General features: G+C 34.9%; 2 protein-coding genes across 2 annotated transcripts; both read right to left on the reverse strand.

Annotated features, from left to right (window-relative positions):
* Positions 1-22517: 22517 nt before the first annotated feature.
* Positions 22518-36690, reverse strand: LOC149561001 (putative UPF0481 protein At3g02645). Its single transcript, XM_089827728.1, has 3 exons — positions 36441-36690; positions 36087-36331; positions 22518-23888 (listed from the first exon to the last, which is right to left on the reverse strand). Exons 1-3 carry the CDS (start codon positions 36688-36690, stop codon positions 22518-22520), a joined length of 1866 nt encoding a protein of 621 aa, XP_089683854.1.
* On the reverse strand, positions 35892-37384 carry LOC149561002 (uncharacterized). The gene is made up of 2 exons (XM_089823715.1): positions 36922-37384; positions 35892-36713 (listed from the first exon to the last, which is right to left on the reverse strand). Exons 1-2 carry the CDS (start codon positions 37372-37374, stop codon positions 36696-36698), a joined length of 471 nt encoding a protein of 156 aa, XP_089679841.1. The 5' UTR covers positions 37375-37384; the 3' UTR covers positions 35892-36695.
* Positions 37385-72089: the final 34705 nt, after the last annotated feature.

The following is a 72089-nucleotide window of genomic DNA, read 5'->3' on the forward strand; positions in this document are numbered from 1 at the left end:
ATTTTCATGTAATTGTTGTTTATGTTTGAAGTTAATCCTAACAAGTGGTATCAGAGCAAGGTTTTTCTTTTAGTTATCCTCCATAGGAAAGTATCATAGTTGAGTAGGAGTCTCACGGTTGAGTGGGAGAAATGGAAGATGGGGGTAAGATGGAGGTTGAAAAGTTTAATGGGTAGAACTTTTAGTTATGAAAAATACAAATGGAGGACTATCTTTATCAGAAAGATTTATGGAAGTCGTTGGAAGGAAAAATAAAGAAACAAAGAACTATGATAGATGAGGACTGAGAGATTTTAGGAAAAAAGATAATAGGAAGCATTCACTTATGCCTAGCACCATTAATGACATTTAACATTAAAAAAGTGAAGATAATAGAAGAGTTGATGGAAACCCTAGTGAAATTGTATGAAAAGCCCTCTGCTTCAAATAAGATATTTCTCATAGAGTATTTATTTAATATGAAAATGGTAGAAGGTGGATCTATTGCAGATCACTTAAATGAGTTTAATACTATTACTAGTTAGTTATCTTCTATGAGTATTAATTTTGATGAAGAAATTAGGGCTCTCTTGATTTAGTGTTCTTTGCTTGAAAGCTAGAATGACTTGGTAATGGTTGTGAGTATTTTCATTTCTAGATCTACTAGCCTAATATATGATGATGTGATTAGTGTTACTTTGCGTGAGGAAACTCATAAGAAAACCTCAAGTAGATCTACATCAAGAAGTGCTTTGAATTCACAAAGCAAATATAGAATGACTGAGAGAGGAATAATTTTGGAAACCATGAGAAATCAAGAGGAAAGTCAAAGGGAAAGAGGTCTCAATCCAAAGGACCAAGAGATTGCTAGTATTGTGGGAATCTAGGGAATAAGAAGAAGGATTTTTGGACTCACAAGAACAATGAAGGAAATTAACCAAAGGGGAACAAGGAGGCAAATATGGTAAGTAAAAAGTCTACAGAAGATGTTTTTCTTCCTTCTTTATAAAGTGTTGATGATTCATGGGTTTTAGATTCAGGTGCTTCATTTCATGCTACACCTCAAAGATGTTATTTTATTTATTATGTCCAAGGGGATTTTGAGCTTGTTTATTTGTGGGATAATGAACCCTGTCAAATTGATGGAAAGGGAAAAGTTAAGATTAAGTTGCAGAATGGGAAACATTTGCTATTACTTGAGGTAAGACATGTTCAAAGACTGAGTAGGAATTTAATTTTAGCAGGACAACTTGGTGATGAGGGTTGTGTAGTTACTTTTAATGATAAAAATTAGAAGGTTTCAAAAGATTCCTTCCAAGTAGCAAAAGGTGTGAAAGTAGCCACCTTATATCTTTGTACAGGTCATACTATTCCTTCTACTTTGATTATTTCAAAGAAAAATGAATGTATAGGAATAGTTGTTGCAATTGAGCAGGGAGAACAAATAGTTGTTATAGATTCTAATACAATGCTATGGCACAACACACTTGGGCACATGAGTGAGATAGGTATGTAAGTACTTCATTCAAAGAAAGTTTTACCAAGTTTAAAATGTGTTGATATGGACTTATGTGAAAATTGTGCATATGAAAAACAAAAGAGAGTGAGTTTGTGAAGAGTGGGAAGGAAAAGAAAAGTGAGAGATTAGAGCTTGTGCATATAGATGTATGGAGACTAGCTTAGGTATCTTGTGTTGGTGGATCTCATTATTATGTTATATTTATTGATGATGCAACAAGAAATTTTTCAATTTATTTCCTTAAACATAAATTTGATGTATTTCAAACTTTTAAGAGATGGAAATGCTTGGTTGAAAATGAGATTGTTAAAAAATTAAAATATCTCAAATATAATAATGACGGTGAGTATTACAGTCATGAATTTGAAAATTATTTCTCCACTAATGGTATTCATAGACAAAAAAATGTTCCAAGGATGCACAAGAAAATGAAGTGGTTAAACACATGAACACAACCATAATGGAACATACAAGGAGCATGAGGTTGCATACAAGGTTGCCCTTAAACATGTGGTTGAAGGTTGTCAATATTGTTGTATATTTGATTAATAGAGGTCCCTCTACTCCTTTCATTTTGTGGTACTCTAGAGGAAGCATGGACTGGTAAGAAAGTGAGTTATTTTTTTCTCAAAACCTTCAGTTGTGAAGCATTTGCACATATAGATTTTGAAAATAGAACCAAACTAGAAGCTAAGTCAAAGAAATTTGTATTTTTTAGATATGAAATTGATGAATTTGGTTATAGTCTTTGGGATTTTGAGAATCGTAAAATTATAAGAAGCAGGGATGTCATATTCAATGAGAAAGTGTTGTACAAAGATTTGTTGCAACAACATGAGAAGAAAGAAGATGTTTATGTAGCATTGGATGACACTCCAAAAGATTATGTTTCATCAAGTTCTCATGATTTACAACAACAACAACAACAAATACCACACGCACTAGTGAATGTCAGCTGGTTAACAAGGCTAAGTAGACCTTCAGAAAGATTTTCACTCTCTTTTTACTCTATTTTACTAATATATGGTAGTGAACCTAAATGTAATTATGAAGTTGTATAGGTGGATACTAACATTTAGTGGGAGTTTGCAATGGTAGACAAAATGGACTCCTTGCTGACAAATAAGAGTTGGGATTTATGCAAGTTGTCTGTAGGTAAACGAGCTTTACATAATAAATGGTTGTATAGGTTGAAAGAAGAAGATGGAGTTAAGAAAAGATTTAAAGTTAGGTTAGTTTTAAAAGGATTTGCACATAAAAAGGGCATTAATTTTGATGAGATATTCTCTCTTATTGTCAAAATGACTTCTATTCATATTGTTTTAAGTATTGTGGCTACTGAAGATTTGCATTTGGAGCAACTTGATGTGAAAATACCCTTCCTTCATGATGATTTGGATGAAGAGATATATACGAAACAACCACAGGGATCTGAGATCAAAGGTAAGGAGAACTTAGTGTGCAGATTGAAGAAAAAATTATATGGTTTGAAGTAAGCACTTCGGTAATGGTATCTAAAATTTGATAGTTTTATGCATGACCACGAGTATATTAGGTGTCATTCAGATCAGTGTGTTTATTTTAAGAGGTTGGATGATGACAGTTACATTATTTTATGTTTATATGTTGATGATATGCTTGTATCTAGGTCTAATTCGGATCACATTAAGGGGTTAAAGGAATAGTTAGCATGATCATTTGTTATGAAGAATTTAGGGGTAGCAAAACAAATCCTTAGTATGAAGATTTGTAGAGATAGGAAGAACAAGAAATTGACATTATCTTAGGCTGATTATATTGTGAAGGTGTTGCAATATTTCTCTATGGAGAATGCTAAAGTTGCTAGAACACCTTTACCTAGTCATTTGGAATTGACTAAGGAGATGTGTTGAAAGACATAAGAAGGCGAACACTTTATCCACTACAGAGGTAGAGTATTTTTTTGCTATAGAGGTAGCCAAGGAGATTATATGGCTTTAGTTCTTCTTGGAAGAACTGGGACACCCTTAGAAGGATATTTATTTACAGATAGTCAGAGTATCATTCATCTTGTGAAAAATTATACTCTACATTCAAAGAAAAAACACTTACACTTGTAGTATGATTTCATTTGGTTAGTTTTGGATGATGGATGGTTAAAGCTACACAAGATACATATAGATGAAAATCCAATAGATATGTTTACCAAGGTAGAAGGGAGAAGTTGAATTCCTCTTCATCTTTGGTTGGTCTTCTAGACTGAACAAGAATAAAAGAACAATGAGTCCAGTGTGGTTTGATCAAGTAGGAGCCCCATATTGTAGTGGTATTTCTATAGGATCAGTCTCCAAATGGGAGATTTTTGTTTAGCATGGAGCATGATCAGTCCCCAAGTGGGAGATTGTTAGTTTGTGGTGATTTATTAGGGAAGTACTGTACATACTTCATAAATCTTTGTAGCTCATGTATGGTCAACATATGGCCTACATGTTGTAACCCTAAAGTGGCATAAATACTTGTATAAAATATCTTAGGGTTAGGAATCTTTTATGATGTGTGATGTGAAAATTTCTTATTATGGTGATATTGAGTTGTAAAGGATTACAGATTGCAATCAAGTTGTACTCATTGGATCATAATAAGATTGGACTTGCTATTTGGTGGACGTAGCCTAGAGTTTGGGTGAACCACTTAAAATCTTGGTGTCTTGTGTTATCTTTTGTGTGATCTTTTTTTTTTTTGATATTATTTATATTTGCATGTAATTGTTATTTCTATCTAAGGTTAATCCTAACAAACATTGTTTTTTTCTCAAGGCATTTGGGATCTTATTCAAAAAGGTTTCCTTGACTCACAAGATGAGTCTGGATTATCGTAAGAAGAAAAGGATGAATTGTATGATAATAGGAAAAATGATACTAAATCATGATTTTTTATTGAACAATATGTAGATGAATCTATATTCCTAAAGTGTCAATAGCAAAAAAATCTAAGATATAATGGGATATTTTAGAAATAATATATCAAGGGATACCGAAAGTTAAGGTTGTTGAATTGCAAAATTTAAGGTGTGATTTTGAAAATATTTGTATGAAAGAATAAAATTTGGTTGATTAGTTTCTTAACCAAGCAATGAATATGGTTAATCAAGCTAGACAATAGGGTGAATATATAACTGACCAAGAAGTTGTTGAAAATATACTTCATGGTTTATATAGATAATTTGATGCTACATTGTTGTTGCCATTGAAGAATCTAAGGATTTAACAACACTAACAACTGATGAACTATTGGTGTCTCTTTTATATCATAAATCTATAATAAATATCAATAACAATTCTTGTCTAGAGCATGATTTCAGATCAATGTATCTTTTTTCAAAGGTAGAGGAAGAGGAAGAGGTAGAAGAAAAAATGAATGATGAGTCCAAATCAAGAAGTAGAGAAAAAATGATCCTTTCAAAGTTTCAATAGAGGACATGGGAGAATTCCATTTCATAATTCATCATTAGTGTTTAATAAATCTCGAATTCAATACCATTGTTGTAATAAATTTGATCATTTTGCAAGTGAATGTAGAAAGAAACTTGAAGAATTTTAAAAGAATGGTGCCAATCACTCATATGTATCTGATAATAGTTTGGGAAGTTTATTCTTAATTGGTAATATTTCTCAGGAAAGTTCTAAAGATATATGGTTTCTAAATAGTGGATGATGTAATCATATGACTAAAAATAAGGATTACTTTTCTAGTTTGTATGATTCTATTAAATTTGAAGTAAAACTGGGAAGTGATAGTAAACTATCTGTAATGGGAAAAGGTGTTATAAATGTCTTGACCAAAAATGAAGGAAAAAAATATATTCGTGGTATGTATTTTGTGCCTAAATTGAAGTAAACTCTCAAATTCAATGTCCTTATTGGAAGAATTTTTTTCATTTTGTAAGTGAACGTCGAAAGAAAAATGAAGAGTTTGAAAAGAACGATGCCAATTACTCAAATGTATTTGATAATAATTCAGGAAGTTTATTCTTAACTTGTAATGTTTCTTAAGATATATGGTTTCTAAATAGTAGATGCAGTAATCATATGATTGGAAATAAGGATTTACTTTCTAGTTTAGATGACTTAATGAATTCTAAAGTAAAACTAGAAAATGATAGTAAAGTATTTGTAATAGGAAACAGTCTTATACATACATACATATATATACATACACACACACACACACACACACACACACACACACATATGTATGTATATATATGTATGTATATATATATATATATGTATATATATATACATATGTATATATATATATATGTATATATAAAAATATATACATATATATATATACATACATATATATACACATATATATATACATATATATATATATATACATACATATATATATATACATATATATGTATATATATGTATATATATGTGTATATATATATGTATGTGTATATATATACATATATATACATACATATATATACATACATATGCATATATATATATATATATGTACACACACACACACACATACATATATATAGTGCCTAGATTAAAGCACAATCTTAAATTCAATGTCATTATTGTAATAAACTTGATCATTTTGCAAATGAGTGTAGATAGAAAATATGTTAAGGGAACGAGGTCCTAGGTCAGAGTTGAAGGAATTAGCTCTAAATACCTATAGGAAAATGCCCCATACTAAAGAGAAAATAAAAAAGAAACAAGTATCCCCAATACAAATAAACCCCAAACCTTATACCTTGAGGAATATATATACATTATGTATATTTTGTGCCTAGATTAAAGCACAATCTTAAATTCAATGTCATTATTGTTAGAAACTTGATCATTTTGCAATTGAATGTAGATAGAAAATATGTTAAGTGAATGAGGTCCTGGGTTGGAATAGAAGAAATTAGATCTAGATACCTATGGAAAAACACCATACTAAAGAGAAAATAAAAAAGAAGCAAGTATCCCCAATGCAAATAAATCCCAGGCCTTATACCTTGAAGAATCCCTCCTTGAAGAAACCTCATCCAAAAGAAAGAATTCAACCCTAAAAAAAACCTTTGTTCCACCCCAAAACATAGCAGAATTGCTAGAGAGACTATAGGACAAATAGGGGTCTAAGGAAAAGAATGGTAAGCAGGTAACCTAATGTAACAAGCATAAATTAGGTTTCTAGCTCTACTAAAAGGAGATCAAAGAGATTATGCAAGAAAAATGAGATGAAAATTAAGGAAAAAACCATGAAAGAAAAGGATACTAAAGATGAAGAAATGGTCTATGTAGTTGAATGTGAAGTGTTTGAGAATAGTGGGGATACAAACATGGAGGATGTTGAGAATGAAGAGGAAGAGGAGGATAGCACTAAAGAGAAGGAAAATTCCCGAATTGAAGAGAAAGCAACTAAAATGGAAGTAGACTTGGGTGTGCATAGCCAAAATCAAGGGAATCTAGCCAAAGGTGAGGAACAAAATTAGGGGCAATCTGACCAAAGGTGTGAAGTATACTGACAAGAATTTTTTCATTGATATGAAAAATGATAAGGTTAAAAATATAGATAATGACCTAACCAACTACATTGAAAGTATAAAAAGAAAGGTCATATCCTTGAATAATATGCACTACGAGGCTATCACTAATATTGAGTTTAATGTTATAGTTTCTGCCCTTTACAAGATTCAAAATGAAATATTAGAGAATATTGTTCTTGGAGTCATCATTTGTAGAAGCAATCTGAAAAAATAAGGAGGAAAGAAGAAGGAAAATTAGAAAGATGTCCATAATACTAGTAGTATCACAGATTGAATGGATGATTTCAACTAGCTAGTGATAGATTTGGAGGCCATTAAGAAAGCACAATATGATGGCTGATTCTATTTTATTGTTAGTATTATTTCAATCTTCTCTAGTTTGATGGGTGATTCTTGTTTTATGGTTATTAAGAATTTATGTTTTGAGTTTATGCTTGATTACTATTACAACAACGTACTTTTTTGTTTAAACTTTATATTTATCTTGGACAATTTTTATTCTACTTATACTCTGAAGGTCCATAGTATAGTTAGTTTAATCAAGTACTCTATTTTTTTATATATAAATGTTGGTTGAAGGTTTTGGTTACTCTGTTGGTTTATGATGTTCTAGCCTACTACTTGGGTGTAATGGCCTAGGGTGTTACTACCAATTTATATTTTTTTTTGTTCTTTGAGTTTAAGACCCTTCCCTTTCCTTCTTAATAAAAAACAATATCATTTTTTAGTTTATTCTGAATCTTACAATTCATTTAGGGTTTTGGATTATATTTATTCAAATATTTTTGGTCTAGTTAATGTTCTTTCGATATCCAACTCTATATACTTTGTCTCATTCATAGATGATTATAGTAGAATGGCATGTGTCTGTTTCCTCATATGTAAATCTGAATTGTTTAGTTAACCATATCTTGGACAAGATAAGAAATAACTTCATTCTACTATTTTTTCTTTCTTGCCTTTTTCTTGAGTGTTTTATTGATAAGATAAAAGTATGCACCCTCCTTTTCCAACCCATCGACACTCCCTTTTTGCGCTCTACCATTAGGAGGGAGATGTAGTCCTAAAATTCTATATCATCCCTTCACAAATCTTGGACCAACCAACATTTTTATTTTATAATATTAACTCCTTAACACTAGACCAAATTTCTTGTTAACTATATCCCCCTAAGGCATGTGCATATATGACATGACAAAGTAACCTATGTTAATTTCATATAGCTTATACAATATTTGAGTAGAGTACACCACTCGGTAGGGGCTAGCCCTATTCTATGGTGAACCTACCTTATTTTGAAAACCTACCTCCATGGAATTTCAGGGCTAACCAATTTTCTCTAATAAGCCCTCATGAGAGTTGGATGACACTATAAAATCCTCAAACTAAAATGTTAGGTGTAGACAAAAGTGTTAGGTGTACCACCTGGCAATCTTTCTAAAAGTAATGCAATTATGAGCTGATAGGCTTTACTTGCAAGATTGGTCGTGTACGATCTGCTCAAATGCCCATCTTATGCTAAAAACTGCTATTTCAATGGTTTTGGTTTTTAATTAACCATAGTCTTGTGTGACTCAATTGCCCTCCATTTCTATTCTCTTAATAGTTTCGTAAACTAGTGACCGTAACAGTCATAGTTAACAATTCGATTCCCTCTCATTAACACATTCAAATCATCATTACCACCATGATAGATTTGGAAGTTTGAAAAGCCATAGGAAATGTCACATGGAATGGAGATAAATAGTTTTCTTTTGAAAAAGCTTCATGCATATTCAAGCTGACGTATTGAGCAAGTGTAGATTTGGACTTACACAACTTTGCCAATAGGTTCCGTCCTTGTGCGAAAATGGGAACATCAATGACTTGAGTCTTCACTTGCAATTGCTTTATATCAAATAGCTTATTGTTTCTCCAAATTTTAATATTACTGCAACTATGCTTTTATTATTATTTTTCACTCAGTAACCAATGTTATTTTTTAATTTTATTTTTCAAATATAGATTTTTTCTGAGAAAATATTTTTAAAATTTCTTTCATTTGAAATAAAATAGTATTATTTAGTTGGTAGACTTCAGCATCAAACAAATGTAGTTATTGAAAATTAAAATATACTTAAATATATATTAAAATTTGGAAGGCTTCAACATTTGGAGAATGGAGGTTTATAGAAAAAACCAAATTTTTAGAAAAGCTTTGATAAGCTAATGTTGTTTGTAGAAATATTATTATAAATTATCTATATAGATTCTAAGGATTCTAATGGTAGAAATAATTATATTAAACTAGTTCTTTTGATTACTTTTCTAAATGGTTGAATAAATGTTGAGAAAAAATGAAATGCATCTTAAATCAAATAACAACAAGAAGTTTCCCGCTGTACAAACTTTCATTCCCAGCTTGATTGATATTTTGAATTTGGATGAGTGTGGATGCTCTTGAGGGATCAGACCTAGTCTCAGATCGCTGCCCTGACTTCATCTTGTTCTGACTATGATTGGGGTTACCCAGGGGAATGTTGACATTGTTCATCCTATTGGTGGAGTGCCAGTGGAGTCAATGGCTCTGTTTGTGGGCTAGGACATTTAAACAAGCCATACAAGTGCTCTATTGGTGGGTCAAGAGATTCAAGCGTGTCATACAAGGGCTCTAGGTTGGAAGGAAGTTGTTCTTGGAGAGAGAGTGGCTAAAACCCCATTGGAACCTCCTAGAGTGATCTGTGGTGAGGAGGGGGTGGAAATTGTGGTACCAGATAGCTTGGTTGATAGTGTGTCAACTAATCTAAAGCTCTACCTCATGGGTAGATTTGTTTCCTTCCGCCCATTGATAGAGATGGTCAAGAAGTGAGTTAGCTAGAAATGGAAGTTGAAGGGGAGTGTGATGATTTCGGCCATGTCAAGAGGCCTATTTTGCTTTAAATTTAAAGCAACAGAAGATATGACAATGGTGATGGTTGGTTCTTGGTCATATGGAAAGCATAGCCTAGTGGTGGCAAAGTGGCATCCAACATTAGACCCAACGAAAGAGCTAAACAAGATGGCTCTAGTCTTGATCAGGTTACAGGGCCTTCCACTTGTGTTTTGGGATGAGAGGATCTTGAAATCCATTAGGGATTCCTTTGGGTACTTTTTAGTTGCAGATATGGTAAATTTACAGAGGTCCTAGCTGGTCTTTGCAAGGTTTAATGTAAATGTGCCAGTGGGAACTTCCTCAACTAAATCTATTACACTAAGATTGAAGTGGGGTAAGAAGATTCAACCCATCATTTATGAGAATGTGGGGTTGTTTTGCAAGAAATGCTCATCATTTGGGCATTTGATTGTAGATTGTAAGAAGCCAGATAGGATGGCTGAGGATAATATTGAGGGTGAAATAGAATGGGGGGCTTCTCTTTAGGATTCAAGGGCGGTGGGTGCTGGCTCTCTTGATCGTGATGGCAAGGTGGTGGCTTCCCCTCCTAGGAAGGAGCTAGAAGTGAAGGTCTCTCAAGCAGAAATGGAGAAGGGGTTGACTTCCCTTACTAGGAAGGAGCAAGAAGATAACCCTCAAGCTGTGAGGGGGAGGGTTAGGATGGAAGAGTTGGAGGGGAAGGATGGTTCAGTTCAAGACCCAGAGACACTTTGCACATAAGAAGGAGAGTTGGGAGGTTTGGAGGAAGGGGAAACTTCTTTTCCATTTTTGTAAGGAATTGAGGAGCTCCTTAGTACCCCTTTGAGGAACCTAGTGATTGAGGAGGTTTTTAGAGGAGACATAGATAAGGCCTTGGTGGATAGCAAGGAGAAAAATTCGAAGGAGGGGGAGGTCACTAGTGTCCTTTGCTAGAATCAAGATGAATAGTCAAACAAGATTGTGGATTCTCTAGCCTAGTTGGATGATATGGAAGGGAAGTGCCAAACTCAAAGAAGACAGACAAGGGTTTCAAGGAAACCTAAGATGGTAGTGGAATTGAAGTTGGATGTAGGGAATAGGGTAAACTTTAAGAAAGCCACGTCCAAAAAAAGATATAAAATATTAGTGAATCTTTCATTATTTTGAATAAAAGTATTTATTTCTATTGATGAATCTCTCAGTTTTTTATTCTAAATATGATTAATATTGGCGATTATTTTTGAATCATAGTTTTATTTTATAAAATATTGACAAATCTAAATAATAATAGGAAGTTCATCAATCACCATGGAATATTACAAATCAGAATTGAACAATTTTTTGCCTCATGGAATATTATGAGGATTGTTACATATACTTTAAATCAATAGTAAAGACTAAGTTTTTGTGATATATCCCTAAAGTAACTAATAATTATGATAGTTATTGGTCAGTTCAATTTATTTTCTCCACTAATATATTATATTTAGGTGACTTAAATCTAATCATGCAATGAATATTGTGGTGAATATTTGAGTTAAAATTTTTCAATAAAATAAATTATTGAACCATTTTAAATATTCTAGAGCTAAATTTTATAAAACTATGGTGATTTTGGTTGTATCAAATCTTAAATTATTAGCCAAATTACTAGCTGAAAAATTTTAAAATTAGCCAATTTACAAATATTAGCCACTAAAAAGTACCTTGGTAGGGAAATTAGGAAAACAAAGTAAGAGAGTGAAGAAGATGGCAAGGGAGGTGGCAAGTGATAGGTAGGCCACTTTGGAACCCCTATCCAAAGGTAGAAAATGATTATTCTATCATGGAACATGAGGGGGTTAAACAACTCTCATAAGCAATTTGCTCTCAAATAGCAGCTAGAAAACCAGAAAATAGATATCCTGTACATTTAGGAGGTTAAAATGACTATGATTAATTTAAAGGATATTGCAATTATGTTTGGCCAAGAGCAAATTTTTTCTATAATAAAGTGGAAAGTGTGTCAGGAGGAGTGGCTACCTTTTGGAACCTAGATGTTGGTAATGGGAGTTTAATTTATAGTTCTAAATTCTATCTTATAACTGAAAATAAGATTTGGAATATTGTTAATGTGTATGCTCCTAATACCAGAAATGGAAGGCATAGCTTATGGGAGGAGCTATCTATTTTTCTCTCTCAAAATAAGAACACCCATTGCATGAGAGATTTTAACTCCCCTCTATACCCTTAAGAGAAAATAGGAGGTATGATAGCTTTTAATGATAGTATGAAATAACTGGCTAATTTTATAAATAGTAATGATTTAATGGATATGGAGATGTGAGGATTCAAGTTCACATGATCAAATAATAGGAAGGGTTTTGACCTTATTCAATCAAAATAGATAGACTTTTGGTCCTTACTGGATGGGAAGGGTCAACTTCGTCCTCTCTTACGAGACTACCTAGGACAGTCTTGAACCATGCCCCTATCCTTTTTAACTAGAAGGAAGATTCCTTGGGGGGCCTAAGACCTTTTAAATATGAAATAATGTGGTAATCTCATCCTAACTTTAGCACTAGGGTGGTTGAGTGGGGATTAGAATTGAAGGAACAACAATGTTAGACTTTCTGTTAATCTGGAGAATGTGAGATGAAATGTGTAGCCCTGGAAGAAAAAATATTTTTTTAATATCTTTAAGACTAAGGTTGAGGTGGAAGGGAAGTTAGTTAAGCTCCAAAAAGCTATGGGGGAGGACATACCCATGGATAACATTATCTAGGAGGAGGATAAATACAAAAAAGTGTGGAAGGAAACGATGATAAGGGAGGAGACTTACTGAAAGTAGAGGTCTAGGGTGTTATGGATCAAAGTGGGTGACAAAAATATTGTGTTTTTTCATAGATCTACCTCAATTCATAAATGGAGAAGCACAATTGATAACATCAAAGATGACAATAATGTGAAGTTAGTTAAGCCTAAGGAAATAGGGAGTTGGGCGATGGCTTACTTCATAAACTCTTACTTGGAAGAGCAAAGAGACTTTAGAGAGGAGGATAGGAAATGGCTGATTGATTCAATGCCCATGGTGATATCAACTAAAGAGAATGAGGAATTAGTAAAAATGGTCACTAAGGAGGAAGTCCATAGAGTAGTGTTCTCTATGAAAGTTTATAAATCCCTAGGACTAGATGGTTTCCTATCAGTGTTCCTTTAGCACTTCTGGGAGGTTATCAAGTTGGACCTCCTTCAAGTAGCTTGTGATTTTTTCAAAACTCAGAAGCTTCTTAAATAGCTCAATTAAAATTTCATTATACTAATTCCCAAGGTGACGGACCTAGAGGTCCTTTCTAACTTTAGGCCGATCAGTCTATGTAACACTACTTACAATATCTTCTCTAAAATTCTAGTGAATAAGTTGAAGCCACTACTACATAAGTTCATTGGGAAAACCTAGAGTGGGTTTGTCCCAGGGTGACAAATCCTAGATGCTGCTATAAAAATGCATGAAGTCTTACACGCTATGGAGAAAAGTGGTAATCTTGGTATGGCCTTGAAACTTGACATCTCTAAAGCTTATGATAGGATTAATTAGACCTTCTTGTATAAATTTATCGAAATGATAGGTCTTAGTCATAATGTTATTAGATTGGTGAAGTCGATGGTGGAAACTGTCAGCTATTTTTTGATGGTTAATGGGTCATCTTAGGGAAATTTTGGAGGGGAGAGAGGACTTAGGCAAGGTGACCCTATCTCTCCCTACCTATTTATTATGGTTGCTGAAGTCCTAGGAAGAGTGTTCATGAGAAAGTTGGAGGGAGAGAATAATCAAAGGCATTATACCTACTTCCACTCTACCTCCTAAAGTGATTCAATAGTTTTTGGATGATACCTTTCTTAGTGGGGAGTCCTTGGTGGGTGAAGCTAGAGCTTGGAAGTTAGTGCTAGAAATATATGCAGTGAATGTGGGTCAAAAGATAAATTTTGATAAAAGCCAAGTGTTCTTCTTTAATACTAGCTAACCTTTGTTAGAGTAAATAATTAATTATTAATTATTTATTCTATTTACTTAAGCTTACTTAGGTAAATGCATTTTATTTATTAGTTGTAGTCTAGGAGTTTGTTATAAGTTGTTGACAATATGGGAGTTTGTTCTCTCCTAAGTCATACTTATCCTCTCACATTGTTCGAAGACTTTCCACCTCATGTGGATGTATGCTTAGTCGTCACACTTATCTCCTTGCATCTTCTAGCTTGTTCTAGGAGATTCCATGAGGCCTTTATAAGTGGTCTCTCTCTCATTGTATTTCATAATGCATTTCCATTGTAAATACATATTTTCTTGTGTTTGCATATTTTTTCTCTCATGTCCATTTAGAGTTTTTCCCTTGCTCCATGCTCTTCCTCTCCTTGGTTTCTCTTTGAAAAGTTCTTACATGTAGGTGATCTTGGGCATCTTTTGAGTTGGATTTCATCAACTCCAACATGGTATCAGATCCTTCTTATTGCTGCTTTGTTGAAGCCATGATTTGAAGTCACAAACCCTAGTTTGTTTGTGCATTTTTCTTCAAATCGAGGGAACAACAAATTTTTGGAGCACTTTCAGCCCAAATGAACACTACCATTTGATCTAGAAGACCGTTTGCAGTCAGGATTCATATAAAACTTTTCATTTTTGGAGATAGGGCTCTAGGAGGAAATTTTTTTTTCATTGCAAGCCCCTGTTGTACGGTCATACAGACGATTTCAACGAATTTTTTTTAAAAAAAATAATTTTTGGGTGCTCAGCTAGTGTGCCACTTGGTGGCCACCACCGTGCCATCAGCGCTCAGCCCACGGGCCGCTGCAACCGACTGCGCAGCCGCCGAACCACTGCGGCAGTGTGCCCCTCCCTTAGGCGGCACCTCCTCCTTTGAACCACCCGACACTAGCGGCTCCACCTTGTTTCTCTACTCAGTCATGCTGCTCCACTCTTCCTAGTCTCCTCCAACTATGCCACTTGCTTCGTCAGCTACCACATCGGTGGTGACAGTCAACACCAGTAGCCACACAATGTGCAACACATGGTAAGGCTACCACATGGAATTTTTCCATGTGGCCCCTACCACATCATTTGATTTACCGCGTGGCTACCATGTGGACTACCATTTGGCACCTTTTTCTGCTGCGACAGTCTTCTAGCCATCAAATTTAATGCAGTTGTTTGCTGACGTTAGCATGACATCATCCCTACATCAACCGTTGCACCTCTCTAAGGTCATTTTGGACCTACTTGCAATTTTTTGGCCATAACTTGAGCATATAGAGGTATTTTTCCAATCTGAAAGAAGTGTCAGAAAGTTGATTCCAAGACAGAGACATTGGTATAGGTATTTTTAGGTTTTGATGCAATTTTATTACCCATTTTTAAGTTAAAGTCTAAAATTCTATTTTTAACTCCAGCTTGCATATCTTTTGCATCCCATGTCAATTTTTTGAAAACTTTATATTTTTGGAAAGCTAGTTTTGTCATCTTTTTAGAAATGTAGTCATTTTCCTTAGTTTTTGGTCCATGCTCTTTCTATCATATTTTTGGCATTTTTGCTATATGATGGATATCTTGAGTATTTTAGGCCTGAGGATCATTTTCCTGGCATGGTTTCTTTTTTTTCGACTGTCCTATCTTTCGTGTAGCTTTTTTCCTATTCTAATAATTGTAGCTATCATTTTGAAGCTCTTTTATGTATCACACTAAGATAAAGTGTCACTCTTGCATTTCGAGGGTCATGAACATTATTTTTGAGTTAGTTGTACATGCAATATTTTTATAAAGCACCATTGGGGAATAGTTGTTTTTTGTTTTAGGCATTATTCCTTTGTCAAGTGAGTGTCCCTTCCATGACATTAGCCCCATGCAACGTCAGTGTGATCGTGTCTTTATGGGTGTCTGTACCTCTTCCTCTCTCGTCATTCTTGGTTCGTTTGTAGGAGACTTTGGCCCACCTTCTCAGTTGCTTATCATCTCACCCCATCTACATTAAGGGGGGGTTATGCTATTGTTCTAATGCATTCATGGTTCAATGGTTCAATAGTGTGAACAATGTATTTAGTAGTTGATCCTATATACAAGGCGATTGAAATGGCTGGCTACCTATGCATTTTGGTGAGATGGATCATCTACCATATAGACATGCTTGATTTGTGCCTTCTTCTTCCATTGAGGTTCTTCAGATCAACACTTCTTTTTCTTGATGGCAGAGATTTTGCGGCTTCTTCATGCTTTAGTGATGTTCTTCATGATCACTTCTTGTTCCTGTTTTAGGGAACATTTCCTAGTTGGAGGCTTCGTCTATTCTTCACTAGGTTCTTACCTCTTTTTGGGGGAGGGTTTTTCCCATGTCGTTTTCTCTCTTTCTCCATTTACAGAGGTTGCATCTTTTGCATTATACATGGGTACCTAACATGGCCTCATTGTCGGGACCCATTTTGCATTTATGCATTTCTTAGTTTGTGAGCTTAAGGAATTTCCCTAAGTTGCACTTAAGGGGAGGTGTTAGAGTAAATAATTAATTATTAATTATTTATTCTATTTTCTTAAGCTTTCTTAGGTAAATGCATTTTATTTATTAGTTGTAGTTTAGGAGTTTGTTATAAGCTATTGACAATATAGGAGTTTGTTCTCTCCTAAGTCATACTTATCCTCTCACATTGTTCGAGGACTTTCCACCTCATGTGGATGCATGCTTAGTTGTCACACTTATCTCCTAGCATCTTCTAGCTTGTTCTAGGAGATTCCATGAGGCCTTTATAAGTGGTCTCTCTCTCATTGTATTTCACAACGCATTTCCATTGTAAATACATATTTTCTTGTGTTTGCATATTTTCTCTCTCATGTCCATTTAGGGTTTTTCCCTTGCTCCATGCTCTTCCTCTCCTTGGCTTCTCTTTGACAGGTCCTCACACATGCAGGTGATCTTGGACATCTTCAGAGTTCAATTTCATCAACTCTAACAACCTTTAGCATAGGATTCTTAATATTTTAGACTACAACATTGCTGAGTTACTAGATATTTATCTAGATCTCCCATTAACCATGAAAGACATGAGTAACAATTTTTGGAATGGGATTTTGGAAAGAATGGAGAAAAAACTTATTGATTGGAAAGGTAAGACCCTGAGTAGTGTGGGCTGATTTCCTCCCTCTAAGGATTACCAGTGTACTTCCTATCCTTATTTAAAATTCTCAGTGTATGGCTAATAAATTGGAGAAAATTCAACGTAACTTCCTTTGGTCTAAAGGGAACAAGAAGATTAGAATAAGTTTTGTCAGCTGGGAAATGGTTTGTAAACCAAACTAGAAAGGTGGTTTGGGAGTAAGGAAGATAATTGATCTGAACAATGGGCTTCTCACTAAGATGGGGTGCAACTTGATGAATGGAGAATCTAATTGGTGTAATATTATGAGAGCTAAGTACCTTGGAAATCTATTTTTCTCTCACTGCACCTGGAGAAATGATCTTCCTATGGGCTTTGAAATATGTGGAAATATTGTGAGAAACATAACCCTTTTGAAGGAGGGTGTTAGGTGGCTTTTGGGGAACGGTAACTAGATTAATTATTGGGAGGATCCACGGCTTACAAATAAACCTTTAATAAAATAAAAAGTTTGGGTCTCTCATGTATTACTTGTAGGACCAAGGGGGTGGAATGGTAGCTGATTTTATTTTTTAGGGAAGAATGTGGGAAAAGGTGAAGCTACAACAGAATGTTATAGTTAGAAGGGAGTTGGTTGATAAGCTTAATTCTTTGCTGGAGGAGTACACTAGGAAAGAGACACAATTGATGAGTTCATTTGGAAGGCTACCCCGATGGGGGAGTTCTCAATTAAATCTGCCTACAAATTATTGGTTGACAAAACCCTTGAACCTAATGACTAGGGGAATGTTTGGTTTAATCACTTAATCCTTAAGATCAATATTTTATAGTGGATCACCATTCATGGGAAAATTCTCACTATAGACAACTTGAAGAAGTGGGGGTTTCAATTACCAAATAGATGTCATATGTGTAAGATGGAGTAAGAAAATTTCAACTACTTATTCTTGCATTCCAGGTTTGCTTCAAAGGTGTGGGAGAGAATTCTTTAGATGTTGGAGGTGAATTGGGTGTTTAATGTGGATTTGGGGCAATTGGTAATGAACTAGTGGGGCCCCTTTACCCACCCCCTCTTGAGCTATCTATGGAAGATCATTCCCCCCATGGTTTTTGGGTTATTTGGAAAGAGAAAAATAATAGGGTGTTCAGGAATGAGGAGAGAGAGGAGAGATTCATGGTGGAAAGAGTCTACAAATTGATAGTCAAGAACATTAGTTGTACCAAGTGGAAAAAATTGATGTTCCCCCTTCTACCCTAGAGGTGAGGGTGGCCAAGTGTTGGTCATTGGTAGAAGAGATTATGAAAATTGATAATTCTAATCTTTTGTCTAGAAAAAGAGCCCAGTGGAAACCCCCACCTGCTAATTGGGTCAAACTCAATTTCAATGGTGCTGCTAGAAAGGAGGGTTCAGTGGGGGGAGGGATAGTCAAGGATAGTAAGGGAAGGATGTTGTTGGCATGTACTAGTTAGTTAGGGAATATTTCTAACAACACAACGGAGGTGATTGCCCTATATCGGGGCTTAAAATTGGTCATAAGTATGGGTTGGAGGATGTGAAAATTGAAGGAGATTCTAAAATAATTATTGAGACTATCAAAGGTAATATGAGGGAGGGACAAGCTAGTAAACATGTAACTAATGATATTAAGTTCCTATTAACCATTCTTAATAGGTTTGATTTGAATGACACATTTTGGGAGGGAAATAGTGTGGCTGATGGAATGGTGGCGATCAGATTAAGGATGAAGGGGTTTAGATGTTGGAGAGATTTTAATAGATTGCCAAAGTTGGTAAGGGAGTTAGTAAGCCACAAAGTGAGAAATGATGAGTCCTAGCTAGTTATTTTTTATGCTATTGACTTAGAGGGGTGGACATGTCCTTGAAGTGCAAATGGCAAGGAGTAAAGAATTGAGTATAGGTAATAATAAATATGCATGGCTCAAAAATTGGAAGTTTGAAATGTGGGATTTTTATTTATTTCCCTAAATGTGTCATCATACGTCATGCTAAGAAAGGAATTTTTTTTAAAGGTTTGATGTGCATTGGGAATGATGAAAATGATTAGGGGATAGATCATGGTAGTCGACACGTGATCTTTCTTACCAAGTTGGTTATTTTCATTATTACTATTAATTGCGATTATCATCTCCACTTTTAGGTTTTTCTACCTAAGTGTGAAGTCTTTTTTAGAAACTATGTCTGGGCTCTGAAGAGAAAGAGAGGAGAGTAAAAAATTGCAAAGATGGGTGGCGATTTGATATGCATTGAACCAGTTGTGATTGATGAAAATATAAGGAAGCACCAAGTGTGGTACTTACTAAAGGAGGATGGTTTTATCTCATTTACGGAGGTAATTAATGGGTGGGACAAGAATTGCTCTATGCAATTTGTTAACTCCTAGGAGAACTGTAGAGTTACCATCAATGATATATTGTTCCATATTTTAGAGGAGGCAATTGCTCTGGTGACAAGCTTGACTAGGAAGGGTAGGAAATGGCAAAAGGTGACAAGGGTGACATATGATGCGAGCCTACAACATTTTTTTTGTGGATGGTGAGGAACCAATTTGGAATAGAGGTGGTTTCATGTGAGAGAAGCTTCCTAACCCATGGAATGAGTTTTTTTTTGGTTTTGATGAAATATCTTACCCTAGAAGGAAGGTATGGAGTCTACTAGTACTATCACTTTCCTCTCCTTAATCATTTTTGCCATCGTGACTTGATTTCACTTCCTTTCTTCTTGCTACATGAATTAGAGGATATTGTTGTTGATGTCAAAGAAAAAATAAAAAAAGGGGTTTAATTTTAGAGTTTTACAGAAGTGTTTAATTTTTACACTGTACCAATTCCACCTTGCCCTGGACCCCCATAGGATTATGGAAACTAACATTCCTTCCCATCTGAATCCCTGGCCCCAAATGGTTCCCCTTAGGATTACAGATCGTAGAGCCCCTACCCCATAGTCTTCACCTAGTGGGTCCTTGGTGAATCCCTCCCCCGTGGGGAAAAGAGGGAGGCATGATAAAGGGAAGGAAGATGAGGTGATGGAGTTAGAGGGTGAGGATAGAGGAGGTGGGAGGAGGTTGGGGAGGTTAGAAAAATCTAATGCTAAGAGGAAGTTGAAGGAGCGAGCCTCATAGGAGGGGAATCAAATTCAGAGGATTCGGGCTACCCCAATTGGAGGATGAAAGAAGAAGCAGTTAACTTTGAGGTGGGAGGTATGGAGGAGGTGGAGGAGGAGGCATCAAACTCGTCTAGGTTAGATTCAGGTGATGGAAAGGAGAATAACAATGTGTCACATGTTTTAGTGATAGTTGAGTTGGGGTGTGTGGACCTAACAAAGGATTAGTTCCCTAATATGGTGGACAAGATGCCTTCCCCCATAATGATCTCCTCTCCTATTAAGGTTGTTTCTAAAAATGCTACTAACTCTATGTTTGTGCAAGATACCGCTAAGACTAGTACTAATGGCCATTCAAGTGGTTTTCATAAGGCTAGTAATGAGGAATGGGAGAGAATTCATGTGCTAGAGGAGAGGATGTGCCTACTGACCAAGTTCATGGTAAAAGTGACACATGCGGATGCTACCACTTTGTGCCTGCTCAAGGATGTTGAAGGGGACTTATCTAAGGAGGACTCTAAGATTCTATTTGACTTCTTGGTAGAAGATTGGGTGAACATCCTCCTAGGGAGGAAAGAGGCCAAAAAATCTTAAGGGCTCCCTCCTTTTTCTTTTTATGTTGTTAATCTACTAGTTACTGGACTTATTAGTTTGCAAGGCTATTATGTCTTTGTTAATATTTTTATTTAATCTATTAAGTTTGAAAACAAGCATTTTTTTAAGCCTACTGATACTCTCTTAATTATAGTAGAAAACTTGGTTTTTGTTTCTAGCAACAATAGGGGTTAGTTTAATAGTATTGATGGTATTCCACTGGTAGTTGACCAGTTTTCTGTTATGGGCCAGCCCCCTTGCTTTGGCTACTATTAATTAAAAAACAAGAAAGACATACTTATTCAAAAAAATCCAAACATTTAAATTTCTAAATTTAGTTGTCAATTCAACTCTATCTCTCTATTTCTATGAATGACTAAATCTTACTAGAAGAGAATTTCTATTCTTTTGATTTAAAATAAAATAGTCACAATAATAAGTTAATAAATCTTGATTAAAAATGAGATACACTCTTAAATTTGCAAGAGAGGTTATACAATTATTCAAACATTTGAATTCCTATATTAAATTATCAATTGAACCCCCTCTCTATTGTTCTATCTCATATTACATTAAATAGAATTATAGCAAATGAATGACAAAATCTTGTAAAAGAGAATTTTCTTTTTGGTACTTTTTAAAAATCTATGTCATTTTCATAGTCCATTTGTTTTCTTTATTTACATTTTTCTTCATTCTTTCCCTTTTTTAATAATTTTATTAAGATATGTCAATATCTCATTTTGCAGTTGTTTCTATTATATCACTCTTATTATTTCTTAATATCTATTTATATTGATAGATTGTCAAATAATATCTTAGTTGGTTGGTTTTTACATCTTTTAAGTAGTGTTCTTAAATTTCTCATAATTATTAAAGGAACTACAAAGAAAAACATGTGATGATGGGATTGTAAAATCAAAAAGCATAATGAGAACTACATAATAAATCAAATAAAAATAATATGTTGTAATTACTAATTATAGTATACCTTATAAAAAAATTTACTTTAATTTTATTTTAATTTCTATTGGCTTTACCCTATATATAACTCATATTTTTTGAAATAATAATAACTACATTAATATTTTCACTTATTTTTGTACAACATTCATAGTTTTTGATCTCACATTATATTTTGAGGTAAAATATTTTACCAACCTATGTTTTCTTTTTTCTTTTGGTTTGCACATTATTTTTAAAAAAAATAGTAAAACAATAATAAATGTCTAATATTGGTATTTTGTTGTACATTTTATATTTTAATTTGAATTTATATTGAATAAAGGATTTCAACCAATTTGAAGCTTCATAATATTAACTAGAATTTAAAAAATTATCAAATGATTATTATATTAATATTCATTGTCAAATGGTCTTCAATATTAACAAGCATTTTGTTGTATGCCTTTTTGAATGCAAATAATATTTAATTATTTGAACTCTCATGTCAATTAAAAATATTTTCTAGTAGATTACATGTCTAATTCTCTGAAAGCTCAATGCTAAATTATGTATACTTAAACAAACAAATATATTGTTTAGTTGTAAATTTTTATTATTATTTTTGTTTATTTATATTCAATAAGATCAATACAAATACAATTAACTATAAAGATAAATACCACCTTGTCACACTTGTTATGTAATTACTACAACTCTGGAGACAGTAGCACAACCACTCCAAAACATTGTCAACACTACTTTACAATTACATCACTAAAATCAATTTTAAGCAGCACTTGAGGCCAGAAGGCATCATGAGTTCAACACTAGGATTATTTCTTCTGAAAAGGAGCAAAAGCACAGTATGTCTGTGCTGCGGTGATGCCAATTACAAGAATCGCAGTCAGCAGCGCCACTGCCTTCCACGGTCTGGAAAGATGTTCCCCATGAAACTCAGCCCACATATTTCTGAGCTTACTCTTATAATAATTCTTGATTAGGGTTTCCCTGATTCCAGCTTTCACCTCCTGCCCATGCTCCAGAAACCCTGCGAAAAACATAGGCTTGGCCATGCCGTCCCACATCTTCGCCACGTACTCATCCGTGATCATCATGCTGTGCCTGTCGATGAGATGGCTTTTTCTAAGCAGGGCAACGTCCTCTGGCGTGTCGATCAGGCAGTCCATCAGTTCAACGTACTGTGTCACATGTTTCGCCCGATTGGTGTCGTTGAATTCGAGCGCCAGCAGACTCCTCAGCATTACCTCTGTGTACGTGTGTGACATCACAATCTTGGGAAGAAAAAGAGAGTCTGAATGCTTGTCAAACCTAATTTTTCCAGACCCGGGTTTGAACTTGATTCCGGCCTTGGCGAGCTCTTTTGCATTGTATTTCTCCAGGAAATCTTCGTCGCCTCGTTTTGCTGGGTGACGAATGAAGAGAGCGAATACGAAGGCAAGCATGTCGTTAATGGCTTTCATGAAGCGCTCGTAGAAACTCGGATTCCTATCTTCTGTCTTGTGAATCTGCAAGAACGATAGGTATTTGTGCATGCAACCCAGTAGATGACTGTCTTCTTCGTAAGCACTAATCTCCACATCACGAGAAACTAGAAAGCAAGAGAGATGAGATATTTGAGCCTTGAGAAAATCTTCATCTGTATTGCGCTTTAGATCACAGTCTATTTCTCTGAGGAGAGAGAGAGGGATCTGATTTTCAAGCTTCACAATATCACACCTGATGCTTGTGAGTGTGGGGGTAAGAATTTCACCATACCTGCTGCTGTGTCTTAGAGTCGCCTCCCGCTTAAGAAGGTGCAACCCATTTTTGAAAAACTGGTAGAGGAAAAGAGCGTCCACAGTCATCATCCACCCAAACTTCTCTCTGTCGTTGATCTTCCAGTCGTAGAACTGCTCAAATTGGGATGATTTTTCTTTTATTTTGGCCAAGAATTCCTCCAAGGGCTTGGTTTTTGTTGCGTCTACTGCAGAGTTGAGCTTGTAAATATCCATCTGAGACAGATGGCTGAGGGATGAGTGATACGGCCCCATGGGTTCCTCTTGCAGAGAGCGGTGGTGGTAGGGGCCGAGAGACAACATTTGAGGAATGTATGCCTCTACCTTTGCATTGATCAGAGCTTTGGAGATGTTGGAATATTTAATGTAGTTGTTGTTTCTTCCTGGAGCCAAATGCCCACCTACCTCCTTGACGGCTTGCAAAACGATCAAATGAATTTATTGCATGGTAGGTGAAAATTTTGAAATCTAAAAAGAGGGGGAAAAATAAGACAAAAGGAATGATCTCTTTCATTCAACTAGGAGAGAGAGAAGAAGTTGAAGAGATCAGAAGTTGCAGAGAGTAAAAAAAAAAAAAAAAAAAAAGTAACAGCAGATCCAGTTTGTTGCAGGGACAGAGGAAGTTCATTTCGTGCCTGTAGTTGCATGTGTTTCTTCTTTGATCATTCTGTAAGTTGAATGTTTTATTGTTTCATTCGTCCTATTGAAGCAGTGATTGCTCTAGGTGTTATTGTATGCAGCCATTAGAGCTACAAGTTTGAAGTTTAAAGTTTGAAGTTTTATCATTTTTAGGGTTGTGAGTTTTAAATTTTGTTTTAATATTTCTCACATGGTATCAGAGATTTGAGGCCCTACATCCACAGTGAGTTAGGACATTTGTTTTCTTGGGATATTTGACATGGTAGGAGATGCAGGAAAGATATGGCAGCAGCCACCATCCTTCAATAGACAGAATTATGATACATGGGCAAAGAAAATAAAAACCATTATGGTTGCTAATGATTTGTGGGAGTTTGTAGTTAATGGGTTCAATGATGTGACAGACCCCGCTCAGTATGCTGCTCTCACAAATGCACAAAAGACTCATTTGAAAGAGTCAAGGAGGAAGGATGCTAAGGCATTAAGTTTGATTGAAGTAGCAATGACAGAAACTATTTTTTTCAAGATTGCAGCAGCAAATTATGCAAAGGAAGCATGGGATATCCTTGAGACAAACTTCAAGGGGACTGATAAAGTTTGTACTGTAAAGCTGCAGAATATAAGGAGGGAGTTTGAGAACCTTTAGATGAAAGAAAATGAATCAATTGCAAACTTCAGTTCAATGACCTCCAATGTGATTAATCAATTGAAGTCAAATGGAGAAGACTATCAAGAGCAGAAGATAGTGGAAAAGATATCGAGGAGTTTATCTCATAAATATGATAATTTAGTCATGACCATAGAAGAGGCAAAAGACCTCACTGTTTTGACAATGGATGAGTTGATGGGTACACTTCAAACCCGTGAGCATAAGATCAACAGATCTACTTCTTTATCTTTCCAAGAGCAAGCATTCAAGGCTCAGTCAAATCCAAGAGGAAGGGGGAGAGAAAGAAATGGCTCAAGTAGAAACTCCAGAGGTAGAGGCCGAGGTAATGGAGGACAAAGGAATGCTGTAGCAAAAAGCTTAGGAAGAGTAGATGGAGCAAGTAGCTCACAAAATACTTCAAGAGGAGGTAAGGAAAACTATAACTCAAATAAGAGTAATGTAGAATGCTACTACTATCATAAATATGGGCATTATGCAAATGAATGCTGGAAGAAGTAGAATGATCAGTCAGGACAAGCAAATGTGGCTGATGTGAATATGGGAAGTGGACCCAATGCTGCTGCCTTCATCATGTGTAATGTTGGTGAAGAAGGAAGCCCTAAGGTTTGGTACCTCGACAGTAGATGTAGCAACCACATGAGTGGTAATGAAACCTTTTTTTCATTCATTGACAAGAGTTTCAAATCAGAAATTAAGATGGGTAACAATGGAACCCTACCAGTTGTGAGAAAAGGATCTATTATGGTCTGCACCAAGAAAGGTGAGAAAAGAGAAATACAAAATGTGTATTTTGCCCCTAGTATGAAGCACAATTTGATGAGCATTGGTCAGCTCATTCAAAATGGATACAAAGTGCTAATGGAGAATGACACGTGTGTCATTCATGAAAAGGATGGGAGCAAAAATTTACTTGCAGCAGTTCAAATGACCAAGAATAGAATGTTTCCCTTGAGGATTGAAACATGTTTCTTATCTCAAGTTAGTGTTGCACCTCCCACACAATCAGCTCTAAAGAGTGTGATTGAAGACCCCTCACGGCTATGACACCTCTGGCATGGTCATCTTCGCTATGCCGATTTAAATTTATTGTCAAATACAAGAATGGTAGAAGGTTTTCCATGTATAGGGAATTCATGTGACAAGTGTGAGGCTTGTATTTTGGGTAAGCAACATAGGCTTCCCTTTAATTTTGAAAATTCTAGGAGGGCTAGATATCCATTAGAATTATTGCATACTGATCTAGTCAGTCCTATGCAAGTTACTTCCATTAGGGAGATTACTTATTTCATGAAATTTATTGATGATTTCAGTCATAGGACATGGGTGTATTTCTTAAAGAATAAATCTGAAGCATTTGATAAATTTGTAGAATTTAAAGCCTAGGCTGAAAGAGAATGTGGACACAATATCAAGGTCCTTAGATCAGATAGAGGAGGGGAGTATACCTCCAATTCTTTTGTAAATTTTTGCTGGAAATATGGCATAAAGAAAGAGCTCACAGCCAGCTATACACCACAATAGAATGGAGTGGCTGAAAGAAAGAAGAGGACCATTGTTGAAATGGCAAGGAGCATGATGAAAGAGAAAGGTTTCCCAACTAAATTTTGGGGAGAGGTTGTGGCAACAGTAGTTTACCTAATTAATAGGTGTCCTACAAAGATAGTCCATGATAGAATTCCAATGGAAGCATGGTCACGAAGAAGATGGATAGTTGAACACTTAAGGGTGTTTGGATGTGTAGAATATGCACATGTGCGTAAAGAGCAAAGGAAGAAATTAGATGAAAAAGGTGTGAAATGCATTTTCATAGGGTACAGCCCAGAATCAAAGGCATACAGATTGTATGACCCATTGAACAACAAGATGATGCTTTCAAGAGATGTGGAATTTTTTGAAAATTAGTCTTGGTATGTTTCAATTGATGAGTCACCAAGCACATCAAGTAAAGTGCCAATTATGAATGAAGAGGATGCTGATGAACATCAAGAAGAAGGAGCAGATAGAAGAAAAGGCAAGCAGCCTCAGTCATTACTGAGCTCCTCTAGGAATGATCGAGTGTCAGTGCCAAGCAGCAGCAGCGAAGATTCTGATCCCACAGTCTCCTCCCTATTACCAAAAATGACCAAGAGTCTTAGGGAGATATACCAAGATGAAAGGTATGAAGATTATGATGAGAGTGTTAATTTTGCATTATTTTCTCATAGTGATCCAATATATTTTGAAGAAGCTATTAAGGAGAAGAAATGGTGTAAAGCCATGGATGAGGAGATAGATGCTATAGAAAGGAATGAAACATGGGAGTTAACTGAATTACCTCTCAAGAAGCAAGTGATTGGAGTGAAATGGGTCTACAAGACCAAATGTAATGCTGAAGGCAAGATTGATAGGCATAAGGCAAAGCTGGTAGTCAAGGGCTACAAATAGCAGTATGGAAGAGACTATGATGAGACCTATGCCCCTGTTGCATGAATGGAAACCGTGCGTGCTGTCATAGCAATTGCAGCTCAACACAAGTGGAAGGTATTTCAAATAGATGTGAAGTCTGCCTTCTTAAATGGTGTATTGAAGGAAGAAGTATATGTGGAGCAGCCACCTAGTTATGAAGTTGTAGGTGAAGAACAAAAAATATATAGACTAAAGAGAGCTCTTTATGGGCTCAAGCAAGCTCCATGGGCATGGTATAGCAGGATTGACTCATATTTGATAAGCAATGGATTTAGCAAAAGCAATGGTGAGCCTACTCTCTACATCAAGACAACAAATGGAAATGTTTTGATTGTTGTCTTGTATGTAGATGATTTGATTTTTACTGGAAATGACAAGGCTCTAATAGGTGAACTCAAAGAGGCCATGAAAAATGAATTTGAAATGACAGACCTAGGTCTCTTGAAATACTTTCTAGGCATAGAAGTAAAACAAATGCATGATGACATTTTCATCTCTCAAGAAAAGTATGCAAGACAGATCTTGGAGAGATTCAAAATGCAGAACAGTAAGGCAGCCCCCACACCAACAATAGTAGGTTTGAAGTTGAGCAAGGAAGACTCTAGCAAGAGAGTGGATCCAACATTATACAAGAGTATGGTTGGAAGTTTAATGTATTTGACTGCAACTCAGCCAAACCTAATGCATGTAGTAAGTTTGATTTTTAGATTTATAGAAACACCAAGGGATTCCCATTGGCAAGAAAGAAAGAGGATCCTAAGGTATGTGAAAGGTACCAAGGGATTTAGAATTTTGTATACTACAAATGATGATTTCAAGTTGGTTGGTTATATTGATAGTGATTGGGCTGGAAGTTTAGATGATAGGAAGAACACTTTCGGATATATGTTTCATATGGGGTTCGGGTGCAATTTCATGGGCATCCAAGAAGCAACCTATTGTTGCTCAATCTATAGCAAAGGCTGAATATATAGCAGCAAATGCAGTAGCATGTTAGGCTATTTGGCTAAGGAGGATCTTGACAGATTTGAATGAAAGGCAAGAGGATGAAACCACAATTTATTGTAACAACATCTCTTCAATTGCATTGTCCAAGAATCTAGTCTTCCATGGGAGAAGCAAACACATAAAAATCAGATATCACTTCATCACAGAGTTGGTGGAGAATGGGGATATCAAAATAGAATTTTGTAAGTCTAAGCAGTAGCTAGTAGACATTTTTACCAAGCCATTAAGCATTGGAAGTTTTGTACACTTAAGAGAGAGTCTTGGCGTAGTTGATTTGGATCAGTAGTGATCTTTGTTTGTTTGGCTCGGGACAAAGGGGGAGAGTTGGAATATTTAATACATTTGTTGTTTCTCCCTAGAGCCAAATGCTCACATACCTCCCTGATAGCTTGCAGAACGATCAAATGAATTTATTACATAGCAGGTGAAAATTTTGAAATCTAAAAAGAGGGGGAAAAATAAGACAAAAGGAATGATCTGTTTCATTCGACCAGGAGAGAGAGAGAGAGAGAGAGAGAGAGAGAGAGAGAGAGAGAGAGCAGAAGTTGAAGAGATCAAAAGTTGCAGAGAGCAAAAAAAAAGTGATCAGTAGATCCAGTTTATTGCAGGGACAGAGGAAGTTCATTTCATGTCTGTAGTTGCACGTGTTTCTTCTCTGATCATTCTATAAGTTGAATGTTTTATTGTTTCATTTGTCCTATTGAAGCAGTGATTGCTCTAGGTGTTATTGTATGCAGCCATTAGAGCTACAAGTTTGAAGTTTTATCATTTTTAGAGTTGTGAGTTTTAAATTTTGTTTTAATATTTCTCACAGGACACACGCATACTCGTTCTACCAACTGTACCACCATTCCTACTGTCTTCCAAAAAAAATTGGGCCTCCACTATCCATTCATGAGATATTAGTTGTTTCTCTTCACTTGTACTTGCTCCCATTGAAAACTACCAAACTAGGAGATAGCTCTAGATAACAAAAACACTGGATGAAGTTCAACCATTAATAAAATCGGAATTGGTATACAAGTTTTACCTTGAGGAGGCATATGTTTTTCTTGTGACCCAAGTAAAATGCCATTCTATTAATTTACATTCTTTGGATCAGATTCTGACACCAATGCAATCACATCCTTCACATCAGAGCTGGTCGAGCTTTGGATTTTCTTCCAGTCTGACAAAAATTTAATTGCGAGAGAATAACGCTGTTTTAAAAAGTGTTTCATTCTTCTTCCACAAACATGCGAATAATTTTGTAAGCTAATGAGAAAATTTTTGTAAGCTGATAAAACCAAATATTTGATTTGAGAGGAATGTTTTAAAGTGAGATGATTTCAATTAGATTTATTCAAAAAATGGCAAAGGATGTCGTTCGAAGATTGGGTATCAAGAAAATAACACCATCATATTGTCATGATTAATATTATTCCTTTACTACAAAGCCTTTCACCAACAATAGTTTTAAACTGTTCATATATCTTTCATCTTTCCTCTAATCAAATATTCTAGATAGTTGAAAACAAATGAAAAGTATTTTAATAATATTTTAAAATATAAAGTAATGAATTATAAATAAATGTAATTTTTACAATGATAAAAAGGTTCACAGCTATTTGATTTTTTTGATCATTATTTTGTTTCCATCAAATCATTTTATGATATATATTGGAAAAGAAACTAGAAATAATATTTTTAAATTTGAGAGTAATGAATGACAAATTTGAAATATATAATTATATATTTCAAATTGATATACATTAAAATCTATTCATAATCATAATAGGGCTACCATTATAGTATAAAAAGCTATTTTCAGTCTTAGAACTGATTCAAAAGTTCATTTTTTGACATTAATCTTACATTGCCACCTTCTTTTGGGATGTTGAGAATCCTATCTCTTTGGATAACACTACTATTATCCTTAAGATGCAGTATTCAAGTATCTTTACTATCACTATATAAGGATGCCTGTTCATCACCATTCTTCAAAGCAGATTCTAAAAAGTATTCTTGACTTTCCAAGCAATAAGGAAATTGATGCTTGTGATGATAGGAGGGTACACCATCTTAGACCCAAAAATAATCCTTAGAAGCTTCTTTGGAGGAGAAAAAATATAAGGGAACTTCCATATATTTTTTAGCAATGCTTATGCTAAGGGTTAGTTTGAGAAGTAGAGGCTTGGCAATAACCTCATTGAAATTGAATCATGGTTTTTCATTGCAAGATGTATGGAAACATGTGAACTTATAACATAAAAAACTATAAAATTTTACTATCTTTTATGTATCAAAAATTGCAACCTCTAAAACTATAAAATGTTTCTATTTCACTGATACCAAGAACTACAAGTTGTGAACTAGCATACTCCAAAATGGGAAGATGGTTGGTCAGGAAAATAAAAACACTTTATAACTATCATAAGAAGCTAAAAGGTCTATTAGAGTCCAAGAATATAATAAAACCATTGTTACGATTGAGTGTAAAGAGGGAGGTGGATCAGAGGGTGAAAATGTAAGTATTCACTCTAAATCACTCTAGTTATCCCATTGTAGTAGGGTTGAATTGAGGTAAATTGAGATATAAAGACTCTGTTGAAGTTTTGGTTTAGCAAAGAAGTGATAAGAATTGTCATAATCTATTTATATTATATTTCTATGGAAATGAGAAGTTTCTCTTCCAGTTCATTTTGAAGTGTGTATATGTTTCTATTATGGTTATATTTTTAGACTGATTGTCTTACTTCTGTGTGATGTAAATTGGTTACATGTATTCTCTTAAAGATTTAAATTATGTAATAAATTTCTTAACATTGGCTGACTCCATTTTGGAACTTGGTCGTTCTTGGAAATAGAAGATTGAATTAATTATTTACAATTGATAAATCCTCTAACATATTGATTTCATTATGAAACAAAGATCGGGTCATCAAGATCCTATAAGTTTGTATGGGTTTTCCATTTCCCTTGCATCACATCTACCTATAAAATTTCATCCAAAATGAAAAATTAAGTCAAAATTTATGATTTTCAAAAGTCCATGCATAATTTCTGGTGACAAGTCTATTGTAAATAACTTCTTGAATATATCTTGGACTAGATTTGAGCATTAATTTCAGTGGTATACATAGTTTTCAATAGTATGTTTAAATTTGCTACTACTATTTATGTTATAAAAGTTAATTTTTAAACTATACTTGAGTGCAATACTAGTAAGGAAACAACTCGTCTAAAATAATTTAACTTTTCAAGTTAATTGTGAGATATTCGTAGAGTAGAATATTGCCTGTGGCCATACATGAACAACTAATTTGAGATTTATTAATGTATATACTTTCTATTTCATTATCTTTTCTCACGATCCCTTTTTCAAACAAAGGTATATTTCTTATGACATGTCACAAAGATATTTTGGTTTGTAAGAATCATCTTTGATTATAAACATAACTTTTAGATGTGTTTTGTCACCTATCTTTCAAATAATATTGAAAAATATTTCATTTATTTCTCCTTTCTATTGATGACATAGAAGCGACATCTTAATTGTTGGATATTATGAGATTGGTTTTCTACAAGTTTATCTCTTATGGAAAATGTTCTTTTCAATTAAGGGCTAAAACATATTTTTTATATGGGACCCAAAACCTCAAAAGTTTTACAAGCATATTAAAACATTAAGGTCCCAACAAAGAATAATGCCTCAAAGACCTGCATGCCCATAGACAAAACCAAAAAAAAGAAAAATACAACCAACAACTAGAGCATAAATAAAACAAAGAAAAAAATTAGAGGAATAAGGGAACCAAAACTAGAGCCTAAACTAGAGACATAGCATTCTTCTTCAGCTCTTGTTGAATCTATTTAATTTTATCCGCCACTTCTTTGATCTCATTCTCATGAGTCACAAGGCTTTCCTTTTGCTTCTTGTACATGCTAGTATGCATATATTTTCTAGACCTGGTAGGTTTTCCTATTGAATTTGTATTCTCAAGGTCAAGCATGAGCATAAAACAATCATCCTGATCAATATTTCTATTAGTCTATTTAGGCTTTCTATAGTAGCTTATATTTAGATTTAGAAACTAGTGAGGACACATTTAATAACATCATCCATTCTTTTAATTTTCCCTTATAACTCCTCAATAAGATTGTCATTACTCTTGACTTCATCCTTCTCCTTCAAAAGTCTATTAGCTTCCCTTGTTTATAGCTCTTCAAGTTTATCCTCAAGGGATTTGTATTTCAAATTGGGGATCTTGAAAGAATTGAAGGATCTTTTCTCAAGTCTAAAATTGTACAAGGAGATAACTTTTGTAGTTTGAAGCACCACAAATGATGGATGAACACTAACATCCCGAAGGTCCTCCTCCAAAATTTTGGCATTGACTTCCTCAAGATTAATATCTTAAGCATATAAATGCACATTTTTCTATTCTATTTGTCCTTAACCCCTTTCTCATTATCCTTCTCAAAATGACTAGTACTCTCCATCAATTTTTCAACCAAGGTAGTGGGAGACATCTAGATATCATAGTTAAGTGATTCATCATAATCTACCAATCTAACAACTACCTTCTCCTCTTCTCCAACAATGTCCTCTTGGATACTAGGTTTCTCCAGTTTAGTGCTAACAATAGGCATAGGAACATCCTTCTGTACAAAGCAAGTGGAAGTAGGAGAGGATTGATTTTCCATGGAAAAAGTCTAAAATATTATTTCTTGTTACCTTTAAGATATATCTCTTCTTCTCTAGAGAAATAAATTATACAAAATATAGGGTTTTTATTTCCTAGGAACTACTAGGAACATCAAGGTCTTTCTCTCTATGTATTGAGAAATCGATTAAAATATTTGTTCTCCTTTGTTTGAAAATAGACAATGCAAATATTTTGATACTTGATAAAGTTAACAGGAAACCCAATGGAACTCCCATATGAAATTGTGTCCTAGTTTCTAATAATATGTTTCCATGATATTATGAAGGTGGAAATTTTGATTGTGACATATTTATAAAAATGCACCCTTTTTGTATTTATGAAAAATATGTATCTATCTATATCTATTGTATAAATATATAAAATTCCCCCCTTAGTGGTTATTTATAATTAGGTTAGAAAGGATTTTGGAAGGATCTGAAACCTTGTTATAGTGAAAGACAAACCAAAAACAACACTAGAAAAGACAAGAAGACAAACTCACCAAATCCAAGCACAAATGGTTTTTTAAAGGAACCTAGAAATTTTAAGGGATTTTGAAAGGACCCTAAACCTTTTGCAAATATACCTATACTCATAACTTCTTAAATAATGAACTACAATGAGATGAGAATTTTGAAGGTTTGAAAAATCATCTTAATATGTTTCAAATTAGAATCAATGATCTCTCTTCTACACCTGACATGAACCACCCACTAGCTAGATACTTCTTCACTATCAAGACTCCAGTCCACCTCATAAGGAGGGGAATCCTTCTTGATTAGAGCTATAGAGGAAAAGGAAAAAAGGAGGGGTAAATAAAGAATTCCTCTTGCCATACCCATAGAAACTAAATAAAGTAACACCAAGATTCTAAAAAAGGGCCACAATCTAATCTAAAATAAACTAAAGCAAGATTGGGCCCTTGAAAACTAACAACACTAGCTTTACCAGCAAGGAAAAGAGAACTAAAAACATTAACTTAACATAAAAGAACTCCCAAATTCATAGGATAAACAACCTAGTAAGCTAGAAAGTCTAAATTGGGGACAACAACCTTAAACTAGCCACCATAGAGTAAGTCAACATGAATCTTTCTTAAAAGATCCTAAAAAGTGAGCCATTTTTACCATATAGTCCCATAATTCCTTCAAAAATAAAGGGGGAAGAGAACTCCCTAAATATTCCTTACAACACCAGGAAGAAAAAGGAATCCTTATCACAATAGTACCAACCTTAGCAATAATCATTATCCAAGACAACATCCATAAGACTACTTCATTATCCTCACTTGATAGACTTCCTTAAAGATTTGAATGACTATCATTCATATCTAAAGGCACCAGATCAAGAACAAAAACAAAGATTGAGTTATATCTACCACCATTAACCATAGAAATGAGAATCTCTTGGCCAACAAGGAGATATATTTTCCTATCCTCATAAATAACTATTCTAAGACTAGCATTCCCCCCTTCAACAATAGTCACTAACCAAATATTAAAATTGTAAAGAGCACTCCACAAATTCAACACATTTTTCCAAACTCCACCCTCAAATAAACCCAATAAGACATTGCCCCAAACCTTATAAAGGCCTATAATCACTAGTAATTGACCTCTTCTATATCTAAACACCCCTTTCTCATTATTCCCACCATAAGAAACTTCTCTCACCATATCCTTAAAAAAATAGCCTTAAGGGGATCTTGAAGCCACATTCACAATCCTTAGATATCCCATCCCATACTGTGAGGAGTGTATGGAGTGTGTCTCCCTCCTATATAAAAGATACAAAACAACTAGATGCTTCTGAACCCTTTTCAAGTATAAGAAGAGGAGCCAACCAACTATCATTATTCACTAACAGTGCATAGCCAAACAAAATATAGACTTGAGGAACATGTAGGATGAAAAGGGCCCTAGAATCTCAATCCACACCACACATCTTCTCTATAAATCATATCCAATTCAGCATCCTAAAAATAGTTGTCCTCTTTAAAAGAGCGATAATTATCCTAGAAGAAAATAATGAGGCTATAGAAAAGGACATTTAAAAATCTTTAACAATACTAGAGGAGGAGATGATGCATAACCACCCTCGCCCTAGTCATAGTAGCACCATTGAATAGTAGCCAAAAAACCCAAAGGTTGGGAAGAAGAAAAAATTCATTAAGATCTCTAAGAACAATTTTTTAGATTGAAGCCATAGACAAGAGAAACGACACCAAAGCTATGTAGCAAAAATTGGGGTTGTTATAAATCCACTAATGTTCTTGTTGTTGGGGCCTTGTTTTGAGTTTTTGTGGTCTACCATGTATGGATTGTTATGTGATTACCATAAAATGATAATATCAATAATAGAAGAGACCCTAGAGCATGGGACTATCTTAGTAATATAAACTACAATATGTTGATTCCATTAAATATATAGACTCCACATGCTACAAAAACAAGTACAAGAACCATCAATGTTGGTATCTACATTTCTCCTTCCATCTCTTGATACCAAGACTAGCACACACTAATTAGATAATAATTTTATAACCCTTGTTGATGGTTATCTATATTACTATGTGAGATGAAAAAATAAGTTTAGCTTTTTTCTCCATTTTATCACATTTCTCTTTACTTTTTGTGTTCTAATTCTCTAGCTCTTTCTAAGGGATCTTCAACCTCTTACATTTTTTTGTAGTTGCATAAGCTGAATACTATATAATACTCTATAATTTAAGGATTCGGGCATAGATTTCTGTTATCTTATCCCATGTTTTTCTTTTAGGGTGGTTGGGATGTTCTTTCATATAGCATTTTGAACATTATTTTAATTATGACTAGAATAATTATCGTAGTAACCTTAGTTATATATGAAGAAGATAAGTCTCGGTTCTATTTCAATTATTATAAACAACTTCCTCGCAACAACAACAAATTATACTCAGACATCTATATACTATGTCACCTATTGACTAAAAGAAAAGAAATAAGCATTATAAACTCAATCAAAGTAATGTTCCTTTTCTCTAATACATTGATCATTCATCACTGCATAAAATTAAAAAATTCCGTTTGTCTATACGTGCACTAGTCTAATATAATAATACAACTCCAATCGGCCCCGTTCTTCAATCCTAACTTAAAATCTGAACGGTTTACAGACATGCATGTCCCACCAATATCTGATCTTCCTTTTGTAATAATTCTTGATCAACGTTTCACTGATTGCAGCTTTAACGACATGAGGTTCTTCCAAAAACTCACAAACTAACAGAGTCTTGGCAAGCCCCTCCCACATCTTCAACACATACTCATCCGTTGTGCTCATGCTGTGCCGATCAATGATGTTGCATTTTCGAAGCAGAATAACATCCTCTACTGTGTTAATGAGGCAGCTCATCAATTCCACTGAATTCCAGTGCCAGAAAATTCCTCATCAATACTTCTGTATAGGTTTCTAATATTACAGTCTTGGGAAGGAAAAGAGTATTTGAAAGCTTATGAAATTCTAATTTACAAGACACCTTGGCCAATGATTTGAACTTTTCTCCTACCTTGACGAGCTCTTTTGCATTATATCTATCAACGAAATCTCCACGGCCTTGTTTTGCTGGGTGAGGAAAGATGAAACCAAAGGCGGCTGCAATCCTGTTGCCAAGAGCTGTTCTGAAACGTTCAAATCCAGTACAATCCCTTGGCTTTTCTACTTCCTCTTCTTCTTCTTTTGGGTTATTGGTCTTCAAGAAGGATGAGACATATTTGTGCATGCAAGCTAACAGATGGGGCTCATCTACATAATCAATGTTCAAGTTATTATACAATTGAAAGCATGAGAGATGAGGAATATGAGAGTTGAGACAAAACCCAAGTGTCTTGTTGTGTAGAGTACTATCTATTTCAAAGAGAAGGAAAAGGGGAATTTGATTTTCCAACTTCACAATATCACATGTGATGCTTGTAAGTACCATAGGCTGAGTTTCATTGTTTCTTTGACTTACCTCACTTTGATGAGGATCGTGGTACCCGTTTATGAGAACTTGGTCGAGAAAGAATTCTTCCATCATCATGGTCCTAGCGAATTTTGTTTGGTCATTGATTTCAGTCTTGTAGAACTGCTCAAAATCCAAGGCCATCTCCTTTACATGATCGAGGAAGTAGTCGAAGAGAGTGGGCTTGTCTTTCGTTACTTCTTTTGCAGAGTTGAGCTTGTAAGAATCCATGACATCTTCGTTTAGAGAGTTGTGGTGGTATGGTCGAAGAGAAACCATTTGAGGAACGTATGCCTCTGACTTGGCTTTAAGCAGAGCCTTGTGCACTTTCAGGCTTGTTATAGTTACCGTTTCCTCTCTCTTTTCCACATACTTATCATCTTCCACAGCCAAACGAGCTCCATAATCTGTCTCTTCCTCGTCAGAGTCGGATGAATTTGTTGACGACATCGACAAATGCATACAACAATTCTTAAATTATGGGTTTCGGATAAGATTGGCGTTGGTATAGGGGTTATAATAAGTGGGTGTGTGCTTTTCTTGTGAGCCAAGTAAGTGCCACTTCCTTACTTTACTCGTTTATCCTACTCATGGGTATAACCTCATCTCTACGGCAATTTCTTTTGAAGAAAGTAAATTTGATTTGGAAAGAGTTTATTCCTCTGATGATGAAGAAAGCATTCGACATTGGGACGGGTTAAATATTACACACTGGTTCTATTGGTTAATGGAATAGGAATAGAAAATTAGGAATACATTTTCTATTTAGTTTGATTCTTAGACTAAAAGTGTTAAATAGTCAAAATTAGCTTATTTTTCCAAAGTAAGAATAACATCCAACATCACCATCCACCCATTGTTATTGATCTTCCACTTGTAGACAGATAGTTAATGGATCTGTATCGACACCATTTGAGGAAATTTTTGCCCCTGGCTTCGCATTATTGAGGAACCCACATATAACTTGCTCTACCAATGGTCACGCATTAATTAGAGCGTATAATATTTCTTGCTCTCTTCGACCAATTTATTGTCCTCCATGGTCTATTCTTCAGAAATTAGTTGTTTCTCTTCTTGCAGGTTCTGCCATCAATAACGACGAAATCGGGGAATGCCTGTAAAGAAATAAACCACCTTAAGATTCAAATGGGTGTGTGCTTTCCGTGCCACCCAAGGAAATGCCATTCTTGTGAAATTTCTTGTTATTGGATGAGATCCTACCACCAGAGCAATCACATCTTTCACATATTTGTTAGTTATGCTTTACTGTATCGGCAAGAATTTAACTAGAAGGGAATAAAGCTCACTTCGAAAGTATTTCATTGGTCTAATAGGAAACATTTGATTTGAGAGGATGTTCTGAAGGGCATTGATTTGTAATCGATCGATCTCTTTTATATACGATACATTGATGTTCTAATTAAGTGCCATTCCAAAACTAGATATCAAAAAGAGCACAACCATATCATTGCAAGACTAATGGCCCATTTGACTGCGGGAATATGAAAACGGGAATAGGAATATCTATTCTGGAATACTTATTCTTGAATAGAAAATGAGGTTACTATTCCTGTTCTTGTTTGGTTCACCCAAAATTTAATGTGGAATACATAGACTCAAAAATTTATGTTTTCTAAAATTAAAAAAAATGGAATAGGAATGCGTATTCCCATTCCATCTATTTTGGTGGATTAACAAATCCTCATTTTTGGGTCAAAATTGGAATACGTATTCCAATTTTATTCCTATTCGTATTTCGATTTGGTGCATCCAAATAGAGAATTGAAAATTTTGAAAATATACATATGCCTATTCCACTTGTATTCCCCTTGCCAAACAGAGCCTAAAAGAGTAGGTCATAGCATATGATGATAAGACTTAAAGAGCACAACTATATAATGACAATGACTAGCTGCAAATTTTTCTCTCTCTAATAAAGCCCCTAGACCTAACCAAATTTAAACTTTCACAACTATCATTTTTATCCCTCTTCTTATTAAAGTTTCTTACAGTAAATGAATAAAAGAAAAATAAATTATTTAAGTTTTATTTGATTATTTGATATAAGTAGGTATAGATATTTAAATATAAATTTTAAATTGATAAAATAATATTTCATATTTATCTATATCTTTTCTTACTTTAGTTTTATAAAATATTTTAATATTATATATTTGAAAATAAACTAAAAATAACTAATTTAAAATTTAAAATTTTGTATAATCAATTAGAAATATATAATATTTTTTTTCATTTTATGATACAGATAAATTAGAGCTATTAATGATCGTAAATAAATCATTAAAACATACAAAATCATTTATAGTCATGCATATAATCTTAGAAAAGATTGCCAACTTTAATATAAGCTTGCTAAATAGCCTACATCATATTATATTTTAACTAAACCACTAGTAAAGCTAACCAAATTACTTGTCAATAAATATTGAAAGTAATGAACAATCATGCAATATGCCTTATATTACTACACATGAAGAGGTGTTGAAGATGAGTAAAGTACTTTGAAGAATTTGGGTCTTGAATAAGGTTAAAATTAATGTACAAGTTTTATACAATGAGAGATTGCTTTTCACACAAAGGAAATTAGGTATTTCCCATCATTGCTAGCTGGGCTTTACTAATGTATCTACAAAAATATATCTACTTTTCGTGTGAAGGGAAGGAAAATTTAGTCTAGTATTTTTGCAGTATCATAAAGTTTGACCTCATTAAAAAAATTTAAGAAAATGAAGAATTAATTCATAATTTATTTATTTTTATAATAATTTTTTTTACAATTGTTATTAAATAATATTAATGTATAGAAGACAATTGGCTAAGTACCGTAGAAGATCTTATGAAGCCACAATTAATGATTTGTGTATGGCCTCGAAAGCCCTCGCCATGAATCTATTTGATATAGATCTATAGGTTCGGCTTGTCAATCTTTGGCATCAGAAGCAAGTTACAGATAATTATGCTAAGGTGCATCTCCATTGATTGGAAGTCGGCAATCAGGCTTCTAAAGAATTTTTGAATGTTGTGTGGGCTCATCATTATGCAGTTGGCATCAAAGGCATCTAAGAAGACCAACAGGTTCTTACTAACCTACCACACATTCTCCAAGCTATTGTGTGCCACTATGAGAAGGTTTTCATAGCTCAAGGGCCATTTGCTACACTTCACTAAGCTTTACAAGCTTTCCTTGCTGTCACTCCTAATAGGCTCGCTCCTGAGAAATATGCCTTTTGTGAGAAAAAGTTAAAGCTTGTAGATCTGAAGGAAGCTATCATTTCTATGGATGATGATAAGGCCCCTAGATGTGATGGTTTTCCTTGTGAGTTTTACAAAATCCTATGGGATGATATTGGCCCTGATTTTCTTTAGGTGTATCATGAAGCTTATAATTCTAATTCCCTAGGCATCATTATAAACAAGGGTAATATCAAGTTCATACCTAAAGCTAGTGATCCTGAGGAAATCTACAACTGGAGACCCATCACTTTGTGGAATATCTCCTACAAGATCATTGCCAAAGCCCTCTCTCTTAAAATTTAGTATTTGTTCCATCAAATTGTTCGACCTAAACAAACTAGTTTCATAAAGTCCCGATATATTTTGGATAACATTATTATTGCTTGGGAAGGTATGGACTACGCCCAGAAATCCAAGCAGTGAGCTTTATTTCTTGAGATTGATTTTGCAGCTTATGACCGAATTGAGTGGCCATTCATCTTGGCCATGCTTCAAGCTCCAAAATTTGGTCAAGTCTTTCTTCAATCTATGTAGATGATTTTTGGTGATGCCTCAACTTGCATGACCATTAATGGGAGGCAATCTGAAGCTTTTGGGCTCTTTAGGTCTATTCATCAAGGTTGTGCTCTTGCACATTTGCTCTATGTGCTAGCGGATAAAGGTTTTGGCTATCTTCTTGCCAATGTCATTTCATGGGGTTTGGTGCATGGCATCTCTCTTCTAGAGTCCTCCACATAGCTTGCTAATGGCCATTTTGTAGATGATTCCTTCCTTACTTTGGTGGAAGAGGAAGACAATATTGCCAATGCCTTGCAATGCTTGGATACTTTTTTTCTTGCCCCTGGATATGCCATTCAATGGCATAAAACCCTTTTTTATTGACAATCTTTCTAGTCAGGCCCTTTGTGGTTATAATAGTATGGGTGGAAATAGGTATAGCATGGAGAAATGTTTAAGTTTTTGGGCATTCCCTTTGCTTTCTAAGCCTCCCAAATGGATTTGTGGAATGTTGTTCTCACTTAGATTGAAAAGAAGCTCGAATATTGGATAACAAAGCCACTCTCCCTTGCGGGAAATTTTCAAATCTATTCTAAAGTGCTTGTTGCTACACATGTCTACTACTCTTCCTATTGGGCCCCTTCTATAGCTTCATACCTCAAGCTCAAGTGTCTCCTCCAGGACATTCTTTGGGCCTTTGATGTTGTGCATCACAACTTTCATTGAGTGGCCTAGGATTATTGTTGTTTGCCCAAAGATTCTAGTGGGCTTGGGCTGCTTTCCACTTACATGTAAGGGATTGGACTTTGTACAAAGTGGGTAATGCAGGCCCTCACTAGAGATGAGGCCTAGAAGATTTTATTACAACACTGCATTTCTTCAGGCTTTCTGATTAACCAGCCTACCTTGAAGGGGATTGGCTTTCAGACCCTTCTTGTGACTCTTAAACCTATTCAAATTCAAGGCACTTTTGTTGTTAGGATCATTTGGAAATGTTGGGAAGCCCTCAAACCTTGGCTTCATTGGGTAGGTAATGGGTTTAGATATGGCCTCTCAATGAACCAACAAAATCTTTGGTGGTTGTAATACCCCAAAATTGGCTCATTGCCATCTCAACCAATTCTGGTCTATTTCTTATTAACCCAAAGTCCTATGTCACTAGGCAATTATTATTCTACTACTCGCTACTTGACTTAATTTTCAAATGCAGAAAACCTAAATCTACAGTCATCATACTCTTTATTTAATTCCTAAAGTATTAACTCATATTAGTCACATTAAACCTACTGATTACGATTTAATTTAATTTGAAGTGTTTATACTTTAATTTCATTTAATTATATCCTAAGGCTAGTGTAGTAAGGGATTAAATTTATTTAATTTAATAACTATGCTTATTTTAATTAATTGAATGTGATTGTTCAATTATATAGAAAATGCATTTATGAGGTCATATCTGACTTATTAAATTAAATAATATCTTTAAAATCTTCTCTTCAGTTCGAAAAAGGAAACTCTTTAGTTAACAGAAATTAGAAAAGGAATGAAACCCATTAATTCCTTATTTCATTCATGAGAAACTCAGTTAACTCCCCTTTCTTAAGGAAGTTTCCATTTCAACTGAATCTTCTCTTTGATCTTGACCAGTCATCTTAATTAATCATGATCGTTGATGGATTTTGGGATTTCTATATAAGGGTCTTTCAGTCCCTCATTATAGAGGTTGAATTGAATTACCATCGAAACTCTGTTGAAATGTGCACTCATTTACTCATTATTAGCATACACTCTCATTTCTAAGATTAAGAATCATTTTAGTATAATATGAATATACTCTAATATAGTTTCTTTTATATGTTCTTAGACTAAATTGTATATATCATTCTAGATTACTTTGCATCTCCATATAGATTTAGCTACATTTTTAAGTCCTTCATTCTTAGAGGGTTTGGTTGCCTAAGCCTCACCTTTGAGTATATTAAAGAGACAAAATCCCTTTAGATAGAAGGCAACAGGTTGGCTTGCAGGGCTAATCTTGGGTGAACAATCTCATGTTCATTCTAGGATGAATCCGCATACAAAGACTGTGTTGAAGTGTCTGTGAGGTTCAGAGGCCCACATTTCATAGGTACAGTGGTCTGCCTTGTTTGCTACTCAAGGTTTTCCTTTAGCTAAGATACAAGGAGCTAGTGCTCTATGCTTATTTCAAAGGGGTATCAAAACTTCTAAGGATTTATTTTCCCTAATTACTATGAGCCTTCACTCATGGGAGGACCTATAGGTGCAATTCAAACTTATCCATGTAGATCGATAGATAATTGATCTTCTAGTTGCTAGGTGCCTCCCAATTTATTACACAAGCTTGGTATTTACTCATCTTGCCCATGGTAGAAAGATTGTAAGTGATATCCTGTCACTCCCATGACTAGTTACAAGCCCAAGCTGCAGTATTAGTGGCTAGTGCCTCATCTTTCAATGGTTGATACACTCAATTAGCACTAGCGTTTGCATTCTTCCTATAATACTTGGAGTAATAGATTTACCAATATCTAGCATTCCATTATAGAGCCAAAGATTGCTCACATTTCCTAGTGCCTCTTCCTCTAAGGCTTACCTTTGCACCCTTGCCTTGGGCATCTAGGAGTCTCAGATCCTAGATGCCTTTTTTTGTGGCTAGTCCAAAAGCTTCCTGCACATTTTTTGGTTCTGCAAAAGAGCACATATGTATTTTATCTCAATCCATGATTGTTTCAAGCCTTTTCATCCAGAGGATTTCACTTGGTATATGGTTGTGCTCAAAGGTCTACCCAGGCTTCCTTTTAGATATGTCTAGATTTGGCATGTTTTCAAACTGGCAATTTTGTTTACTATTTGGAATGACCACAATGCCATTTTATTCTCTCACAACTTTCTTGATATTCATGTTACTATGTACTCTAAAGCACATATTTATAATAATGTCATGATGCAGATTCAAGTACAAACTGACAAATTCATGTTGGAGCTAGCTCACTTGTAGGAGTTATTAGCTCATTGGAGGAAATGTGCCCTTTATGGTTGCCTACATGCCTCTAGATTCTTTATCTAGGGATTGCACTCCTCTTCATGGTTTCTGACAAGGCCAAAGAAAATCTACACACCACTCACATACTCCCTGGTCTTAGCCACATCACTGTTGTCCCAGTGATTTCGGTAGCCATCGTTGCTTGACCTTGCCTCCATGGAGATTGGGCTCATGCTGGTCCCTCATGGCTCCTTCTACTTCCCCTAATGTGGGTTGGCCATCTACATAACATGGACCCAAATGGGATTTCCCTTGATTGGACTTAGCCATTTCTTTGCCTAGACAAGAGGGAGATAAAGATGTTGATGTTGTTGCTAATGAAAATTGGGCTCCCCCTAAGCCAACAACAAACCCCAAGGACTTATAGGGTTCTCATGATAAAGATCCACCCTTAGGTGGCACTGCTCTAGCAGCCCGAGGGCTTTCTACTTTTTGCTTTTTATATGTTTTTTCGATGAATAGTTATTAATCTATCTTTGTACCATTTGAACTTGTGGTGTGTTCTTGTATCCCCGGGCCCCTTTTTTGTGAATATGTATCTTTAAATTATAATTAATGGAAAATATTTATTCATAAATTTTTTTAAAAAAGAATCTTAATATGATCCCTAATATGTCTTTATCTTTTTAGTGAGAAAGAATTTCTAAAAAGAAAAGAGAAGATAGAAAAGATGATATGGGCAATAAAAATTTGTGGGGCTAAAATTTTATAGGATGGAATTACAAGATTGTCCTCTCTTCATAGATATGACTCTTGGAATGCTGTGCCATCTGATGCCACATCTAGAACAATTCAAATCAAAAAATAATCATAGATTATTTAGAAGAATAATTGAATAAAATACTTCAAAAATTAACTTTATTCATACATGTAGTGATTAAAGCCCTACTATTAATGATGTGAAGAGTTTGATTACATCAGTGTTAACATTTTACCCAAAAAAAAGTTTATTACTAGCCTAACACTTCCTTAGGTCGCAAGTAATGGATACAACCTCTTATTACATAAGTTGTATTGGAATTTGTACCAAATTTGAGAGTTAAGTTCTTTGATTGCTTTATTAAACTCAAAAATCTTTCCAATTTGATCATTCTTGATCGAAGGAGCTATAAGTGAAGTTCAAGAGCTTATTCCCAATGAATGAACTATAAAATGGACTATGAAGGTTGAAGATTTTCAGGAAGAGATGAACAAAATTTTTAAAATTGACAACAAAAACTTGTTGATGCCTAGGGCCCTTATGAATGTAAGTATTAAGAAACACACATTCCTCAATTTTTTGTCACTTGGAAAGGGCTCAAACATCATGTAGTAATGTTTGATTCTTAAATTAAAAGTGTTAAATTGTCAAAGTTGACTAATCTTTTTCCAAAATTAATATTTTCTTCATGTGTGATTAAAGATTGGCCTCACTTGTGTCATACCACTATAGCACTCTGCATGACCAAGCCATGGTGCTTTATTGCCAATACCTTAACCATATTTTCTAGATGAATGTTTACAATCTAAAATCACACAAGGAAATTTGTAGACCTATGCTCACTGATAGATAGATCTATTGTTCTTTTTTCAAATGTCAAAAGAAATCTTAGGGGAAGATATCTAGTAGTGAAATGAATTGAGTTCTAATAATGGTTCACTTTGTAGTGCTAGATCATTTATAATTTTTTTTTTGAAATTAAGAAGTAGCCAAAATGGGGGCTGACCCATAATAGAAAAGAAGAACTATCCGATGATCAGTTGGTATTTACTACTACAAGATTATCCCACCCCCTCTCAAACTTTAAAAAAACCACTCATAACTATTATAGTGAAGTAAATATTACAATAAGAATCAAGAATCTTAACAATATACAAAAACATGGCTATTAGATAAATATTGGCCCTACTATCAGTCCATAGATAGAAATAAAAAGGTGCCCGAAGGCTCAAAGGATAACTAAGTAGCATAATAAACAAAACAAAACATAACCACACCAATAGGGGAACCATTAGTGGTTCCTCTAAAAGTCAACCAAGAAGCCATACAAGGCACAATTTCTCTCCACCTCCTTATCATCAGTCCTTAGTCTTTGGTTGTTTGCATTAGGTAGAGCATAGTGGCTGCCAAGTGCATGATGTGTACCAAGAAATTAGCAACCCTATTGAACTTGTCCTCCAAGTCCTTGTTCTATTTAACTAATTCCTCTGCAATGGATTTTTCCATTTTTTCATCCACCTTGGTTCCTACTCTTGTTATCATTTTTAGTCATAGTTTCTTTTTGTTGAGTGTGGTCTCCCCCTACACCATGTTATTAATCACCTATTCATCCCTGATGCTATTCACCTAAGCTTGGGTACTTATAGTGCTCATCTTAACCAATGAGGTGACCATGCCATGCTCAACATTCTTAGACTTTTTGGAATCTAGAGTAATTATTTTAAATGTATCTAAAAGGTTAGAGGGAAAAGGGATGTCTTCCTCCATATCTTCACTTTTATCCTCACTTTCTATTTTTTCTTCTTCCTATTCCCTGTAGTCTAGGCCTAAACTTTTTCTCGAGTTGTCTAGTTTAGGTATGGTAGGGTTGGTTGAGGCTATTGTACAACATTACTTGTAATTTATGAAGTACTATTAAAAATTTGTAAACCAATTTATGAAGTACTATTAAAAATTTGTAAACCAATTTATGAAGTACTATTAAAAATTTGTAAACCAATTTATGAAGTACTACTAGATATTGTGTAAGCCACTAATAATAATTGAATTAAGAATTATTAAAATATCTTTATTATAATGTTAAATACTTAACTTAAACAACTAAGTTCCATACAAAACTCTCAAAATTTTAACATCTTTTAATACATTAACTAATGTGCCAAGTTACTATAGCCACTATTGAATATCTTTCATTAACCATACAAAACCCTAAATATGCACACAATTAATTTCTATATATTTGTAGATGTATAGTTTTCATAGTTAACAATAAATTAGTTGTCAAAGAATTTTTGCTCTGCAACTCTTTTGCTAGTTTCCTGCTCTTTTAGTATTTTGAATTCAGGCTAGGTCTCAAAATCCTACTTGGACTTGCAACTTGTTCTAACCTTGTTTGGGGTTTCCTAGGGGAGTATAGATGCTGATCCTCCTACTTGTGGGGTGCCGGTGGAGTCAATGATGGTCTCTGTGGAGTGTTAGGAGGATAAACTAAGTCCTGCAATGGCTAAAGGATAGAAGGACGTGGTCTTTGGAAAGAAGACAACTCATGTCCCACTGGAAGCTCCCAAGGTGATTATTGGAGAGGAGGGAGTGGAAATTTTTATCATGGACAGCTTGGTTGACATTGTGCCTGCCAACCTGAAACTTTGCCTAATTGGAAGGATTGTAGCCTTCTGCCCATCGATTGAGATGGTTAGGAAGTGCATAAGCTAGAGATGGAAGTTAAAGGGGAGTGTGGCTATTTTGGAGATGTCAAGGGGTCCTTTTTTCTTTAAATTCATGTCTACTAAAGACATGAAAATGGCGTTGGTGGGGTCTTGGTCCTATGGGAAGCATAGTTTAATGGTGGCCAAGTGGCACCCTAGGCTAGATCCAATGAAGGAGGTAAAGAAGATGGCTTTGGTTTGGGTTAGGGTCCCGAGACTCTCCATGGAGTTTTGGGATGAGAGGATCTTGAAATCTATTTGTGAACTCCTTCAGACATTTTTTCATGGCAAACATGATTACCCTACAGAAGTCTAGGTTGGTGTTTACAAGATTTAGTGTGAATTTTGCAGTGGGTACTTTTTTACCAGAGTCCATTATTCTAAGCTCAAAGTGGGGTAAGAAAGTGCAACCCATTATTTATGAAAATGGAAGGCTTTTCCTCTAGAAATGGTTGTCATTTGGACACTTGGTTATTGATTGCAATAAGAATAATAAGTCAGGTGAGGAGATGTCGGTAGGGGGGAAGGAAGTTGTGCTTGTTTCTTTTAAAATGGGAGAGGAGGGAGTTGTATCTCTAAATAAAGGTGATAGAGAGTTGGAAGGTATGGTGAAGATAGTTACTTCACCTAGGAAGGGGCTAGGAGAGGGGGAGATTAATATGACAAAGGCTTCTGAGAAGACCTATGAACCAAATGGGCTTCCTAGGGGGTTAGAGGAAGGTGAAATTGAAGATTTCAATGGAGAGGAGACCTTCCCCTTTCTATAAGGTATAGAGGATCTCCTTACCACCTCTTTGAGAAACATGGCGAGTGAGGAAGTATTTGGGGGTAAGGTGGATAAAAGTAAAGTTTCAGAGAGAGGAAAAGGGAAAGACCCAGAAGATGTGGAGGTAGCTAGAGTACTTTTTTGTAGTGAAGATGTTCCCCCAACTAAGAGGGTAGAACCACTAGCCACATTGGAGGATGTGATAGGGAAATGGAAAACCCAAAGAAGGCAGACACGAGTATCAAAGAAATATAAGGTGGAGATAGAGTTCAAGATGGATGTGGAGAAATCTGGGAAGTAGAGTAGAAGAATGAAGTAGGTGGCAAGGGAGGTGGCTAGTGGTAGGCAACCTACCTTGGAGTCCTTGACAAAAGGTAGAAAATGATCATTCTATATTGGAATATGTGGGAGTCGAATAGCCCTCAAAAAAATTTTTCCCTCAAGCAATAGTTGTCTAACCTAAAAATTGATATCCTTCTAATCTAGGAAGTTAAAATGATTGTGTCTAACTTCAAATGTATTGTGGTGATAATTTTTGTTATAGTGAATTGGAGGGACCGTCAAGAGGTGCGGCCAGTTTCTAGAACCCAAGTGCTAGTAAGGGAAGTTTAATACATTGTTCTAGAAATTATCTTATTACTGAACATAGGAAAGATGAGAAGAACTTGAATATTGTTAATGTGTATGCCCCAAACTCAAGACAAGCAAGAAGTTGTCTATGGGAGGAGCTATCAATATTTCTCTCTCATAATAAAAATACTTTATGTATGTGTTAGTTGTCCATGAGTCACCATATTTTAAAACTTTTTCCTTAGATTTTTAAAGTCTTTCCTTCATTGCTCCACATATTTATCATCGTCTAAAGTGTTGTGCAAATCCCAAAATCTTCCTATCATAGTCGCTTCTTTTGAACCACTTTGAACTTTGATTCAAAGTAGTTCAAAGTAGTTCAAAAAAAGGTTTTACACTAATGAGTTTTCTTCCAGGAAGTGTGCACTCATCTGGGAGAGTGTTATTCTAAATCACTTTGAACCACTTTGAACCTCGATTCAAAGTGGTTCAAAGTCATTCAATGGTAGAGGCATCTTGGAGAAATTGGATTATGGTGTATGATGCATTGTCATTTTGTAAGGCATTGATGGTTATGTCAGAGAGTGATGATTTAAAGGACGTTTTCATTCCAAATGCAAATATCTTCATTATGAGAAAAAGTGGAAAATCTTTGGCTGAAAAAGGATTGGATGTTGCAATAAAACTAATCATTATTGATATAGCTAAAAAGGGGAATTATTAAATGAACTGGTTATATCACAAGGCTTTCGAATGTGCAATCTTCAACAAGGATCAATTTGTCATTAATGCCTAATAATGAGCTTGTACTTCTGCACGTAGGTGTTTTTCCTTCTTAAAATGGGCTCAGCTTTCTTTTTCTATTTATCGTGCAAAGAGTTGGAAGTTTGGAGAAGAAACTATTAAGGAAGGGAAAATCATTATTTTTCGGCAAATCATAGGTGAGAAACATAGAATTTCTTATTTTTATTCTGCAATCTCTATGTTTTCCAAGAAAATTAGTTTGACACCTTGCTGTTTTGATTAAGGTTGAAGTCTATTTTACATTTCTTTGGTAATGTTTCAAGCTTGGAATGTAGAAAGCCTGTCATAAGTGATACAAATTTAGAGGGTGTTAAGGTAGAAAATTTGCAAGAAAATTTCCTTGAGTATACTAATAAATTGAAAGGGTGCATGGAGGTTCTAACTAGTGGACTACTTCAAGCTGCAGCTTTTCCCCCATCTCTTTTGAGACTTGAGTTGCTCCAAATGTGTATTGACCACTATGATGTTAGGAGCAAATATATTGTAAGAAAAGATAGTGAAACAATGATCTCAATTTTAAGAGACACTATTGCTTCTGTATTACGTCTACCTAAGGGCACTTTTGCTGCATTCTCCACTATTTAAGCCTAAGCCAAATATCAAGAAACTCCAAACCAATTTCACAACACCCTCACAAGGAAATGGATTGAGACCATGTATGGTGGAGGTTCTAGGCTACCCAAAGTTATCACTAAAGATCAACTTAAACCTCATATTCATGACCTTGTGGTGTTACTGCATAGAGTCAATGGTTCTACTGATGTTCTCCTCTTTTAAGAATGGATGTACATATATATAGAAATTATTTTGAAGGGAGAACAATGGATGGACTGGGCAGAGATTATTGCTAGTTCACTAAGGATATAGCTTAAGCATGCCAAAGAGTCCAAGGAAAATTTCTATATGGCTTGCTACTTGACTTATTGTATTGCTTGTGTTTGTGACCTTACCCCTCTCCCTCATAGAGTTTGGAGTGAAGAAATAATGGTGTACCAATATTGCCCTCTACTGCAAAAACACAAAGCACTAGAGAACTTTAGAAAGGAACTCATGATGTGTTAATTGAAAATGTGCATACAACTTTGAAGAAAACACCAATGCCTAGGTTCTTTTCCAAATCTCAAAGGTTGATTCAACAATACAAAAGTTATTTTATACAGTTTCCCAAGTTCACTTACTTGAGAATAGGAAGATTCAAAGAGGAATCTGTAAAACTTCCACAATATGCTTTGGATTGCTTTATTTTAGCTGAGATTTTAAGGCAACTATTCATTTTTGTTAAGGATAATTTACCACAAGAGGATTGGGAGACAACCTTCTTGATTAAGTTAAGTTATTTGGTCTGTAATAGTATGAATAACACTTCTATTATTGGAAGAAATTTTCTTGGATTCAATTTTGGTTCCTATCATAGTAGAAGAAACTTTGATAGTAAGGGATATGCAGTTTAGATTCATGGGCTTGTAGGCTACTCATCAGAAACTCCATAGTTAGAAGATATATGGCAAGATTGTAAAGATGACGAGGAGGTTTTGAGAAGAGATCATTCAAGGTTAGCATTATAACAAATGGATTCCTTAGGGTTGAAGTTCAAAATAGAGGGGTTGATTGATGATGGCTCAGATATAATTGAACCGAGCTAGGAAGAATCTCATCAATCAAAGTCATTAATAGTAGATTGGAACTAGGATGAGGAAGAGGATATAAATCTAAGAGCTAGATTTATATTTGCTTACACAGACAATTGGCTAAAGAAGAAGAACAAGAAAGTTGTCAATGAACCCTCTTTAGGGGTGGTTTCTTTTTCTAAACCATTATCTTCTGACATCCCACTTTCCTCTCCTATTGTAGGTAGTGAATTAGTTCAAGGTAAAAAGAGGAGGATGCCCATCCATATACAAAACATGGTTCTTATGACTAGGTCTCAAGCTAAATTTGAGGCCCTTAAGTAACACAAGGTTCAAACAGAGAAGATGTCAACTCAAGGGTAGGATTCAATGGATGGTCTCAATTTCTCAGATGGCATTGATGGTGATGTACACTTCATCAAGGCTCCTAAGGTGGATAAACCAAAGTTTATGACTCCCACTAGAGATCCTCAGGAAATTTTTGTAGGTCCTGCCATCCTTGCTTGGTTATCTAACACAATCAACAAGAAAAGAAGCCTGCAACCAATTACATCACCTATGAAGGACATTGTAACTAAATATGTTGCATGGGGTTCAAAGGTTAATAAGTTGAAGATGGATGCCCACCTGACCAAGGACCTAGTGATTGAGAAGATAACTACTAAAATAGCCACATACAAGTAGAAAATAGAGTTTGGAGATATTGATGATGAAGGTTTCAAAGTTACCTTAGTTGAATTAGGGACCATTAATAGAAGCGTTGGCAATCACTTTTTCAAATTCTCTGCTGACCACATGTTAACCCAATCTGAGAAGGATAGCAAAGAGAAAAAGGAACTTAAGGGCATGGTGATGATTATGGCCATGTATATCGATTCCTTGATGAATCTCACTACATTGGCTATTGTTCAAGCCCCCCAAGATTTTGACCCAAATTCTGTAGGAAGTCAACAGTTGGTGAAGAAAATGCAAAGAGGAAAGTTGCTAACAAATGCCATGAAGGATTGGGTGGAAATCATTATTAAAGAAGGTAATAAGTTTATTTTTGAATTCATAAATTTATATGCCAAAGGGGAGTCATTGCTAGGAGAGATTCAAAATTTGATTCTCAAATGGAAAGTAGAGCAAAGCTGGTGTCAGGCAATTATTTTTCAAGTAATTAAAGTTGAGAGATTTGGGGCACTTAAGTTTCTAAATGAGAATCCCATGAGGAATGTAGATCCATCCATGTTGTTTATCGTGAAAAACAACATGAGTTGGAAGGAGTCAGTTTATAAGGAGGCAATTAAGGAAGTGCAAGGCATTGAGAACAAAGTACTGGAATGTACGAAGAACTCCTTAAAGATATGAAAGTAGTAAATCCTACAATAATTTTGCAGTTGGATGATGAGAATATGGATTTTGAGACACTAACTAAGAGCTTCAATGAAGTTGTTGAACAAATTAGGGATAATAAGTGCCGATGACTTCACCTCGTTGGTGAACATTGAGTCAATGCTATGTCTCAACAAGGATCTCATGCCACATTAGAGCTTGAAGATAAAGGAGTTGAAATGGGAAAAGAACTTGTGTAGAGCCAAGTTGCTAAATTTGAGAAGTCAACATTCCCATGCCTTGTAGGAGTTCATGAACACTTTTAGAAGCTCAAAGTTGGTGTGTTAGGCCGTGGGTGAGGAAGAGAAGACTGGCGATGAGGCTTGAATAATATAGTCATTTCAGTTACCTTTTGACATCTATTTTATAACTATTTTCTTGTTCATAACTATTTCTTGTTTTAACTGGAATGACTAGGTTTTGATGGAGGCCTTTTGGATTTTGTAATGGAACTATAAGGGCTAGAGCATTGAACCTATTAGGGGTTAGAAATAGATGGTTAAAAACTTTGATAAGTAGATACTTTTATAAAGTAGTCAAAAGATAGTATATGGATGTTTTACTTTTTGAATGACTGTGTGCATGAAGAAGGTTTAACGATATATATATATATATATATATATATATATATATATATATATATATATATATATATATATATATATATATATATATCATCTTGAATTCAGCTTGGAAACTTGGTGTTCAAAGTGTTAGATCACTGTTACTTTGTGAACTCTAGTTTATTGGTTCGAGATATTTGATTGTTGTTATTACTATAAGTTCTTTTCAATTATGGTGCTTGTATTATTGATATCAGTTTATGGTGTTATTCGTTCCTTTGAAGTAGATATTTTGTGGAAGTATGGTTTGATGAATTTTTTTTTTTTTGTTTAAATTGGTTCTTACCTCACTACCAAGGAGTATGTGAGAGATCCTTATGCACTTTCTAGTAAAAGTGCAAAAATAATTTTGAATTCATTGCAAATTTCATAAGGGAGCTATACCTTTAAAATTCAAAGAGAAAATCAAATAACATGAGATTTTCTCAACCATTGCGAACATTTTGTATTTTCTATACCTTGGGCATAGAGTGAGTTTGTTAAATAGTTGAAAGAACAATCTATTCACTAACAAATTTTTGGTGACTCTATTGGGGAGAGTCCCTTTTGAAGAGAACTTGGTCTTTTAAAACAAAAAATTATGAATAAAAATGGTTCTTCCTCATAATGAGGTTTTCCATATATTACAACCTAATCTCAAATTTGAGGATACCTAGGAAGATATAATCTCAAACTTGAATTCAACCACTTGGGCATTACACTGAAGTGACCAACAATATCAACAAGTATTGATTGTTTTAGAAAGAGAAGAAGAAAGGGCTGAATTGTTAAGAGGGGTACTAGAAGTTGAAGAAGAAGTGGTTGTTAACAAACTTCCTCAGCCACCTACAAGACCTTGAACATAAAACTAAGAAATAGAACTAGCTACTCGTAGATATACAAGGGGGGAAAGAGAAAAGGGGATCCTTGATGAAAACTTTGAGCCACTGAAGAATTCAAAGTTCTTACTAGATTTCAACTACCCTAGAAAGAAGAAGATCAAATCTTGAAGTAGACCTAGTTCACCACCAAAAAGATCTCCTCTTTCACCATTAGTACAATCTTTTCTTCCATTAAATACCCTTGATCTAGCTTATATAAACATCCTACCTTTGTAGGTTGTACTGCCTAACATGGCTACCAATCAACCTTGGGGGAAAAACATAGGGCCATTGAATCTAGGAGTTAACGCTACAGCATTACCCAATGGAGCTACTAAAAAATTTTACCCAAGTTTAGTGGAGATGGTAAGGTTTCAACAGATGATCATTTAAGTGCCTTTCATTTAGCTTGCATCATTATAAGCATTCCTACCCAAGAAGTCGTTGTAAGATTGTTTGTTTGGACATTAACTGATATTGCTATTGATTGGTTCAATCACCTACCTCATCATTCCATCACTAGTTGGAATGATATGAAAAATGATTTCAAAGGTAGGTTCAAGGCTCCTAAAAATGAATGTGCTCTATTTTCTCAACTTAGTCAAATGAAAAATGAGATGCATGAATCTATGAGAGAGTTTGTTGCTAAATTAATAGCTTGATTCAAAGAATTCTTGTAACATCTAAACCTAGTGCAAAAAATCAGAAATCTTTCTTTATTAATGTTGTTCCCCAAGATATAAGTTTTCATCTCGTTGAGATGCCTATGCTGAGTTGGCTGCTACTCAGAGGTTAGTGATTCAATTAGAAGATGCGTTTATCAATGCTAGTAAATGGAAAAGAGAAATACAAACACCTAGAACCACTCCATCTTCTACCCCTACAGACTCTATTTTGCAAAAAATGATGAATGATGTAGCAATGATGAAGAGGTAGCAAAATAAAATACATGGCCCTTATTAGACTCCTTACCAAGACATCCATAGGTGACAACAACCTAAAAATTTGGTAAAGCTCCCCTATTTACTGCTCCTCAAACAAGATTACAAATTGAAGAAGCTCCTAAGGAAGTGATGTGTTCTTTTCATATGACTTCAGACCATGATGAATGAGACTGTCCTAATTGGCTCAATTGTGTTCAATTAGTGAAAAATGCTCTTGTAGCATAATAAATGCTTGAAAATGAGAATGTAGAAGGTGGAGATTTAGGTACTTATTTTTTTGAGTACAAATCTGATTCAAAAAGAGGGGGTAACATTTTTATGACACTCTAAGATCCCGCTTGCATAGTGATGACTAGAGGTCAAAGAAGTCAAAAATCTTATCCAGTAGCTAGCCCAAATATGTCAACTTCTAAAGGAAAGGAACGTATACATGATAATCCAAAAAAAGTTATAGAAGCAAAAATTATGTCCAAAATGGAATTAGTAGCTAGTACATTAGCATTTGATATTGAGGAATTTTTCAAATCCTCTTCTATATCTATTTCTCCAGCTGAGTATCTGAGACTTAATCCTGAGGAGTTAAACAAGTTAGTTCAATATGTAAAGGGAAGTTCTACCACTAATGCACATTTTTTCAATGATGTCTTTGAGAACTCAAAGGCTATAAATGAACCTATTTTTGTGTTTGAAAGGTGCACAAGGGATGCCTCTTACCATGAGATAGTTGCTAACACCATTTAGAAGGAAACAAAAGAGAAAAAGACCAATCTATTTTATATATCATTGCTATTAAATGGCCATAAGCTCAATGATTACATCATTGATTCTAAAGCATCAGATAATATTATGCCCCAGCCTGTCACAAAGGCTCTTGGTCTAAAGCTCACAAAAACCTTCAGATGTTGCTATTCTATGGATAGGAAACAAGTACCCTGGTTGGTCAAGTGAAAGATGTACAATCTGTCCTTTATGCTTGTCTGAAAAAAAGATTGAGGCTTACCATTCTTGTGGCTGATATACCAGCCAACTATGGAATGCTACTCAGTAGGACTTTCTGTAAGGATATGGGTGGGGAAATTAAATTGGATTGGTCAGAAGCCTATATTCTAGTAGGGAATAAAAAAATAAAACTAGAACCTAAACCAAAGAATAAATATATAGTAGTTCCTTTAGACAATCCCAAAGCACAGATATTGTATGAGGAATGTTGGTTTAGAAACTATATTATACTACCTAAAGAACAATAGAAAGAAGAAGAGATAGTAAGTTGCAAAGAAGCCCTGTGGACTCTAAAATTTGATGGAAGTTGTTCAAATTCAAGTTCACACATAGGTGTTGTCCTCATTTCACCTTTAGGGGACATTTTTCCTTTCTCTTTTAAATTAGACTTTCATAATACCAATAACACTGTGAAATATGAAGCATTGCTTCTAGGTCTGCAAGAAGCCAAAGTGAAAGGAATGAAGTAGTTAAAAGTGAAGGGTGATGCTGAACTTATTGTGAAATAGGTAAGAAAGCAATTTTCTATTAAAAATGATAGGATGAAGCATTATAGAAACTTGGTTTGGGATGAAATTGAGTCTTTTAAAGCCTTTTCTATTGAATTTATACCTCACTCCTAAAACACTAAAGTTGATTCTTTAGCTGTTTCAGCATCATTATTGTTACCACATCTAGAATTTAAAAATGATATCTAGAGGATTGGGATGATTTATAGGCCTAGAGTTCCAGAAAATGTTAATCATTGGTAGGTTTTTAATGATGGTATGTGATTGAGAGAATTCATTAAATGTGTTGGTAATTTTTCTAATACTTTCTTTGAAGGATCTGATCATGAGGGTAAATCAATTGGAGAGGAATCAACTGAATTTGGGGAAGTTATTCAACTCAAGGGTAATCGGATTCCCAAGGGATTAATCTCTCTAGAACACCTATTTGGAAAGAAGGATGACAGTTCCCTAAAAAGGAATGTTGATTTTGATAAAAATAAAGAACATAATAAAATTAATATCAGAACTGAGGAAAATCCTAGATGGATTTCTATTGGTAAGACCTGTTCTGAGAGGGAAAAAGATAAGCTAACTAAGCTTCTTACTCAGTATCAGGACTTTTTCTTGGGGGTATGAAGACTTAAAGAACTTCAGAAATAGAGAGTTTGTCCATCATATACCTTTGAAACCATAGGTGACCACTTTCAGGAAAAAGCTTAGAAATTATAATCCTAACGTATCTGAAGCTATTTTTAGAGAGCTTGAGAAAATGTTAAAAGCTTGCATAATATACCCAATTCATCATTCAACATGGGTAACGAACATTGTTCTTGTTAGAAAGAAAAATGGTGAAATAAGGATTTGAGTAGATTTTAGGACTCTAAACCAAGCAAGCCTCAAAAACAACTATGCACTTCCCACTATGGATCATATTTTGCAGATGGTTGTTGGATCCAAGATCATGTCAATGCTTGATGGCTATTTAGGATACAACCAAATCAGCATTGTACCAGAAGATTAGCATAAAATAGCCTTCATTACTCTATGGGGTACCTTTGCTTATAGTTGGATGGCATTCAGTTTGATTAATGTGGGAGTGACCTTTCAAAGAGAAATGAATTCATCCTTTAAGGATTTGAGGGATAGGATAATCATGATATATCTTGATGATTTGACCGTTTACTCCAAGAGAAGAAAGCATTGTTTAAGGGACCTAGAATAGGTGCTTGATAGATGCAGACAACATTGTACATCTTTAAATCCTAAAAATTTATGTTGTTTGTGGAGGAAAGAAAACTACTCAAACATATTGCCTCAAGGGATGGCATAAAGATTGTTCCAGAAAGAGTGAAGGCAATTCAAAAATTGGCTTTTGCCACCAACAAGAGTGATTTGAAGTCTTTCTTTGGTCAAATCAACTTTTTAATAAGTTTTGTTCTTGAATTCTCCAAAAAGGTGAGACATATGTTGGAAATGATGAGTGAAAAACATGCCTTTAAATGGAAAGAAGAAGGCAAGAAGGCTTCTAAAGACATTAAAATAGCTATTTCAAATGCCCCTATGCTAGTGAGCCCAAATTTTTGAAAAGATTTCATCATTTACTACTATGCTTTGGAGCACTCCTTATCTGGCATTTTGACTCAGAAGGATGATCAGGATAATGAAGCCCCAATTGCCTTCATGAGTGTCCCATTAAAGAAGCATGAGTTAAACTATACTCAAATGGAGAAACATGCATTTGTTGTGATAAAAGCATTAAAGCAATTCAGGTATTATATTCTGCACTCTCATTTAGTTGTATATGTGCTAGAGATAATAGTTAAAAGTATATTAACTCAACAAGAAGTTGGAATGAATAAAAGAGTTGTATGGGTAACTAAAGTTTAGGAATATGACTTAACCATTAAGCCTACTTCCTTGGTGAGAGTGCATGGTTTATGAAAACTGATAGCTAAGAGTAAAGATCCATCTTTCAATGATGCTAGAACAACACCTACTCTTTTATTAGTCTGCCTTATAGACCCTAGGTTCTCCAATATTGCATATCTTCTAATGTATGGTGAATGTCCCCTGAATATCAGTTACAAATAAAGGTGAAATCTTAGATTGAAGGCTACTAAATATGTGATTTCAAATGGTATCCTTTATAGAAGGGGGATTGATGGAACCTTTTTAAGGTGTCTAGATGTAGAACAACAAGAGAAGTTGTTAAAGGCATATCATTTAGATGTTTGTGGGGGGAACTTCTCATCTAGAGTAACTACTTTCAAAATTATCAAGAACTACTTCTACTAGCTTGGTATGTTTAAAGATGCTTACAAATTTGTTAAGAATTGTGAGAAATGTCAACTTTTCACTAGTCATCCTCAGTTAGCAACTTTGCCTCTTAGGCTAGTAGTCATTAGTGAACCTTTTCACCAATAGGGAATTGATTTTATTGGACCCTTAAATCCTCCATCAAGTGATAGACATACATATATATTAATGGCTACTGATTACTTCACCAAACTGGTAGAAGCTATCCCAACCAAAAAGGCCAATTCTTAGGTGGTGTAGGATTTCTTAATGGAACATATATTTGCCAGGTTTGGAATTCCCCAAAAGATAGTCTTAGAAAATGAAACCTGCTTTTCATCGAAGGAAGTCTCCCTTTTTTGCTATGAACATGATGTATCACTAGCCCACTCCTTAGATTATTTTCCACAAGGGAACAGGTAGGCAGAATCTAGTAACAAGAACTTGATTGCCATAACCAAAAAATTATTGTCTGACAATTCTTGGAATCGGCACAAGAAACTGTATGAAGCATTATGGGTTGACCGGATTACTCGTAAGAAAGCTATAGGCATGGCCCCATTTTAATTGGTGTATGGAATTGGTACTCAAGTGTCCTTGCCTCTAGAGTTGTCTGCATCCAAATTATAATATGTAATTGAAGATCAATTCTTTAAAGATTCTCTGGAAAAGAGGGTAATGTATTTGAACAAGCTGGAAGAGGAAAGGGATAAACTAATTGATCACATTACCAAACACCAAATGAAAGTGAAATTTTTTTTTATAGAGGAGCCAGACCACATGAGTTCTTTAAGAATGATGAAGTGCTTCTCTAGGACAAAAGGAGAGAACCAAATGGCACACACGGAAAATTTGAATCTCTTTGGAAGGGTCCATTTATCATTTCAAAAGTCATTGGCCCAAATACCTTTCACCTAAGTTACCCAGATGTTATAGTTCTGCCTTTCACCTACAATGGGCAGGACTTGAAGTTAATCAAGTTTTAAGTCTTGTGAAGTCCCTAGTCTTGTACATATCTTTTTGGTTTTCTTTTCATTTCTTTTCTTTCCTTTCCTATTGTTTTTCTCTATGTTAGGTTAGGTTAGTTCTTGTTTTATTTTAAGTTTTCTGAGTTCTTTGTGTACTCCATGTACCTAGTCCCCAGTCATTTCCCTTATTAGTTGTCCATGACTCGCCATATTTTTAAAAAAATTCCTTAGATTTTCAAAGTCTTTCCTTCATCACTCCATGTATTTGTCATCGTCCAAAGTGTTGTGCAAATATTGAAAGCTTCCTATCCCAGTCCCTTCTTTTGAATCAATTTGAACCACTTTGAACATCGGTTCAATGTAGTTCAAAGTAGTTCAACCAAAGATTTTACACTAATGAGTTTTCTTGCAGGAAGTGTGTGCTCATCCAGTTGAGTGTTCTTCTAAATCACTTTTAACCACTTTGAACCTCAGTTCAAAGTAGTTCAAAGACATTCAACAGTAGAGGCATCTTGGTGAAATTTGATTATGGTGTACGATGTGCCATCATTTTGCAAGGCATTGATGGTTATATTAGAGAGTGATGATCTAAAGGACATTTTCATTGCCAATGCAAAAATCTTCATTATGAGAAAAAGTGGAAAATCTTCAACTGAAAAAGGATTGGATGTTGCAGTAAAGCTAATCATTATTGATATAGCCAAAAAGGGGAAATATTAAATGAAATGGTTATATCACAAGGCTTTTGAATGTGTGATCTTTAACAAGGAGTGATTTGTCATTAATGCCTAATAATGAGCCTATACTTCTGCACGTAAGTGTTTTTCCTTCTTAAAATGAGCTTGGCTTTCTTTTTTTGTTTATCATGTAAAGAGTTGGAAGTTTGGAGATGAAATTGTTAAGGAAGGAAGAGAAAATTGTTGTTTTTTGATGAATCACAGGTGAGAAACATAGAAGTTCTTATTTTTATTCTACAACCTCTATGTTTTCCAAGAAAATCAATTTGAAGCCTTGCTAGTTTGATTAAGGATGAAGTTTGTTTTGCATTTCTTTGGCTATGTTTCAAGCTTGGAATATAGAAAGCCCGTCATAAGTGATACAAATTTAGAGGGTGCTAAGGTAGAAAATTTGCAAGCAAATTTCCTTGAGTATGTTGATAAATGGAAAGGGTGCATGAAGGTTCTAACTAGTGGACTACTTGAAGTTGTAGATTTTCCCCCATCTCTTTTGAGTCTTTGGTTGCTCCAAATGTGTATTGACCACTATGATGTTAGAAGAAAATGTATTGTAAGAAAAGATGGTGAAACAATGATCTCAATTTTAAGAGACACTATTGCTTCTATATTGCATATGCCTGAGGACACTTTTGCCACATTCTCCCCTATTCAAGCCTAGGCCGAATATCAAGAAACACCAAACCAAATTCACAATTCCCTGGCAAGGAAATGGACTAAGACCATGTATGGTGGACATTCTAGGCTACCCAAAGTTATCACTAAATATTACCTTAAACCTCATATTCATGACCTTATGGTGTTATTGCATAGAGTCAAAGGTTCCACTGATATCTTCCTCTTTAAGGAATGGATGTATAGATATATAGAAATTATTTTGAAGGGAGAACAATGGATGGACTCGATGGAGATTATCACTAGTTCACTAAAGACACAACTTAAACATGCCAAAGAGTCTAGGGAAAATTTCTATATGGCTTCCTACTTGACTTATTGTATTGCATATGTTTGCGACCTTACCCCTCATCCTCATGGAGTTTGGAGTGAAGTAATAACAGTGTACGAATATTTCCCTCTGTTGCAAAAAGATAAAGCACTAGAGAACTTTAGGAAGGTTCATGATGTGTTAATTAAAAACGTGCATATAGCTTTGAAGAAAACACCAATGCCCAGGTTGTCTTCGAAAGCTCAAAGGTTGATTCATCAATATGGAAGTTATTTTATATAGTTTCCCAGGTTCACTTACTTGAGAATAGGTGGATTTGAAGAGGAACCTGTAAAACTTCCATGATATGCTTTGGATTTCTTTTTTTTAGCTGAGATTTGAAGGAAACTATTAATACTCTATTGTTAATGATAATTTACCATAGGAGGATTGGGAGACAACCTTCTTGATCATGTTGGGTTCTCTGGTCTATAATAGTATGAGTAACACTTTTATTATTGGAAGCAATTTACTTGGATTCAATTTTGGTTCCTATCACAACAGAAGAAACTTTGATAGTAAGGGATATGCAGTTAAGATTCTTGGGCTTGTAGGCCACTCACTAGCAACTCCATAGTTAGAAGATCTATAGCAAGATTGTAAAGATGAGGAGAAGGTTTTGAGGAGAGATCATTCAAGGATAACATTATAGAAAATCAATTCCCTAGGGTTGAAGTTCAAAATAGAGGGGGTGATTGAGGATGGCTCAGATATAATTGAACTAGGCTGGGAAGAATCTCATGAATCGAAGTCACTGGTAGTAGATTGGAACCAGGATGAGGAAGAGGATATAAATCTAAGAGATATTATATTTACTTACATAGATGACTGGCTAAAGAAGTAGAAGAAGAAAGTTGTCAATGAACCCTCTTTAGGGGTGGTTTCTTTTTCTAAACCATCATCTTCTGACATCCCACTTTCCTCTCCTATTGTAGGTAGTGAATTGGTTCAAGGTAAACAGATGAGGATGCCCATCCATATACAAAACATGGCTCTTAGGACCAGGTCTCAAGCTAAATTTGAGGCCCTTAAGCAACACAAGGTTCAAACAAAGAAGATGTCAACTCAAGTGCAAGATTCAATGGACGGTCTCAATTTCTCAGATGATGCTAATGGTGTTTTATAGTACATTGAGGCTGCTGAGGTGGCTCAATCAAAGTTTATGACTCCCACTAGAGATCCTCAGGCAATTTTTGTAGGTCTTGCCATCCCTTCTTGGTTTTCTAACACAATCAACAAGAAAGGAAGCCTGCAATTGGTTACATCACCTTTGAAGGACATTATAACTAAATATGTTGAATGGGGTTCAAAGTTTAATAAGTTGAAGATTGATGCCCACCTGACCAAGGACCTAGTGATTGGGAAGATAACTACTGAAATAGCCACATACAAGTAGAAAACATAGTCTAGAGATATTGATGATGAAGGTTTCAAAGTTGCCTCGGTTGAATTAGGGACCATTAATAGAAGCGCTAGCGATCACTTGTTCAAATTCTCTGCTAACTACATGATAACTCACTCTAAGAAGGATAGTGAAGAGAAAAAAGAACTTAAGGGCATGGTGATGACTATGGCCAGGTATATCAATTCCTTGATGAATCTCAATGTATTGCCTATTGTTCAAGCCCCCCTAGATTTTGACCCAAATTTTGGAGGAAGTCAACACTTGGTGAAGAAAATGCAAAGAGGAAACTTGCTAGCAAATTCCATAAAGGATTGGGTGGATGTCTCATTAAAGAAGGTAATAAGTTTATTTTGGAATTCATAAATGTATATGCCAAAGGGGAATCACTGCTAGGAGAGATTAAAACTTTGATTCCTAGATGGGAAGCAAAGAAAAGTTGGTGTTAGGCGATTGTTTTTCAAGTAACTAAAGTTGAGAGATGTGGGGTACTTAAGTTTTTGAACGAGAATCCCATGAAGAATGTAGATCCCTACATGTTTTTTATCATTAAAAACAACATGAGTTGGAAGGAGTCATTTTATAAGGATGCAATTAAAGAAGTGTAAGGCATAGAGAACAAATTCACTAGAATGCATGAAGAACTCCTTAAAGATATGAAAGTAGTAAATCCTACAAGAATTTTGTAGTTCAATGATAGTAATATGGATTTTGAGACAATAAGAGCTTCAATGAAGATGTTGAATAGATTAGGGATAATGAATTACCAAGCACCGATGTCTTCACCTCGTTGGCGAACATTGAGTCGATGTTACGTCTCAACAAGGACCTCATGTTGCATTAAAGCTTGAAGATAAAGGAGTTCAAATGGTAGAAGGATGTGTATAGGGCCAGGTTACTGAGTTTGAAAAATCCACATTCCCATGCTTTGTAGAAGTTCATGAGCACTTTTAGAAGCTGGAAGCTAGTGCGTTAGACTGTGGGCTAGGAAGAGAAGACTAGTGATGAGGCTTGAATAAAATAGTCATTTCAGTTACTTTTTGACATCTATTTTATAACCATTTTCTTGTTCATAACTGATTCTTTTTTTGACCAAAATGGCTGGGTTTTGATGGAGGCCTTTTGGATTATGTAATGGAACAATAAATGCTAGAGCATTGAACCTATTAAACCTATTAGGGATTAGAAATAGATGGTTAAAAACTTTGATAAGTAGATACTTTTATACAGTAGTCAAAAGATAGTATATGGATGTTTTACTTTTTGAATGACTTTGTGCATGAAGAAGGTTTAACATATACATACATACATACATACATACATACATACATACATACATACATACATACATACATACATACATACATACATACATACATACATACATATATATATATATATATATATATATATATATATATATATATCATCTTGAATTTGGCTTGTCTTCGAAGTGTTAGATCACTATTACTTTGTGAACTCTAGTTTATTGGTTCGAGATATTTGATTGTTGTTCTTACTATAAGTTCTTTTCAATTAAGGTGCTTGAATGATTGATATTAGTTTATGGTGTTATTCATTCCTTTGAAGTAGATATTTTTTGGAAGTATGGTTTGATGAATGCTTATTTTGTTATTTGAATTGGTTCTTACCTCACTACTGAGGAGTATGTGAGAGATGCTTATGTGCTTTTTGGTAAAAGTGCAAAGATAATTTTGAATTCATTAGAAATTTCATAAGGGAGCTGTAACTTTAAAATTCAAAGAGAAAATCAAATATCATGAGATTTTCTCAATTGTTGTGAACATTTTGTATTTTTTATACCTTGGGCATAGAGTGGGTTTGTTAAATAGTTGAAAGGACAATCTGTTCACTAATAGTATGGGAGATTTTAACTCCCCTCTATACCCCTCAGAGAAGGTTGGAGGAATGGTGGATTTTAATGATCTAGTATGAAGCATTTAGTTGAATTCATTAATAAAAATGACTTAATGGATATTTAGATGCATGGAGTGAAGTTCACTTGGTCAAATAATAAGAAGGCTATTTACCTTATCCAAGTCAAACTGGATAGACTTTTGGTCCCAGCTGGTTGGGAGGGTTTGACTTCCTCCTCTCTCAAGGGATTACACAAGATGGTCTCAAATCATGCTTCCATCTTTTTTAATTTGAAAGAAGTGTCCCAAGCAGGGTCAAGACCCTTTAGATATGAAATAATGTGGCAATCTCATCCTGATTTTAGTACTTAGGTAGCAAAAAGGTGGGGGATTAGTGTTGAAGGAACTGGTATGTATGAATTTCTACTAAACTAGAGAATCATAGAAGGAATGTGTGACCTTGGTAGAAAAGTTTTTTGGGGGATATCTTTAAGATTAAGGTGAAGGTGGAAAAGAAGTTAGAGGGGCTCCAAAAAGCTATGGGGGAAGGCTTAGCCTCAGAAGATATGATTTTGGAAGAGGATAACTATAGGAAGGTATAGAAAGATATGATGATCAAAGAGGAGACCTTCTAGAAACAAAGATCAACGGTGTTATGGTTCAAGTTGGGGGATAGGAATGCTACTTTTTTTGATAGGTTAGCATCCATCCATAAACAGAGAAACAAAATTGACACTATCAAAGATGAGAATAACATAAAGCTCACTAAAAATGAAGAAATAGGTAACTGGGCTACTGCTTACTTCAAGAACTGTTATAAAGAGGAGCACAAAAATATCAAGGAGGGGGACAAACAATGGCTGATTAATTCCTAGCCCATAGTGATCTTAGTGGAAGAAAATGAAGAATTAAAATAGTTGGTTACAAAGGAGGAAGTTCATAGAGCGTTCTTCTCTATGAAAGCATACAAATCCCTAGGCCCTAATGGTTTCCCCCTGACTTTCTTCCAACACTTTTGGGAAGTGGTTAAATTGGATTTACTCTCGGCTATTCATGACTTTTTTATAACTGGGAAGCTTCTCAAGAAACTCAATAAAAAATTTATTGCCTTGATCCCTAAGGTCAAAGACCAGGGGACCCTCTCTGATTTTAGGCTAATTAGCCTCTATAACACTACTTATAAGATATTTTCTAAAATTATAGTGAACATGTTAAAACCACTACTGCATAAATTCATAGGGAAAACCTAGAATGGGTTTGTTCTGGGGTTTCAAATCCTTGATGCGTCCATAACCACTCATGAGGTGTTTCCCTCTATGGAGAAGAGTGGTAATCCAATTATGGCTTTGAAACTTGATATCTCTAAAGGTTAGGATAGGATCAACTAGACCTTCTTGTATGAATTTGTGGTTAAAATTGGTTTTAGTCAAAAGATTATAAGGATGGTAAAATCAATGATAAAAATTGTTAATTACTTGGTGCTACTAAATGGTTTGCCTTAGAAAAACTTTGGAGGGGAGAGGGGACTAAGACAAGGTGACCCTATCTCTCCCTACTTGTTTATTATGGTGGCAAAAGTGTTGGGAAGGGTGTTCATGAGAAAGATGAAAGTGGGGAGATCAAAGGTATTAAGCTTGCCTCCACACTTCCACTAGAGGTGATTCAACAGTTTGTGGATGACACCTTCCTAAGTGGGGAATCCTCTATGGGTGAAGCTAGAAAATGAAATTTTTTCTTGGAGGTTTATGCAGTCAATGCGGGACATAAAATTAATTTGGATAAAAGTAAGGTGTTCTTCTTAAACACTCCTCTTCATATTTAGTGGAGAATCTTAAATATATTTTGGTGTAATATTGTTGTGCTACCTGATATGTATATGGGCCTTCCTTTGATGGTGAAAGATGTAAGTAACAAATTTTGGAATACCATCCTAGAAAAAATGGAAACGAAGTTGATTAGGTGGAAAGGTCAAACCTTGAGTAGTGTGGGTAAACTTTGGCTTTTGATTTCATCCCTTCAAGGCTTACCTGTGTATTTCCTATCTCTATTCAAAATTACTCAGTGTATGGAGGGTGAATTGGAGAAAATACAAAGAAATTTCCTTTGGTCTAGAGGAAGTGAGAAGAATAGGTTAAGCTTGGTAAGCTAGGACATAGTTTGTAAACCTAAGAGTAGAGGTGGCTTGGGAGTTAGAAGGATATCTGATTTGAATAATGTGCTTCTCACTAAGGTAGGGTGGAGCCTAATGAAGGAGGAGGCCAATTGGTGTAAAATTTTGAAAGCCAAGTATCTGGGAAATTTGAAATTCTCTCACTCCACCTGGAGAAATGATCTTCCTATGGGATCTACGATTCAGTGTAATATAGTGAGAAACAACACTCTCTTGAAAGAAGGTGTGAGGTGGCTGGTGGGTGATGGTAATCAAATTAATTTCTAGGAGGATCTATGGCTTACTAATAAACCTTTAACAAGAATGAAGTATGGGCCCCTTTGGGATCACCTTCAAGAGTAGGTGGGGAATAAGGTTGTTGATTTTATTAGCCTAGGGAGGAAGTGGAAAAAGGTTGAATTGCAATAGAATTTTTTATATGGTAGAGAATTGATTAAAGAGCTAAATGGTCTACTTGAAGGGTATAGAATCACATGAATGAACTATAATGACATTTTCATTTGGAAGGAGACCTCAATGGGGGAGTTCTTTGTTAGATTGACTTACAAATTAATGTTTGATAAAGCCTTAGAGCCTAATCACTAGGGTAATATATGGTTTAACCATTTAATCCCAAAGATTAATATTTTTTGGTGGACCACCATTTATGGGAAAATCCTTGCTATTGATAATCTTATGAAAAGAGGATTTCAATTATCCAATAGATGCTATTTGTAAAAGAAAGCAGAGGAGAATATTACCCATATGTTCCTTGCTTGTAATTATGCTTCTAATATTTGAGGGAAGCTATTACAGAAACTAGATGTGACTTGAGTGTTTAATAAGGGGATTGAACAATTTTTTTACTGTTGGCAAGGTCCTTTTACCCACCCCCTCCTTGTTAGTATGTGGAAGGTAATCCCCCCCATGTCTGTTGGGGTATTTGGAAGGAGAGAAATAATAAGGCATTTAGGAATGAAGAGAGAAGTGAGGATGTTGTTTTGGACAAGATTCATAAACTTCTGGTTGAGAATATGAAGTGCACTAGGTGGAAGAAGCCGACATTCCCCCCTAATTAGTTGAATATCAAGATTGCCAAGGGCTATAATTTGGAGGAGGGGATAATGGAGACTGATGTATTCAATCTATTGGCAAGGAAAAAGACATGATGGAAATCCCTAAGAAAGAACTGGGTTAAGCTCAAATTTGATAGTGCTGCCAAAAAGGAGGGATCGACAAATGGAGGTATAGTTAGAGGCAATGAGGGTAGGATGTTCTTGGCTGATATTTCACAATTGGGGAAAGTGTCCAAAAATATTGCATAAGTAATGGCTCTTTTTTGGGGTTTGAAATTGGTGATTAGTGTTGGATGGGAAAACGTGGTGATTGAAGGTGACTCAAAAATTATTATAGAGACTATAAAAGGCATCATGAAGGAAGGGTGGGCTATCAAATGTATTGTAGAAGACATGAGACACTCATTAATTATTTTAAGCAGATTTGAAATGCATCATATTTTTCAGGAGGGAAATGTGGTGGTTGATGGAATGGTGGTTTTAGGCCTAAATGTGAAGGGACTACGATGTTGGAGGGAACTTAATGCCTTGCCAAACTTGGTGAGAGATTTAGTGAATAAAGAAATCAAGCATGATGAAATCTAGCTAGAGAGTCCTTTTAAATTATAGTGACTTGTTGTTGAGTAGATGGATAGGTTAGAGTCATTATGGACAGATGGCAAGGAGTGGTGGAAAAGGTACTCGTGATAATAAATTTGCATGGCCTGAAAAAGAAAGAATTTTGAAGTTTGAGATGAACAAATTTTTAATGATTTTTTTTTGCATGTCCTCATACACTGTGATGAGTAAAGGTTCAAATTTTAAATGGTTTGGGAGTATTGGGAATGATGGAAAATATTGGAGAAGAGATAGAGGTGGTTGACGCATGACATTTATGTCAAGATGGGATGCAACTATTATAAACAATAAAATCCTTTATATTTTCTTAAGGGCCATTATTTTTGCACCTAAGTGTGACTACATTCTTAGCAATTGCCTCTGGATTTAGGTGAAGGAGAGACTTTTAGTGAAAAATGTTGATATGGGAGGAGCTCTTTTGCTAATTGAGCCATCCATGATAGAGGATACTGCTAGCAAGCTGCTAGTGTGGTACATGTTGAAGGAGGGAGGATTCATCCCGTTTATGGAGGCATTGAATGGGTATGATGAGAATTGTTCCCTATAGTTTTCCAATTATAGGGAGGACAGACGAGTCATGATTAATGGCATCTCATTTCATATCTCAAAGGAACTTATCTCTTCGGTGATAGGACTTGCTATGAGGGGAAGGAAATAGAAAAAAATAACAAAGGTAGCTAACAAAGTGAGTTTTCAATGAACATCTTCTTGAAAGGGGAGGACCCTATTTGATAAAGAGCAGGGTTTATGCAGGAGAAGCCCCCTGAGCCATGGAATAAAGTTTGTTTCATGTTGATGAAGTACCTAACTTTGGAAGGGAGGTATGGTGTCTATTATTACTATCATTTCCCTCTCCTAAACCATTTTCACCATCATGACTTTATTTCCATTGTGTTCTTTTTGTTACATGATTTAGTAGATACGGTTACTGATGTTAAAGAAAAAATGAGGAAGGGAGTTAATTATACCATTCTGCATCAAGGGTTGATGTTTTGGCTTTATCAATTTCACCTTGCTTTGGTCCCCACTAGGATTTTTTAGATTGATATTTCTGCTCACCCCAACCCCTAGCTCCAATAGGTCCCCCTTAAGATCATGTGCCCCTAAGCCCCTACCCCACAGCCTTCACCCAGTGGGGCCCCTATTGAGTTGAAGCCCACCACCTCAGGTAGAAAAGGGAAGTTGGATAAATGGAAAGAGAAGGACCTAGAGGAATTGGAGGATGAGGGTAAAGGTTGTAGGATGAGGTTGGGGAGGATTGTGAAATCCAATGCTAAAGGAAAGCTGAGATCGAGGGCATCGTAGGAGGAGGAGTTAGATTCAGAGGACATAGGCCATTCTAAAAAAAGTTTTAAAGAAAGGGCTTTGAATTTTGGTGAGGGGAACATGGAGGAGGAGGAAGTGGAGATTTTCGATTCCTCAATGTTTGGCTCTAGAGGTGGGATTAAAGTGAGGAAAGAGATGACACATGTTTTTAGTACCATTGTGTTGGGATGTGTGGACTTAACTCAGGACCAGTTCCCTGAAACTATGGATAGAGTGCCCTCCCCTATTATAATATCATCTCTTGTAAGGGTTTCCTCCAAAGATAATGTTATACCTAACCCCATGATTGTGCAAGATGTCACTAAGGTGTAGGTGGATGGCTGGCATGGTGACAAGTAGGAGGTCATTGAGGAGGTCCAGAAGATGGTTGGCAATGAACTGTGGGAAAGAATCCATGCTCTAGAGGAAAGAATGTGTCTCTTGACTAAATTTATTGTTAATGTGATGAATGCTGCTACTACCAAACTACATCTGCTAAAAGAACATGAGGGTGATTTGTCTAACAAGGACTCTAGGATCTTGTTTGACTTCCTTATGGAAGATTGGGCTAAAATCCTCTTGGGAGGAAGAATGCCAAGAAGCCGTAGGGCTCCTCCCTCCTAATTTTTTATGTTGTTTTTCTACTAATTATTGAACTTTGTTGGGTTTAAGGTGGTTGTGCCTTTGTTTTTTTTCTTTCATTGTTTTATAAGTTCTAGTATAGGCAGTAGTTGTGTTATGCTTGTTGATACTCTTTTAGTTATGATTCTAAACAATGTTTTTAAGTTAAAAGTAGTAGGGGGTAATTTTGGTTGGTGGTAATATGTTGGTGGTTCACCACTTTTACTGTTTAATGGGCTAGCCCCCTTGTTTTGGCTGCTTTTTAATTCAAAAACAATATTATTGTCTATTTTGATTGCATAATTATATTCCATGCATGTGTGTTTCTATTTCATTTGTAGAAAAAAAAAATTGTAATTTAAATATTATTGATTGAATTTGTGGAGATGGGTTTTGATCAGATTCGATATTCGAGTTACTTTCATGAGAGACATTCTTATATACAATTGTTTAGGTAAGAGCAATTTTTAAAAAAAAAATCAATGTACATTTCTTAAAATTATTTATAAGAGAAATATATTGGCATATGTGCAATTCCATCCTTTTTATTAAAAGAGACATTGAAATTAATGTTTATTTAAAAAAACTATGTTTATATTAGCATCTATGCAATTCCACCCTTTTCATTAAAAGAGATAGTGAAATTAATGTTTATTTTAAAAAACTATGTTTATTACAAATTTTAGATTGTAAACATAATTTATATTATGTTAAGTGATGTGCATTATAGTATGAAATTCTATCTTCTTCTTTTAACGTGTTCAATTAATTTTATTTTTTTTCAAATTAATTATCTTTATAGATTTATTTTTTTCATTTTTTAATATGATCTTTATAAATTAATTTATTGATTGAAATAATGACTTTTAAATTAATTGTTCTTTTCTACAATCAATTGGGTTAGATAGTCTAAGAAATTAAATACAATTAATGTTCCTCCACAACCCTATAAAAACTAATCAAATTCTTCCTATGATGTGCGGGTTAAATAATACTCATTTTATCATAAAATCAAGGTTCAAACCCTTGTTAGATCATAACTAATTTGATTAAATAAGTGTCCATATTCATGTGAAACTAGATATCACTTTCCACATTAAATATTGTATAACCCACCTCTTCTTTCTACTTGTCAACGAACTAGGATGAACATCTAAAATACTTAATTGTTGTCAAATTTAATAACTTCATACAAGAAAACAGAGTCCATCTTTAGATTATTTTTCATTTGAAGCATACTTTATACATATAATTATTTTATTCAATTAAAATTTTATGTCCATATGTTTTTTACATCTAATAGAAACCACATGTCACATTAATCTTTCCTTTTGGAATGCCTTGGTAAAAATATTTATAGAGTTGACATTCTTGGATGCATTCTAGGTCTCATCATGTTTGTTATTTGTGCATGTATTATTTTTGAGCACATGATAGAACCATTTCTTTTCAAGTATTGCTATTGTGTTTGGCTTATGACTTCAATGCAATATTTCTTAGGTTCTTCTTGTAGTCTGAGTCTTTTTCTTTTATTCTTTTCATTATATTTTATCAATTTTGATATGCTATTATTCACTTTCATTAAGATTGAGCTTTTTTAACATTAAAGATTTTTCTTACCTTCTATTTTGCTGGGTTTGGAGTAATTTTAAGAACATTTGTATTTGAATGTTTCTAAGTTTCTTTGTTGTAATGATGTATTATGTGTCACCTTTCCATTTTGTACTTTTTTCTTTAAATTTTGGTACCCTCACATTCCCTAGATATACAGGCCCTTTATACTCATTTTTGAAAATTTTTCTAACCTTTTCTTGTTTGGTTCTTTCAATTCTTTGTGTTCCAACTTTTTTCAATTTTAAGGATAAA

The sequence above is a fragment of the Cupressus sempervirens genome, chromosome 4, assembly GCF_028749045.1.
Source record: "Cupressus sempervirens isolate cs-2001-9-10 chromosome 4, ASM2874904v1, whole genome shotgun sequence".
Classification (NCBI taxonomy): Eukaryota; Viridiplantae; Streptophyta; class Pinopsida; order Cupressales; family Cupressaceae; genus Cupressus; species Cupressus sempervirens.

Excerpts from the sequence above, each read along its gene's own strand:
- LOC149561001 (XM_089827728.1), bottom strand. The coding sequence starts at position 36,690 with ATGCACAAATATGTCTCATCCTTCTTGAAGACCAATAACCCAAAAGAA. Across the intron at positions 36,332-36,440 it reads ATCATTGGCCAAGGTGTCTT|TGGAATTGATGAGCTGCCTC; the intron begins GTAAATTAGAAT and ends ACTGGAATTCAG. Across the intron at positions 23,889-36,086 it reads GATATTGGTGGGACATGCAT|GAGGTAGGTGGGCATTTGGC; the intron begins GTCTGTAAACCG and ends CAAGCCGTCAAG.
- LOC149561002 (XM_089823715.1), bottom strand. The coding sequence starts at position 37,374 with ATGCATTTGTCGATGTCGTCAACAAATTCATCCGACTCTGACGAGGAA.